This window comes from Apodemus sylvaticus, chromosome 4 (assembly GCF_947179515.1).
Source record: "Apodemus sylvaticus chromosome 4, mApoSyl1.1, whole genome shotgun sequence".
NCBI lineage: Eukaryota > Metazoa > Chordata > Mammalia > Rodentia > Muridae > Apodemus > Apodemus sylvaticus.
Window position 1 is genome coordinate 139920746 of NC_067475.1, and position 59021 is coordinate 139979766.

General features: G+C 40.6%; 1 protein-coding gene and 1 non-coding gene across 3 annotated transcripts; one reads left to right on the forward strand and one right to left on the reverse strand.

Moving 5' to 3' along the window:
- Window positions 1–235: 235 nt before the first annotated feature.
- On the forward strand, window positions 236–26873 carry Sec62 (SEC62 homolog, preprotein translocation factor). 2 transcript variants are annotated; one of them, XM_052180683.1, is made up of 9 exons: window positions 236–394; window positions 7135–7243; window positions 8085–8190; window positions 16735–16939; window positions 17369–17461; window positions 19151–19211; window positions 21126–21245; window positions 25309–25757; window positions 26359–26873. In XM_052180683.1, the coding sequence occupies exons 1-9, from the start codon at window positions 359–361 to the stop codon at window positions 26422–26424; spliced, it is 1245 nt and encodes a 414-aa protein (XP_052036643.1). In that variant the 5' UTR covers window positions 236–358; the 3' UTR covers window positions 26425–26873. The 2 variants fall into 2 exon arrangements, with proteins under 2 accessions (XP_052036643.1, XP_052036642.1); XM_052180682.1 differs by having other exon boundaries at window positions 238–394; window positions 25309–26873.
- A 2095-nt stretch (window positions 26874–28968) lies between these two features.
- Window positions 28969–29159, reverse strand: LOC127683968 (U2 spliceosomal RNA). The gene has a single exon (XR_007977723.1). It is a non-coding gene; the product is annotated as a U2 spliceosomal RNA (small nuclear RNA).
- Between the last annotated feature and the right edge of the window lie 29862 nt (window positions 29160–59021).

A 59021-nucleotide genomic window follows, 5' to 3' on the forward strand; every position in this document is an offset into this window, starting at 1 on the left:
GGTCCAGGCTTCCCCAGTGGAAAGGCCTCGCCGGCGGCGTCGGTGACTCCGAGGGGTGGGGCCCGGGCATCGGTATTTACACGCCAGCCAGGTGACTCCGGCGTTCGTCAGGTTTGCCAGCCGAAGCCTCTTCCCAGCCTCCAGCGCTCTGACTCACTTCGCGCCGGCCTCCGGGGAAGCAACCTCCCTCGTCCGCTGCCGCAGGGACAGCGTGAAGCCCACGGAGGCCGGGCCGACCCCAGCCCGGGGCCCGCGGCGGGTTACATAACGGGCCGCGAGTCGCCGCGCTCTCGCGAGACTTCACCCGCCCCCTCCCCTGCTCGCTCCACGTCAGAAGGAACCGGGCGGAGCGGCCAACATGGCGGAACGCAGGCGACACAAGAAGCGGATCCAGGTAGCTCGGCCGAGTCGTGGGGCCGGGGATGGACTCGATCGCGCTGGGACGAGGACGGACAGGGGGAGCCGTCCCGAGCGGCCGGGCGCTGGGAGGCCGTCTCCGCGGGGTCGCGGCGCCGTGACGGTCCCGAGGCGGGACGGTGCTAGCGGCCGCTCGGCCGAGGGGGTCTGGAGCCGCGGGGGAAGGAAGGAAGGAAGGAGGCGCGGCGCTCGAATCCCGCGTCCGGCCCCGCGTTCCTGCGGCGGAGGGCCCGGGCCTGCGCGGGGAGCCAGCCTCCTCCGGAGCGCGGACGCCGGCCTCCCCTCCCTCCTCCGTGTCTCCCTGGCTTTCCCGGTATTAAGGCCACGGTAACTGCGGTGGAAGGAGGGCCGGCCCGAGGCCCCGCCGCCCGCCGGTTCTTTGTGCGTCCAGACGGTCGGTCAGCTGGCCCGGGCCCGGCTGGGGGTTCCTTCCAGATGTTCAGCGGCATCTGCCTTCCCTTCCCTTCTCCAGGGCTCTTTGAGCCGAATACTCGGCTTGAGCCCTGCCGGCTTTCTTCCAGGCGACGCGATGTAAACAAACCCTGCCCGGTCGGTCGGTCGGTCAGTCGGTGCTGCAATGGGCCGGTGTCACCCAGGAACCCGAAACACGCCAGCGTGTCAGCCTCATGCCCTACATAGTAGGCCGCCCTCATCCCTTATGAATGTCACCTGAGCATCTCTTTCCCGCAGTTTTCTCCCAGCTGTGTGTGTGTGTGTGTGTGTGTGTGTGTGTGTCTCCCTCCTTTGTTCGATGCGCCTTAAACATTGAGTGCCTCAAAAGCTCGCCCAAACCAAAGGCATAAGTTGATGGTATCCAGTAAGTTGTTAATATATGTAGCAGTCACAAGTAGTTACACTCATCCTTGACCTCCCAGTGTCCCCACTTAGGATGACTTTTTCTGTTTTCGTTTTATATCCATTTTAAAAAGAGCTCATCAACTTACTGGCTCACAGGTCTTTTGAACTGTGGAAGGTACAGTTGAAAACTCTTTAAATAATACCGTGGGAAAAACCAGTGTTTAGTAAGTGTGGAATTTGCAGGCATGACAAAATAATTTTGAACAGGTTACAGAAGGTATTAGAGACAGATTTCCAAGTTCTCATAGGTTTTTTTAAGCCAGAGTGTCAAGACAGTAGAAATTTCTAAATATGCCATTCCCAGGCTTTTGAAATTTAGTTTTATGGCTTAATATGGATAGTTAATTTATTACAATTTGTATTGAAGTTATTAAATTTGTGCCTCTTATACCATTATGTTTACACTTGGCCCGACAAATTTGTGCTTTTTTGCTCTTTAATACACATTATTTTACATTTTTGTCTGTTTTTCAATATTGTCATAAAGGTAATACAATGCACTTTTTAAATTGCTGCTCATATTTCAGTTATGAGCTTATGTTAAACAGAAAAGTAGGTAAAGATTCTTCATGGTACTCTTTAGTACTGCAGCTACAAGTTAGTTATCTCATGCCTGTTTGTTCTCTAGCTCCATCAATTAACTAGCAAAGTTTTTTGTTCGGTTGGTGTTTTTGTTTTTCCCTCAACTTCTGCATTTGTAAGAAGGATTGTTTACCTTTGAAAAAGAAAAGGTTTTAGGGTTGTAGAGTTGATATAAAAAGATTTAATAAGTTAATGACTTACTAAAAGTTATTAAAAATGCCCTCCATCAGAATAAAGAAATTAGGTTAGTTATATTGGTTTTTTTTAAGTTCTCTTTAATAAGCTTATAAATAGTTAACAGCCAACAACCGTCTATCCAAAAAATTAGCCATCAGGCTGTAAGTTCTATGAAGTATAACTATTTACTCTGTATATTTGAGATGCTGGTTATTAAAAGTCAGCTTGGTATTGTGAAATTAAAAAAATTTCCCCATCTAAGTAAATTTTTATATGGCAGTTTAGGATGTTTATGGAAGATCTTACAGGAGTACCTTTATATAGCCCAACAAGTATTTTTTTGGTTTTGTGTGCATGGACAGTTATGTGTACTCGGGTGCAGGCGTTAGTTGAGACCAGAATGGAATGTCAGCTCTGCTGGAGTTACAGGAAAACAGTACATACTCTTAACCACTGAGACGTATCTTCAGCTTCTTCCAGCTATGCTAGGGAATTCCTCAGTTCTTATATTCCTGTCAAGAATCAAAAAACTTTGATATTGGCATCACTTGAGATAAAAAGATCAAATGTAATGACAAAGTTCAGAGTTTGTTACAGAAAAAAAAATCTATTCAAAGACTTTAAAGTAAAAGCATTTATACTATCTGGTGAGTTTCCTGTTACTTGATGTTCTGTTTAAAGTCAGATTTGGGGCCTTTTTGGGGAGTGGAGGAATGTTTGATTCAAACAATTAAGTTGAGAGTTCTGTTTTGGTTTTGGAGCCAATTCATTTGCTTTTTCCAGGACAGAATAATTTTAGAATCTGGTGTCCTAACAGAGCTGGAGCAAGGGAACCATTATCACATTTCTTTCTTGGACTCAGATCAGGTCACTGAAACTTTGAAATGAGCTTACATTTTCAATGACAATGTGTTGTAAAATTTTAATAACAGATTCCAACAAGAATGATTGTAGCTGAAACTAATGAAATACTTTTTCAAAAGTCTTGTTTAAGAATAGGAAATATGGTGACTTTGTAGGCTAACAAACCACTAGAAGCATTGATTTAGAATTCTGATACCATGGAGTTTAAAAATTGAAAGAAATCTGATAGAACTTATTTGGAATTCTCTGTTCTAAGTTCAGGCTCGGAAAGTAAAATGGCTCAGGGGGCAGAGGCACTTGCATGATGGTTTGAATTTGATCCCACAATGTGGCAGGAGAAAACTGACGTCTAGAATTGTCCTGACCTTTACACACACACACACACACACACACACACACACAATGTGAGTTCAGTCCATTAGAAACAGTGGTAGGCTTAGAATTTATTGAGCTCACCCTCAATGACAAACTGATGTCCAGTGAGGTTATGTGACTTGAACTAGGATCACCTTTTAAGTAATAAAATTAATAAAATTAGACTAGTCATCTGATTCCCAGTGGAATACACTTTCCACCTCATCATTGACTAAAAATAAATAAATTTTGTATTACTTTAATCCCAAAGTTTGTACATATATATGTATATGAATATACACATATATAATATATTTATTCAGTTTTGTGTATGTCTGTGTATCTTTGTGAAGATGTGTGTACCTTAGTGCAGGCGTCCACTGAGGACAGAAAAGAGCATCAGATCTTCTGGAATTGGCAGTGGTAGTTACAGGTACTGGTGGGGTTACCCAGTCAGTGTAGGTACTGAGAAGAGACTCGGATCCTCTCCAAGTGTATTCTTAACCACTGAGCTATTGCTCTATCTCCCCAAATTCTGAATATAAATTTTTATTTAAAAAGATTTAGGTTGGCTTACTCCTTCTCAAAGAATCATTTCATATAGTGTTATGCTTCTATTTAGAATCTAGTTCAGTTTGAAATCTTCAGATGACTTCTGTATCTTAGAACTTGTATAACCTTCATCAGATATTTTTATTGTACCCATCTGTCTCCCCGGAAGTAAAATCCTGACATGCCGTGGGCTTATATGCCTCACTTCAGAAAAGAGAAGAAAAATATTTGGGACTGTTCAACCAGATTACAAGTCAGACTTCTCAGGACCTTCTGAAGGAAAGAGATCCAGTCTCTTTCCTGAAATTTCTTTCATCTTCCCACCTCCCACCCCACCCCAACATACCAGGCTTAATGGAGAATTTTGCAGTTGCATAGCAAACAAACCTGTTGCCATAGGGAGTATGACAGAAGCAAATTGGAGATGGTACTGCTATTGTTAGCTTACAGAGCTGGGTGACTTCAGCACATAATTTAAGGTCCCCTCTCGTTGTCACAGTATCTTCTAGTGACCTACAGTTGATGTTTTTCATAAACACTTACGCTACCTTTTGTTTACTTGTGCAAAAAACTAAGACCTGTTTTCTTTTGTTTACTATTAGTAGATCAATAACTATTTCTGTTTAGTTTCTATTTGAAAGTCTGTCAGAATAAAGCAAGCCCATGGCTTCTCTAGACTTTTTTCTTTTTCTCAAGTAGACTACAAATGTTAATTTCTATTTCATTCTAGTATTTGGGTCTTGATATTTTCTAAAGTATATTAATTAAAGTCTTTATCAATATTCTACTAGACTTTCTGTTAAATAATTTTGGGTTGTGATTAACAATAGATTAGTATCTGGGTGCAAAGAAAAGGCAACCTATCCCAAACTAGTTGGTTCTTTCTATCCTTATTCAAAGATAGTTGCGAGAGTTCATTAATTTGAATTGATGAGCTCTTTTTTTATGTTTTATAAGCATTTATTAATACCCTCAGAAGGCTTTCATTTCTCATTAGAAATCTAGCATAGAAGTTAGCAAAGTATTCAGTTCATAGTAAAAGGGAACAAATAAGGGAGATAGTATACTGTAGTGTGGTTTGTAAAGAAGGTAAGACTCTGATGCCATTTGGGCTACAGGAGGCAGCAGTCACACAGGATCTCCTGTGTAATCAACTTCTGCCACTGCTGACGCAGACTCTATGGAGTCTTCCTGGACTAAAACACCAGCGGATGCCCCAGTGTTACATTTTCATTAAGAGCTGACTATAGTAACTAGTACCAGTCACTTACACTTAAGGAGAGTACTAGTAGACAACTGAAGTCTATGTCCACTTGAAAAAAATTACTGAGACACCATTTTTTGAGTCTTCCTGTCCATTATTGATTAGTAGTGTCTTTACCAAGGAAAATACAGTGAGGGGAAAAGTTGACTAATTTGTTAAAGAGAAATTTTTAAAATTTTTGCAGATACTTAATGGTGTCTGATTACTATTACATAATCAACTTTTCTGAGTTGTTATATGTTGATATTTATATCTTGATTTTCCTTGTAATGCCTTGGTCAGCATTGAGGAAATCAGCACACTTATCTGTGATCTCTACATTGTTTAACTGAAGGATTGTGTAAGTATTGACATACCATGCCTAAAATGATGATTCTTCTCTTTATTCCTTACTCATCTCTCCCTTGTGCGTTTCATGTTACTGAAAAGTATCCTTTTTAAAAATAATATTTTGAACATATTCACCTCAACTCCCAGATCCATCCCTGACTCTCTCCCCACCCAACTTTGTGCTTCCTTTTTGTTGGTTAACACAGAAATCTGAGATCCTGTATCTGCTCACTGCATTTACTCTTTACCATGAATCCTATAGACTCTGTGTTTGAAATGTTTCAGATATGTGCATCCCCTTCCCAGTCCTAGGCCAATATCATATCACAGTTCTCTTCTATAATCTTCTAACTATCTTGCTTTACATGTTTTTCCCTATTTGTCTTGCCTACAATCATAAAAATATTTAAGTTACTTTCATATTTCTGTTCTATTAAAAATGTTATTTTTCTGCTTCTTATGCAATAAAATTAAAATTTCTCACTTTGCCTTCAAGGACTCTTTATTCTCTTTGTAATAATTTAACTTCCTACATTATAACTGATCTCTGTTAGAGTCGAGCGCTCACTCTCAACCTCATTGTATATGCTGTTCATTCAGTTTACTCAGAACTTGGCTTTCAAAATCAAGTTTTATGTATTACTTGATAATTTTGCTTCTACTTTGTGTACTTCTAAAATATTTTTATGTATTATTCCTTTTTGGAAAATAACAGTTGCTGTTTTGGGTATTTATGTAACAAAGTACAGATTTCTTGCCTTACTAATACATATTGTAGCATCCAAAGATTATAGGATAAACACTCTGGAAATCTGTGTTTGACTGAATGAATGACTTAGATTTATTGAGACTTCTTTATTTAATGAGGCTTCCTTCCCTCAATTTCAAATTAAGTTCACCCTTCTAACAGGTTACCAGAATATACTTGAAAGTTGACAGCAGATACATTGAATGAGGAAAAAATATTTAGAATATGTTGTTGTTATTATAAAAGATAATTTGTTGAACTTTTAATTTTTATTTTCATGAATAATTATAGCTTATGGTAGCAGAATTTGTCATAAAAAAATTTGGGGACAAATATAGAAGAAAAGACACAGAAAATGATAGAGCAATTTTTCCAGATCTGCTTTTTGTTACTGCTCTACCATTAATAAGAATATCCCTTTCTGCATTCCTTATTTGCCACAGTCCTACTGGGGAAGAGGCCCAGGCAGCATCTGTGATCCCAGGGAAGAAAGAAGGGAGGGACTGAGAGCTGGTTCTGAACATCTCAGTTCTTATGCTTCTGCTTTGAGGCTGCTAGTAGAGGTTAATGAGACATCTTACAAACTATTGTGCATTGATCAGGACACGAGTTTGACTGTGGTTATAACATTTATTTATGGTACCTACTTTAACATTTAGGCAGTCATTGTTGCAACATCTTTTAAATTGTTGCTTTGTGAGTAGTAAAGGAGGCCATACAAAATTGAAGAAAAACTATACAAAACTGGAAAAGCGCTTAATGTTCTATAATTGAGGTCAAAAAAATGGAACAGCCTTTGGCCTTGTTGGTTTCTATTTAGAAGACAGTACTAAGAGTGTCCATTTTGTCTTTTGTATCCATTATCAGATCTGTTCCAAGGAAGGTTTGAAAGCAAGTCCTATCTAACGCTTGAAAAGATTTATAGAACAGATGTGCAAATTACTCTTTAGTAACATTACCATACTAAATTAATATTTCTATGTTGCAGGAAGTTGGTGAACCATCTAAAGAAGAGAAGGCTGTGGCCAAATATCTTCGATTCAACTGTCCAACAAAATCCACCAATATGATGGGTCATCGGGTTGATTATTTTATTGGTAGGATTGCATCTGTAATTTTATGAAGTTGCCTAGATTTAGAGACATATGAGTTAAGAAGAGCTTGCATGTGTGATTATTGAAGCTGGGCGATGAGATATGGCAGTTGATATCCTAGTCTTTTATGACTGAAAAGTCAAACAATGAAGTGCTTTATAATTGGTTTTGTTGGAAATTTTAAAAATAAGACTTACCTTCAGTGTTTGGTATAAAATACTACTTTTTGCTCAGATAGTATGATTGCATGGAACTAATTAGGAACATTGTTTATAGTCAATCTCATGATTAGCTGATATTATCTATAATGTAGCCTAATAGCTACATTATACCAATAGCTTATAAATGGCGGTTGTATTTTTGTCTTAACAATTAAATTTGAATTTCTGTCTACAGAAGAGATTTCTTTTTGTGTTATTAATGAATTTGATACTCATTAAAACTTGAGAAAATAGACATGCTAATCTCTAAATCTAATGTATTTCTTTGCTAGTATAGCAGTAGGTTGTTCAGAGTAATTCTTTAGTGGTTGTAATAACATGAGCGTTTTCATTTCCATTGAGTGTTTGGTGTGATTTTTCGTTGTGATTATTCAGTGATTGATGGCTAACAAATGTTTTGAGAGGGTTTTTTGTTATAAACACTTCCCTATTAATTTATCTTTGACTAATATTTACTTGTGGAGATGTTTATCAATATATTCATATGTTGACATAAATAGCATTATAGTCATTAGACTTGATAGTCTGTTTTATTTTCTGTTGTCAGAATGTTGACATTTATAACATGATTTCATGAGACAAAAGTCCATGTATACTAAATTTTAAATACATTTCTTCCCTAGCTTCGAAAGCAGTGGAGTGCCTCTTGGATTCAAAGTGGGCAAAGGCCAAAAAAGGAGAGGAAGCTTTATTTACAACCAGGGAGTCTGTGGTTGACTACTGCAACAGGTAGTGGGTTTTTGGTGAAGGATAACAATTAGTAATATCAATTTTTTCCATAGTGTTGAAACCTTTTAACTAAATGTAATGAGCTTTATATGTAACTTGGATTTTATTAGTGGATATAGATTTGTTCTTAGACTTACTGTATATTTGTGTGTAATTTGTAGTTATGTTCTTTTACTTGTGTGTATTTGCCAGAGCTACTGAGTAAAAGAATCAAGGTTTAGAAAGCATAAACATGTCTACATTGAACAAGTTCTGTGTAGAAAATGATCAGGGGTTTTTTGTTTTTGTTTTTGTTTTTCTGGATCTTTTATAGGATGATGGTTAACTTTGTTATCCTTTGTTTTTAGTGGCTTTGCCCTGGACTATAAGCCTAACTTACTTGCTGTTTTCAGTGATTACTAGTAAAGTAATTTCTGATTCCTTTTAAAATCAAAACAGCTACACTGTCTTTGTAGTCTGGAAGATTTCAAAATAAAATACACGCACTTTGGTAGCATACAAATTTTTCATTTAGTTACTTTTTCTTTGGAAAGAAACTTTTTTTGGTCATCAATTTATATCTAAAAAACCAAACCAAATTACTTCCCTCTTTCTATTTAATACATAAGAGCATACTTACTAATCTGTATTAGCTAGATTTTGCTTTGATGGTATTGAAGTCTAAAATGTGAGTAGTAAAGATTTTAAAGTAGATGTTTGTTTGAGAGGCACATATAGCATTTAATGATAACTGTGCTTAATAACATTCTAAGTATCTGCCATCTACCAGGGTTAGTAGCACATGCTTATAATCCCCTATTGGAAAGATGGAGGCAGGAGGATCAAGAATTCCAGGTGCCTCTTGCTATAAGTGAGTAGGAGGCCAACCTGGACTGCTTGAGATACTGTCCTGAAAAAAGAAAACGAGCATTATTCATCTGAGAACCCTCTTTAAAAACTCTTAAAGTTAATAATTATCAAATACTTAGAAATCTTAGTTGCTGAAAGACTAGAGATGACTAATAAACATTTCAGAAACAAGTTTTATTTTGGGAATAGGGCTGAACTAACAGTGATACAGGTTCTATTTACTGTCCTGTACAGTCATTTGTCTGATGGGAATTTTAATATGTAAACTTCCCTCTCTGCTTCAAGATGTGTGTGTGCTATAAAAAGTAAAGGGATACTATAGATGCAGGAACTAGAACATGGTAAAATTTAAAACCTTGTCCAAGGTCATACAGCAAGGAAGGGCTAACGCTCTGAATACAACAATCTTTTCCCTGCTCTCTGCCCCTGCACCAAATTGTCTTCTCCAGCACATTAATGATGCATTTATTGGAGTAAAAGTCGATCTGTATCACCTGCCGATATTACTGTTAGGGACATTTAATCTCTGAGCTTAAATCTCTCAGGAGAGCAGCCAGTATCAGCTCACATGTTGAGGTCTTTTAGGAGCCTTAATACCTTGTTATGTGAAGTTTTTAAAGATACTGAGCTAAAGAGTGGCTTCTCTAAGGGCACTCGCTGCTCTTTCATAGGAACCCAGTTTGTTTCCCAGCAGCTAACTGACAAATTATAACCCGTTACTCCAATTCCAGAGGATTGGTGCCTTTTTCTGACCTCTGAGGACACCAGGTGTGCCCACCCACACAGTACATTTACACACCTGGCTCATCATACATAAGTGAATCTTTAAAAAAAAAATTTTAAAAAGATATTTTTGTCCTAGAGACAAGCTCACTTTGAATTTTAAGTTCTCCTACTCAAGTCATTGGTTTTCTTTTTGCCTTCAAATAAAGGACTAGCCAGGCAGTGGTGGCGCACGCCTTTAATCCCAGCACTCAGGAGGCAGAGGCAGGCGGATTTCTGAGTTCAAGGCTAGCCTGGTTTGCAGAGTGAGTTCCAGGACAGCCAGGGCTATACAGAGAAACCCTGTAACAAAACAAAACAAAACAAAAAATAATAATAATAAAGGACTAGACCTAAGATGGTATTAGCCACTTCTGATGTAGCCATAAAATCCTCTTTGTGACCAGGGCTCACGGATTCCTGCTCAGCCATAGAGAAATCCTCAATAAGACTTTGTCCAGTTCCATTTTCTAAAGCAGCTAAGCGGACATGGTGGAGTCTGAGGGGAAATGGCCAAAGCAAAAGATGTATGCTAGTAATTTAGATGTATTTCTTAAGATTTGGTTATTTTTATGTATTTGTGTGTTTGCCTGTATATGTTTATGCACCATGTGTGCCCAGTAGCTATGTAGGCTAGAAGAGGTTATCAGATTGTCCAGGAACTAGAGTTACAGACAGTTGTAAGCTACTGTGTGGGTGCTGAGAATCAAACCTTTGACTTCTGCAAGAAAGAGTAGCAAATACTCTTAGCTACTGAGTCATCCACCTCTCTGTTCCTAAGGCATATTTGTTAGTCTATACTTTGTATGGCCCATTTCACACAGAAGTCTTTAACCTAATTTCAGTGAGACCTCGTATCACCAAGTCACACTCTAACAAGGTAATAATATTCTGTCACTTCCATTTAATTGCCACATTCCTTCTCTAATTGGTCTGTCTGTGTTGATGACTATTTCCTCAGGTCCCCTACCCACGTTAGCCTTTGCACCTGCAGTTAGTATTGTCTTCTCCATCAAGTTTTGACTATTTAAGAATTCTTGCATAATTACCTGTTCTTAAAGTCACTTGCAAGCTTAATTAGAAAGCAATAGGACTGTTTATACTTTATCATATCTTTGTAACACTTAGCATGATGTTTAAACTTTTTAAAACTTGTCATTGCTATATCTGTGAAAGTTCTGAACATGTCTGACATTCAGTAAATAGTAAATCTGAAAAAATTAAGACACCAAATGGAATACACAAATAATTTTTAAAGCTTTTTAATACAGTGCTAGATGTCATAATAACATTGTTTACTATAATTTGATCACTGCTTCAGAGTACAAATTCTCACGTGTTAAATATGTGGTGTGGGATAAACACTTAAGTGCATAGCATAGCATGTTGATGTGTTCACAGAACTAATATGGCCATATTTCACTATGTTTTGTGCTTCTTCCTAGAAATAAATGACCTTTCTTTGGGTTTGGGGGGGGGGGGCGGTAATCAATTATTTATGTTTCAAAATGTGATTAAAATATTTCCTCTGTAAAGCCATTACTGAAGGTTTCTCCAACTAATATTGCTACCTGTAACTTTTTAACAGATGAGAAATATGTACTCTGGCCAAGTCATAGTACACAATGTTATTATAAGGTCTAGCACTGTAATGGGAGTTTGATTCATGCCGAGTAGTTTTTTAAAAGTTTTAAAAATTATTTGTGTATTCCTTTTGGTGTCTTATTTTTCAGACTTAATTAATATTTACTAAATGTCTGACGTGTTAGAACTTTCACAGATGTAGCAATGACAAGTTTTAAAAAGTACAAACATCATGTTAAGTGTTACAATGTACTTAAGTGGTTTATCCCATACCACATATTCAAAGCCAGTAAATCAACATCACTTTGGTAGACATAGAATTAGCTGTAGACATTATCTAAATACTCACCAAGAAGGTCAACGATCCTATTACCATAAGACAGAATGATGTAATGATTTATGAATGCAGGACTATTTAAATTGAAGATCTTGTTATAGCAAAAATAGCTAACACTTACTGAATTTGTATATGTCAAGCACTAACAATTTATATGCTTCTCATTTAATCCTAAAAATTGTGTATGATAGGCGCTCCATTTTAAAGATTTAAAAAAAAATCAGCTTTGAGTGTTTTTACCTAAAGTTGTTTAGAACACTAATTTGGTTGGCCATTGACTACATACTATTTTCTCATAACTTCTGATTAGTTTTTCCTCTCCTACTCCTTCCAGTTCTTCCCTACTTTCCCTTCCATCCATATCTACCCTTTGGTCCCTTACTAGAAAACAGGCATTTAAGGAGTAATAAAAGAGATAAATAAAAAGGACACAAACGGAATAGGACCAAGCAAGCGAGCAAAGCAGAGAGAAGGCACAAGAGGCACATTCCCACTCCCAGCTAGCCACCCGTCACTCCATAACTGTCTGTCTCCCTAACCTGACAAGAGGCATCTGTCCCCCAAGCCCTGGACCCCTCACGAAAGTCTGCAGTTCTCAGACTGTAGTTTGCTCCATTGACCTCACAGCTAATATCTACTTCTAAGTAAATATATAGCGTATTCGTCTGTGGGCCTGGGACACCTCACTCAGGATGATTTTTCTTCTTGTTCTTTCCATTTTCTTGTGATTTTCATGATTTCATTCTTTCAACAGCTGAGTAGTATTCTGTTGCGTAAATATTCTATATTTTTCCCCATTAATTTGTTACTAGATAACTAGGTTGTTTAAATTTTCTGGGTATTATAAGTAGAGCAGCAGTGAAGATGGTTGAGCAAGTGTCTCAGCAGTAGGATGAACATCCTTTAGGTGTGTGCCTAAGCTAGGATAGCTGGATCTGGAGGTAGATAATTGCCGTCTTCTTGAAGGGCTGCCGCACTGATTTCCATAGTGGCTGAACAAGTGTGCGCTTCCACCAACAATGCAGGAGTGCTCCCTTACCTCCCATCCTTACCAGCAGGAGCCAGTTGTTATTGTTGTTGTTATTGTTGTTGTTTTATGGATCTTGACCATTATGTTTAGTGGAAGATGAAATCTCAAAGTGGTTTTGATTTTTATTTCCCTGATGACTAACGATGTTGAACATTACTTTGTTTCTCAGCCATTCAGGTTTCTTGTTTTGAGAACTCTGTTTAGGTCTGTACCCCAGTTTTTAATTTTGTTGTTTTCTTAATGTCTAGTTTTTTTAAGTTCTTTATGTATTAGATGTGGAGTTAATAAAAATGTTTTCCCATTCTGTAGGCTGCCACTTAGTCCCTTTTGCCTTATGTACTGAAAAACCTTTTCAGTTAGATGAGGTCCTTCTTTTAATAACTTTATGTGCATTAATGTTTTTTCTACGTTTGTCTATGCAAGGGTGTTGAATATTAGAGTTACAGACAGTTGCGAGCTGCTGTGTGGGTGCTGGGACTTGAACCCAGGTCCTCTGGAAGACCAATCTGCTGCCAACCGCTGAGTCATTGCTTCAGCCCTGAGGTCTCATTTATTAATGGGTTTTGATGCCCATGCTAATGGAGTTCTGTTCAGAAAGTCGTCTTTGCCAGTGAGTTGAAGGCTATTCGTCACTTGCTTTTCTGTCATATTTAGTGTATGTGGCCTTAGGTTGAAAGGTCTGTGATCCATTTGGAGTTGAGTTTTATGCGGGGTGGTAAGTATGAATTGATTTGGATTTGTCTACTTGTAGTCATCCAATTTGACCAGAACCATTTGTTGAAGATGCTGTCTTTTTTCAGGGTACATTTCTGGCTTCTTTATCAAAAATCAGGTGTCTATAGGTATGTGGATTTGTTTGGGTCTTCAGTTTGGTTCTATTGACTTAGGCTTCTGTTTTTGTGCCAGTGTCATGCTGTTTTCATTACTATAGTTGTGTGGTACAATTTGAGGTTGGGGATGGTGATACCACCAGTAGTAATTCTTCTATTTAGGTGTGTGTGTGTGTGAGAGAGAGAGAGAGAGAGAGAGAGAGAGAGAGAGAGAGAGAGAGAGAGAGAGAGAGAGACTGACTGACTTGTGCATAGGTGTGAGTGATACTTGTGTGTGTGTAGGCTATGTGTGATATGTGTGTGCGTGTGGTGGTATGGTGTGTGTAGTAAGGTGTGAGTGTGTGGGTGTGCGTATGTGTGTGTACCTACATATGTGTGTTTCCATATGAAGCTGAAAATTGACTTTTCAAGGTCTCTGAAGAATTGTGTTGGAACTTTGATGGGGATTAAGTTTAATTCGTAGATTGCTTCTGGTAGGATAGCCATCTTTATTAATCCTGTTGATCCATGAACAAGGGAGATCTTTCCATCTTCTGATATCTATTTTAATTTCATCAATGTCTTAAAGTTTTTATCACACAAATCTTTTATTTGTTTAGAGTTACCCCAAGATATTTAATATTATTTGAGGCATTGTAAAAGATGTTTCCCCGGTTTCTTTCTCAATCTGTCATTTGTATATAGGAAGGCTACTAATTTTGTTGTGAGTTAATTTTGTGTCCATATACTTTGCTGAAAGTGTTTATCAGTTATAGGAGTTGCCTGGTTGAATTTTTAGGGTCACTTATATATTACTTTTATATCATCTGCAAATAAGGATATTTTGACTTTATCCCTTGATCTCCTTCAGTTGTCTTATTGCTCTAGCTAGGATTTCGAGTACGGTATTGAATTGGTGTGGAAAGGATGGACACCTTGGTCTTGATTATAGTGAAATTGCTTTTCACTCCTTTCCATTTAAGTTGGCGTTGGCCTTGGGCTTGCTGTCAGTGCCTTTATTATGCTGCACTTACATAGTTTGCTTTGTTGACTGGGAAGCCATGTAGGAGGAGCAGCAGTTCTTCTAGGTCTATGCCAGTCTGTTGCTTCTTATTGAGGAAATTTTTTTTCTTAAATATTTATTTCTTAAATGATTGAGAGGTGGGCAGTGGTGGCGCACGCCTTTAATCCCAGCACTTGGAAGGCAGAGGCAGGCTAATTTCTGAGTTCAAGGCCAGCCTGGTCTACAGAGTGAGTTGCAGGACAGCCAGGGCTACACAGAGAAACCCTGTCTCAAAAAATAAAAAGACAAAAGAAAAAGAAAAAAGAAATTATGAGAACATTTTTTCTCACAAAATAAATTTAAGAAAACTGAAAATATAAACTGATGATGTAGAAGAAATTCTAAATTACTACAGTTTATGTCATAGTTAATCACATTGTTATTTGAGAAGTTTTAATATGTTTATGTCTATAAAATAACTATAAAGTTTGTTTTTCCATTAAAAATTTTATTTTTTTGATTGTGTGTTAAATCCTAATATTAAATTAAATGTATCTTCTTTAATAATTTTCAAGACATTCTGAAATAGAAGAACAAACATTCCTCTTCATATTAAAATAGCCCACTAGTCTACTATAAAATTCCCCTTTGAATTTATGAATAGTAACCAATAAAGTCTCATTTCAAATTTTTGTTTATTTACATATTACCAAGCAGATATAAATAGCGCTTGGGGGGGACAGCTGGAACAGATTTGAGAAGAATATCTACTTCTGAATAAGAATAGGCCAAACAAGGAAGTGTTGACATGACTTGTACAGGATACCCATGAACTGGATTTAATTAGCATCACATGGAAGCCCAGTCAAGCAAGAAACAATCTAGGTGCCCCAGAAGTCACAGCTTAATGACCAGAATGAACTAGTCATCATCTGTACAGAAAGGACAATCTAGTGAGCACGTGACAGAGAGCTTGCTGGTGGGCACCAAGAATGTGTCAGTAGAAGGGTGAATAATCACCATTAGGGACAGAAATGGCATATATGTTCTAGATTGTGCCATAGAAGGCATCACATTACCAAGGTAAGAATAAAGAGTAAGATCAGCAACTCAAACTATATCATGAGATTTGAAAACATGACTTACAAATAACAATGGTAAGAACCAAAAGTCTCTTGGATAGATTATAAGGTTAAACAAAGCAAACAAATAAAATAACCCCTGAGGTTGGCTTAATAAGGGATCAGCTTAGCTTCTGAACTCATTAGGCAATTGAATGAGATCTGTCTGTTCGTGGTGTAAGTCTAGGAAAGGATCAACATACAGTATACATAATGCAGTAAGTGCATTGGTGAGTGCCCTTGACAAGACAGCAGAAAGTGAAAGGGGTGACATGGGTGTGTGTGTGTCTTAAGCAGGATCCGTTGTAATTCAGAGAAAGCTTGAAGGAAGGTAGGAAGAGTGAAATGAAAACTCAATGTCTTTTTGGAGAAAGAATATTCCACATGATGGTGATAGCCTTGACTATATTTAGGGAGAAACTACTGACATGGGAATACAGTACCATGCCTAATCTATTGCACTTCTTTTCGTTTTAGATTTTTCTTGTTAGAATCCCTGTCAGTGTACAGAAATGTCATCTTAGTATATGTAATTATTTATCACCCACTTGATACTTACAGTAGTAGGTTGAAGTACACATAGAGAAAGAACCTCCATAAGACAGCTGAGAAGGCATGCAGGCAGGAACACATTTTTCTCTGTTGACATTTCTTAAACTGTTTTCCTCTTTATTATTTTACTCTCGCAGTAGAGGCCAGACATTAAATGAGGATGAGTAGTAGTAGTTATCAGTGTATCTAGAGAGGAATTATGTGGATAAGTCTCAAGTCAGTAACATCTTTTAGTTAAAAGTTAAAAAGAAATTTGACAACTTTTACATAATCTGACTATTGAGCTTTTTTTCCTTTGTGGAATTCCTTGTTTGGTGTGCTTATTATATTTCAGTGTAGTTTCCATAGACTTACAGATTATAATTCCTTCTGTAAGTTGCCGTTCACAGCTTCCCTTGCTTACTTGATTTGGGTTTCGATATTTTTGCTTTTTATAAAAGTCTATGTCTTTGTAATTGAAGGGAATTGTAATTTGAGAACTGTCGCTTTTCTTCAAGGCTTTTAAAGAAACAGTTTTTTCATCGGGCCCTAAAAGTAATGAAAATGAAATATGATAAAGACATAAAAAAAGAAAAAGATAAAGGAAAATCTGAAAGTGGGAAAGAAGATGATAAAAAGAGCAAGAAAGAAAGTATTAAAGAAGAAAAAACAAAAAAGGAAAAAGAAAAAAAGAAAGATGGCGAAAAGGAAGATTCCAAAAAGGTAATTTTTCCTAAAGTTAAATTAAAATTTAAAGTCATTATAGGCACTGGAAAGATGGTACAGAGTCTGTTCTACCAGAGACCCACATTCAGTCTCCTCACCCATGTGAAGGCTCATAACCTGTTAACACTGGTTCCCAGAACGGCTTCCCGCCTTCTTAAAACTGCATGTACACGATGCAGACGTAAATTCAGGCAAAACATCCATCCATACACGTAAATGAGAAAAATAAACTTATCATGTGCACGTGGTTTTTATTAGCCTGTGATCATAAGGTTTTAACAGCCATGTGAGATAGCTGTCGTGATTATTTGTAAATATTGATCTAAAGGTTTTGTCACTGTTGGAAATGGTGAGACTTTTCACTGCATGAATATTACAGCGTTCGCTGTCTTGGGGGTTTGATTCTTTTCACCTGTCTGTTTCTAGGAGGAAACTCCAGGAACTCCAAAAAAGAAGGAAACTAAGAAAAAATTCAAACTTGAGCCACACGATGATCAAGTTTTTCTGGATGGAAATGAGGTGAGATTAGAGAATAATAGATCTGAGTATAATTGAACTCCAGGTTTTCATAGAAAATCTTAGGAATATATGTAATGCTATCACTACAAAAAAGAAACAATTGAGAAAAATCTCATCATACCTTTAAGCATATAAAAATAACTTTCAAAAAAAATCTACTTTTCTAGTTAACTAAAAAGTTAGAATCAGATCTGACTTCATTTGAGTTATTAAAAAACATGAAATTGGGGGGTGGGTGGAGGAATACCCTCATAGAAGTAGGGGAAGGGAGGATGGGATAGAGGCTGCCCGGGAGGGGGGAAACTGAAAGGGCATGACATTTGAACTGTAAATAAAGAATATATCCAATTTTTTTTTAAAAAGGAAGCAAACCATGTTTAGCAAACCCTGTTAAGGACGCTTGGGCCCACTAATTCTGTTATCTCAAAGATACAGTCTCTGTAATCAAGATTTAATTTGCCGGGTTAAAGTGCAGAATTTGTATTATCAAGAGAAAAAGGGAGCAGAATGGTTCATGGGCTCATCCATGATCTCTGGTACTTACTTCTACAGTGTCTTGTCAGTCTCTTGAGGGGCCTGAGACTTCCAGCATTTCTAATGCTTTGCACAAGAGGACAGTTGGTAAGGACAGCCTTACATGAAGACTGTTCCAATAGTCACTGAACTACTACAAAAATAGTAGTCCTTGCTGCTAAACTGTTGGAATTCCAAGACACACTTATACCAACTGTTGTATATATAAAAAGCAGTGGCCCCTAGGGCTGGGTATTTGAGATTCTGTAATAGGAAGAGCTCAGATACCTTAAGTGTTATGTATATCACTGAGTACTAGATACTTCATAGGTGGTATAGTAAAATACAGTGCAATTCTCTGCAAGGAAGCTTTTATAGTCATTTAAAAACATGGGCATGTAAACAGCTTTCTGTATTGCACTGTAATAAGCATTAATGGTATGAAAACACCAATTAGGTATGCTTAATTTAGTTAGGAAGGATAAGGAGAGTCTGGAGACCATGGTCATTTGACTTGAGACTTCAGAACTGACTGGCAGATTGCCCATTGTGCCGGGAAAAAGTGCACACATGCATACGTGAGAAACACCGTATCTCTAGACTATTCAAATTGGAAATTTCCCCCCTTTTTAAATAGGTTTTTAAGCTGAATATGGTGGTGTACACCTCTAATCCTAACACTTGGGAGGTAGATCTCTGAGATTGAGGCCAGCCCCTGGTCTACATAGTCAGTTCAAGGCTAGCCAGGGCTGTCATACAAAGAAACTCTAAGAAAAAAGGGCAGTGGGGGAGGGCAGGTAGAAGGTTGTTATTTTTTTAAAGTGGTTACTAGCAAAACTAATGTTTTAAAATCTGATTCCCAAGGAAAATGTAAATAGTAAAACAGGTTTATTCAGAACCTCACGTGTTAGAAAAATAGAAAAATATAGATTAACTAGAAAAAAAATTAAGGGTCTTGTTCAAAATAAACTAGGAAATAGAAAAATACTGGATTTAGAGGACCTGAGAGCTTTAGAACTAATGGTCTTTTAATGACTGAGTGTAGTCTAATCGGAAAGGGAGAATTCTTAGTGTGTTAAGAGATAGAGACTGTTTGAGGAACTATAGTAGAGAAGTAAACTTCTTAATAATGTGACCTTAGAACTTTTAAGCATTGAGGTTTCTTGATTTTTCTAGGTTTTTGTGTGGATCTATGACCCAGTTCATATTAAAACATTTGTCATGGGATTAATTCTTGGTAAGTAGGAGAATATAAGTAGCTTTTTAGTATACTCTAAACTTTAGAGGACAAAATGCAGGACCTCCAAAAAATACTTTTAAATTTAATACGAAGTAAGAACTCTTTGAGAGGATATTTTAAACTAAGTTAGAAGATAAGTAATAAACTCAAATTATTTGCAACAGCTAAAACATTTTAAGGTATTAATATGGGAGAACAACCTGATAGAAGACAAATGTACTCACAGAAGAAACACACTGACCATTCTGGGTGAGAATGGGTCGTGATACAGAGGGAAGAACAAAGATTAGAAGTTCAGAAGTTCATGGCGACAGTCCTGGGGTAGAGGGACACTCCAACAAGTGATGGTGGCACAGTCCTTTTTCTGACTTTTAACAGCAGGCAGTTTGGCAATACCTTTCAAATTGTAGATGCAAACACATTGACCCTGTAAATCTTGTAGAAATTTATCTTATATTCCTTTTCATGTACACAATTGAGCAAAGTAATATTCAAATTTTAAATGCCTATATATTTTGGCCTATCAATTCCATTGAAAGGAATTCATTGTTACGGCTTTTTCAGTGTTGTTAGTTTTTATTTATTGTTAGTATCTGGGATCAAACTCAGGGTCTTACACGTGCTAGGCAAGGACTTCACCACTGAGTGCCATCCCCAGCCTAGAACTCATTCTGTTACGTAACCCCAGTCTTGTGATATCCACATGCTGTATACCTGCAGGAGGATTGTCTTTTACCATGTCAAACTGAAAGTAGTTCACATTCCTCAGGAGAAGGGTGAGCAATGGCCGTGTAAGAGAATAGCATGCAGCTTTTGAGATAGGGAAAGAGAAAACTGCCAAAGAGGGAGAGTTACATAAGTCCCCTGAGTTAGAAAAAGATATCTGTAACTAATTTGTATTGTACGTGAGCAGTCTCTGGGAATAGGCAAAGCCTTATAGTGTTTACCACTAAAGAGTGGAACAAAAACTGGATGATTTCATCTTCACTATAGCTTTTGACTCATTGTTTATATTGTTAACAACCTTGTGTATATTATTTTTTTAATTTGGGGGGCAAAAATGGGTGGCAAAGATTAATTGGACAAATAGCAAAACTATACTTCTAAAATATGATTGGTCAATAAAATATTTTAGGATCCCATTTAGAGAAACTAACAGTAAGAGTTGAAACTTAGTTAAACTCAAAAAGCTCATGCTGTGGATTGCTTACAGTGTTGTAGTCACTTTGTCATAAATGCCTTCTGATGTCTCATTCCAGTGAGATCAGGTATTTATCAATGCAAGGGAAATTAACTTTGGGAGGGTTACCTAGCTTACACATGGTAGAGCAAGAATCTGAGTCCTGTTCTTAATGACAAAGACTTAATAACCAGTCTTCTCATATAACAGTTTTCCAGGAGGCCCTACCATAATTGTAAAACAAACAAGCAAGCAAGCAAACAGAAAAACCCTTAGAGATGCGCATATATATATATATATATATATATATATATATAGTTTCTCTAACCACTCTGACCTTCTTTTAAAAAAAAACTTTGTGATTCTGATTGCCCTGGAGTGGGAGGTGGGGTATTTTTTGGTTGTTTTGATTTAAGCTTCCCTGTTCCTAATATTAAATAAATATTAGCTTCAAAATGACAGTGGTTGGTCATTTAAGGAATAGTTTTAATTTCTAGACAATATTTTTATAATTAAATTAATTTAGATTTAAAAATACTTAAAGAACAGTATAAAATGTTATGTTAAATAACATGAAATTGCTGATAATTCATTATTCTTATACAAATGTTACCTTTTTGTCTCCAATATTTATCAGTCCCCATGTTTGAGAAGATGTTCACTTAATTGTAATAAAGCCATTAAAGTATCTATTCTAAAAGTTTCTATAACTTTGTCATCTCTCGCTCCAGTGATTGCAGTAATAGCAGCCACCCTGTTCCCTCTCTGGCCAGCAGAAATGAGAGTAGGTGTTTATTACCTCAGTGTGGGCGCAGGCTGTTTTGTAGCCAGCATTCTTCTCCTCGCTATTGGTAAGTGTGATTAGCAGTGCTGATCTCGGTAGAGATTAGCACATAGACTTTAACCTGGAGCTCCAGTGTAGCTGAACTAATACATATAAGTCAACAAGTATGTCATCCTCCTCAGACAAATCAGAGTTCAGACATGATTACATTGGCTCTGATCTGGGATTTGCTTTATCTTTTCAAACTTTCTTGTTTATGAATACTATATTTGATTAATAAACAATTCTGTACAGTATTAACTATTTTATATATATATATGTATATATATATATTCATTCATTCATTCATTCATTGTGGAATGATTAAATCAAGTTAAAATATCCATTGCCTTGTTTAGCTATCTTTTTTTTTTAACTGGTGAGCCATTTGAAATTTACTCTTAGTTATTTTGATATATATAATATATTACTATATTTTAATCTGCATGTAGATATGTTTTAAAATTAGCTATAATGAACATTTTTGTAGTGGTGAATCATAATTAGATATTTGAAGTAAAATAAATGTAACTTATATTAAATATATAAAGTCTTTTCATGTGTAGTCAGTTAAGTGGTTCTAAACAATTTGTTTACCACTTTAGGGGCAAATACAACTTTTCACTTGGGTACCAAAATGAATTCTAGATGAATGAAGGGGTTAAATAACTAAAAACCAAATAGGAAAGCAAAGTGAATGTTCTTAACATTCAGAATTATTGAGAGGTTTCATACCTTTGTTTAAGACAGGGTCTCTCTACATAGCCCTAGCTGGCCTTAAACTTAGAGATCCACCTACCTTTGCCTTTCCGAGTGTTAGAATTAAAATCATGTGCCACCACTCCCAACCAAATATAGTACTGCTTTATAGAAAAAATTAAATCATTCACAATATGGATCTAGGTTCTGTTGTTAGAAGACAGAACTTGACCAACATGAACTAACCTGGGTGCATATTATTCTCTGATGGGTAACTAATTTTTATTTGTATAAAAGTAATATTTATTTTATTTGTATAGCCCTAAACAGTTTATTCATTCTCACTTTCCCCCTGGTCACCAAAGTATCCTGAGTTGGTGCCACCCTTCACATGACCCCAAGAGTTCATCCACTAATTTTTAGTCTACCATGGTAACAGGCCTCCCATTTCAGACAAGCCCTTTCCACCTGACAATGTTGTTGTTCCTTCCTTTAGCTTAGTCACCTTGAAAAAAAAAAAATGTTTTGCTGCTTCTGCAGACAGCAAAGAATTTTAGGCCAAGAAATAATAGCCAATTCTATTAAACAGGTAAGTAGTGCCGGTGTGAGCCTGGTCAGGGAGAAGAGCCATAAATTTTGAACTTAAAGTAGATACTGTCAGATTGATGGCACCTTGGCTGTCAAACTAGTGGAACTTACACAAGTTTCTTGAAGTTTTTCAGGGAAGAATTAGCTCTACTGAACAGAATTATTCTAGTTGCTATATTTTAATTAAACCAGCAGCACTATGATTTAATGTTAGATTATTTGGCCTTTAAAATAGTGTTTCTCCAGTTTTGAAAATAATTTTTCCAGGTTTCTATGCATATAAATATTATGTATCAGATAATTTTGCAAATTAAAGTGAGAAAGAAATACAACATGTAACTCTCCATATATATATATATATATATATATATATATATATATATATATATATATATATATATATATATATGTCTCTAAATGTAGACATGTACACACACACACACACACAAAATATTTTAAGGCAAGGTCTCTGTAACTCAGTTATCATCACTATTGCAATATAGCAAAAGATGGCCTTGAATTTATTTATGCCCCCTGTTTCTGTGTCCCAAGTGCTGGTGTTCAGGCATGCATCTCCATGCCTAGTCTTGGTAGTTGAGGAAATTAAGCCCAGGCCACCTCCCGCTTGCTAGTGAAGCCTCCTCCACTGAGCTGCATTCCTCCCTTCAAAGCTTTCTTTCAAACAGTTTCTGTCTATAGCCCACCTACACATCCTGTGGTGTAGAATTTTTCAAAAACCTTTTTTAGTATTTTTCAGTATGCATGGTTAATATCACCAATTAAGATGTGGCATTTTCTGAAATGTGGAGCTTTAACTGTGGCATGGTACATGTAGTTTTTCTGTGGTTCATCCCTTTATCTGTTGCCAAATAGAGGAAAAACTGGCATGTTAAAATTCTGTTATGCCCAGTTTACATGTGGTAAGAAATTCAATTTACTTAGCAGCTTTCTAAAATGCTTTTTTTCTTGGATCTGATAAAACATTTCTCCTGTCTTATAACTTTCGAATGAACTACAACATCATAATTGTATTTGGAGGAAAAATTTTGTTGCTTTATCAGTGGAATTTACTTGTAATTAATTGCTTCAAACATATTTATCTTTTTTGTGTCACAAACAATTCTTATCTGTTGTATTGTGTGGTATATTTTTAATTCTCATGAAAATAAAAATACTACTTTATAAGTAAGATTATTTAAAATACTGCCTTATAAATGAAGGCTTATTAAAAACCATGTCCTTTGATTTATCCAAAGCACAATAATGAGAAATCCATGGACCCACTATTTTGTAAGCTTTCTTTGAAATAGTTATATATACTTTTAAAGAAAACAGAACAAAACAAAACCAGTTTCCCTAGAACTTTTGGGTAGTCATTATGACCTTTAAAAAAAATGAATACAGGTGACTTTGGGGCCATTTTGGTCTACAGAGCAAGTTCCAAGATAGCCAGGGCTATACAGAGAAGCCCTGTCTCCAAATGGAAAAAGAGGGAGGGAGGGAGGGAGGGAAGGAGGGAGGGAGGGAGGGGGAGATCAGGGGATCACGATTACTAATATGTATTTAATGGGAAACCATTTGAAATACTAAGGTTTGTAATAATATAGTAAGAGTAATCTCACAAGCATGATTACAAACACTTATGATCCCAGCTATTTGGAAAGCTGAGGCAGGAGGATACAGAGTTCAAGGCCAGCTTGGATTACACAGCAAGTCACAGACTTTTCTGGATAGCTTACCGTGTCTCAAAGTTTAAAAGGTTGAAGATACAGTTCTATGTTGCCTAGCTGACAGGCCACCCTGGATTCCAGCCCAGACACTAACAAAAACATAAGTTACCTCATAAACCATGTGTTGGAACAATCTTAGCTGTGTTAGCATTATGTGGTTTCCTGGGCTTTCTTTGGTTTTATTCCTTTTAGTGTTTTGAGATAGAGTTTTGGTGGGTGGTAGCTCAGACCTTGCCCCTGGAGCCAGGACTATAGCACCGTCATCCACCACTGTACCTAGCTCACATTTAGGGATTACAGCACCGCTATAGTCCACCATGGTACCTAGGTTATATTTAAGGCACATAAATTTTTTCTTAATGTTGAGGCAGTTGGTACTTAAATAAGCATAATTTACCTAACTAATAAAACAAGAATTTGATGATGGAGTTTTTTAATGCCTGGGTTCTTTATTCAGAGCTGAGCTATCTCTTAGACAAGTTAGCAATGCTTCATATCCACAGTACATTTAAGGGCCCACGGAGTTTTTGCATATATTTTAAAATCAGAAATAATATATATGTTTCACTATATACCCTTTTACAGCATTATATTTGCATTTATACTATATTGTATGTTGAGTGTAGTGTTTTTAAAATCAGGACAAGACATAGGACTGGACAGTAAGGCTGCAGGGCAGGCTGCTCTCCCGCTGCCTGCTTCCTTCAGTATCGTTCACAGTCCGTAGTCACAGTTCCTTCTTTGTTATGCTGTGATGTGGATGCTTCAGCTTCTGCCTGACCACTGTCCTTACTGAAGCACACCTTCACAAAATGCACAAATCTTCAGTGTGTGCCCATGACCAAAGAAAAGTAATTTTTTGAGAGTGGCATCTAAACAATTGTGTTACTAAATTTAATGCAGCTCTTAAAATATTGTCAGATGCTAAGCTAGTCTGATCTTAAGTATTTGTCTTTATGGTGCATAAAATAGGTAAATAAAGCTAAATATTGTCTCAGTTCTTACAAACAAATTTTCCCTGTAATAGCTTCAAGGCTTAATTTCATTTATTCAAGAGACACTTTGCTCCCACAGCTCGCTGCATCCTGTTCCTCATCATCTGGCTGATAACTGGAGGAAGGCACCACTTTTGGTTCCTGCCAAACCTGACTGCTGATGTGGGCTTCATTGACTCCTTCAGGCCCCTGTACACACATGAGTACAAAGGACCAAAAGCAGACTTAAGGAAAGACGAGAAATCTGAAACCAAAAAGCAGCAGAAGTCCGACAGTGAGGAAAAGTCAGACAGTGAGAAAAAGGAGGACGAAGAAGGAAAAGGAGCTCCGGGAGACCAGGGCCCAGAAGGCTCGGGCGGAGACCGGCACTCGGACACAGACAGTGACAGGCGGGAGGACGACCGCTCCCAACACAGTAGTGGGAACGGCAATGATTTTGAAATGATCACAAAAGAGGAACTGGAACAGCAGACAGATGGGGATTGTGATGAGGAAGATGACGACAAAGATGGAGAGATGCCTAAATCTGCACATGAAAAATCATAATCTGACTAGTTTGGGGACTAAATAGTACAACAGGTTGGGTTTTCTGAGTTGGTCGATCATCATGATATACAGATGGCATTTGTAGCATTCTTTAAATCCATTTTCTGAAGTGTATTTGACATTCAGTTACAGTCAGCCTTTTGTTTTGTAGAACATTGGTACTATTGGTACAGTCTAAAGCCATTAATAAGTTTTATCCATCTGATAATTTTACAGTAAGTAGGCCTCATTTTGATAGTCATCAGAGGTACATTGTCCACAATGACACTTAGATTAAGGGCATTTCTGATAGTTGTATGGCTTTTTACTGTTAGACTAATGGAAATTGCTAAAGAAACTGCAGCATTTCAGATTATGCATAAGTATATAGCCATTTCGCAGTTTCTTCAGGATGAAATGCTTAAATTCATTGTTCTTGCTAGTTATGCTCTTTTCATTTATTTTTTTTTCATAAAATTATATCAGAAAATTCCTTTTTTAAGGTTTTTCGAGTTAGCAGGGATCAAGAGCATTTTGTGGAAACAAGCCAGCTAGTACCAGTGCAGCAGCCCTTTTAATTCAACTACAGATTCTCCTTTTCCAGCTTAGGAAATCCCAACTGACTTGTACGTTCAATCCAGAGAAAGGCGGTCATCTCCAGCAGAAGTGAGGAGCACTGACTGACAGCGAGGCTCTTCCTTCCTCCCCATCTCCTGGTCATAACATAAAATGTATTCTGTACATAATTTACAAAGAAAACATTTTATTTTAATTGTTACTTATTATTTAGACATTTCTCAACACTTAAATTTGTAAAACAAAAACCATGTAAGGTATGTTTTTCAAGCGTTTCAGTAACCCACAGAACATCTGATCTTTCTACAGCAGCTTCAGTTGTGTGCCAACATTCCATGTATTTTAATATGAGTAAAAATTATCCTTATTAAGTAAGAACAGACTTAAAGTAGTAGCTGTTTGTACGCCTTAATGTTCATTTTGATTTATCTTCAATCTTTACATTTAGAAATGGGGACTATGTTATCAGACGAGGAGGCACTGCTGTGAAAGACAATTTGCTGTTCTAAAATACCAATTAAAAATAAAGGATATAAAAGAAAACATAGCAAACCATTGGACTCTGATTGCTTCAAACTAGTGTGGCCATTTCATGTTTCCACCCCCTCGTTGCACACCTTTTCTAGAGCCCGCGCTTCTCTGCAAGCATTCCTTGGAGCCACATCTTAGACCAACGGGCGCAGTAAGTGATTTCCCTCGCTCACAGAGTGGTTTGCTTTGTAGTTAGTAGATGGTGGAATATGTAGGCCTTTATCCCCCTTTAGGCTGTTTCTCTTCTTGTGTTTGACTAAAGATGACCTTTAATTATGAGAAAACCCTTTGTATGTTGACAGCTTAAGAAATACAGCTTGATTGCTTGAGTCTTCCTGTGTGGGTGGAATGGCGGGTGCAGTCTTGTCCTCAGAGCACTGTGAACTGATCCCAGTGCCTGGGGACTCTTCCTTCACATCGGCAGAGCTCTGCTGGCTGCTTTGGGTCCACAGGAAGGAAGGGGGCCCTTACAGTGTGTGCCCTTGTTAGTGACTGGTAGGTTAATGCCTGTTGGGGTTATGGAAATGGAACAGGAACATTTTATAACAGCAAAACTGCTTAACCTTCACTAGTACCCAGGCACTCAATATTCATCTGCAGTTCTTTTATAACATATGTCCTGTGTCTAGTCTGAACAGTGAAGAAAGCTAGCTACAATGTTCACTTACAGAACGCTAGTAGAATTTTCATAAATATTAGCTGATCTTTGGGGAGAGTATTCTTATTTTAGTTAGGTATGAACTAGAAATTTCAGCTTAATTTCTATTGTATGATTCAAGGTAGAACACTTCAAACAAGTTTAAAAATCAAAATGCTTCCCCTGTCACAGTCTTCAGAAATCTTTGTTGGCTAACTAAATAACCTTGTGTCTGAGCATGGAGAATTGTTTACAATAGCCAATAGAGTGGTGACTCTTAAAAAGTGATGTCCTATGCTGCTGTAAGTAAAAACACAAAGCTTCTGGGTAGTGTAGGATTTACTATGGAGTGTTTGTACGTTGGACTATGGAGGATTCAACTAAACAGGGACTGAGTCCAGATGGAAGAATAGTGCATATGTGGATGTTCTCAAGGTTAACATGTTAAATAGGGTGCTTTTTCTTTTCTTTAAAAAGTCTTTAGTTTTTAAATTATAAAGCTTTCTAGAGAATGTTAATTGGTAATTTCAATGAATACTACCCAGGAAATAATAAATTTTAATGTATTATATTGAAATATGCAGTAATGGTGGATTTTGGTGTTTTCTCTCTTTGGTTTTTAAATCATGAATACCATTTAGATTCTACCTAGAAAAATCATGTCATTTATAAGTTTTCTTTTTCAAAACCTTTAGCCAGGCAATGGTGGCGCATGCCTTAAATCCCAGCACTTAAGAGGCAAAGGCAGGCAGATTTCTGAGTTCGAGGCCAGCCTGGTCTACAGAGTGAGTTCCAGGACAGCCAGGGCTATACAGAGAAACTCTGTCTCAAAAAAACCAAAACTTTTAGAAATTGAAAAACAGTATGTACAATTGGTTTTCATTGTTCTGTGAAGTCTCTGGAACACTGGGAGTAACAATTCCTGAACCACTTTGTGTAAGGGAAGTATCAGGCTAAGTTTCTACAAGCCTCTGTTACCAACATTTAATCAACCAATATGTAAATTTGTTTTAGCTGACTATTTAAAAGGCATTAATATGTGTTATTGATTCCTTAACATTGACTCATCACCAATAGAATATTAACTTCTGCCTGAATGAAAATTTCTAGTACATACTTCCTCCATGAGCCAAATAACTACATTTGTGCCGTGAGGGATGTGAGACTGCATTTTAACTCTACCTTTAGTGGCCATTTCAAACAAAGTCACAAGAAAAAAAAAGCACAAATGTGAAAAACACATTAAATAGCAAAAAAGCAGTACAAGATCTAGAAGACAGCCTGTTCTAAACACTGCCAAGATATGTACAGTGGGCAATTGGGTTTTGCTGCTTAAAATTTGGCTATAAAAGTACTGCAGGCATTTAGACAATGTCTTAAATATGTGCTCCCAGAACTTAGAATACAAAAATAATAAAGTCTGACTGCACTTGTAGTCATGACATTTAATCTACGGTACTCTTGAGTCTCACTACATAGCCCTGACTAGCTTAGAACTCTACATAAGCCAGACAGGCCTCAAACTCACAGAGATCCTCCTGCCTCTGCCCCCTGGAATAGAGTTTATCAAATCATGTTCCAATATTCAGTAATGTTTTAAATATTTACCCAGAAATAAATAGTTCCTACACTTGATCTTAGCCAAAAGGCTGAGAAGTGATATAAGTATTTTATTGTTGGTCAGATGTTTTTTCTCCATTACAGCAGTATTTCAGGTCTAGCCATTGACTCAGTAATACGGAGCACTTTGTAAGTCAGAATCTGCTGAGGCACACCATGAAGGAAGGTCGTCTGCCACCATGGAGCAGCAGCCAGTGTGATGAGTGCTGCACAGGGGTTGCCAGATGTGCTCGGTGTCTCTTAGTCCCGCCTCCTGTTGCTTGCTGCCACTGAGGTGTAGGCCTGAATGGAGATGAGCAGTGGGCTCCTGTCCCTTCTGACTTCTGAGTGGGTGTGGCCCAGAAATCAAACGATGCTGTTTGTTTCCCATCATCTCCACAGTGAGGCTGCCCAGCTGTCAAAGGTCACCACTGTCCCAAAATTTCCTTCCCTACCCTTGGGCTGGCACCCTTTGAGGTAATGTCCTGATGCTGCCTGTGTGCAGTTCCTAAAATTCTTCCTCTTTGCCTGTTCCCACACCTGACAAAACTACTGATGTCCTCAAAGTATTGATAGAAAGCCGTCTTCTGTTGGAACTAGAGCCAGGCAACTACCTGCTTGTTAGGGCCTCATCGCTGAGTATTAGAAAGGAGCCCAGAAACTTTGAAAGCATGTTCTGTGCTTTCTAGTACCCATCTCTGCAGATAGCTGCACAGTTTCATTTGCATATTCTACCTTCAGCTGTGCAAGTCTGTACAACAGTCTAATAACTTGAACCTAGTTCAGAGTGCTATAGAAAATTATGTGGCCTTTCTACCCTGCTGTTTTCAATATGAAGAGTATATCTAAAAGTTTGCCATTTTAGGATTAGAGGAAGAAAATACTTTCTAAGGTTTAATTTTGTGTGTGTGTGCCAGTGTGGGGTACCTATGGAGGCCAGAAGAGGGTGTCAGATCTCCTGGAGCTCAAGTTACAAGCTGAACTACTCAATGTGGGTTCTGAACTAGGTGCACCACTGAGGCCCCAGCCCCTGAAATCTCTGCTATCTATGCTATAGGGGGAGGACAGGGTCCTTCTCTCAAACCAGTTCATCGTACTTTGGCCTCATTTTTATTTTAAGGGAATGTCTAGACCACCTTTTTTGTACCGCAGACCCTATCTCAAAATAAGATGGGTTTGGTTTTTTCCACTTGTTTGTTTGTTTGGTTGTTGTTTTTAAGAATGCTGCGTGTAGCCACATGTAGCAAAGTATAGGCTTTGAATATGATTATGATGTAAATAATTAGATTTGTCAGCCTTCCATTCCAAAAGTCAATGGTACTTTATTTAATGCATAGCAATCCTTAATATTCACACCGAGTTTTGTGTGATACTAAAAGTATCTGTGGCTTGCCTATGCTACTGCATACATGAATACCAGCTTAAAGAGGGCATCTGGGAAGGCTTCCCCTGGGTGTATCTTGATCTGAAAGAATGAGATAGTAGTAGTAGTAGTATGTCAGAAACAGAGAAGATGCATCAAGATGTGTGTCTGGTTGGTGTTTCTAGTGCTGAAATGACTGAAATGAAATGGGGAGGAGAAGGTCTGTTTTATCTTACAGAAGTCTGTCACTGGGGGAAGCCAGGGAAAGAATCTGGTGACAGGAACTGGAGAGGTCATGGAGGAGTGCCCCCCCTCTCTCCTCTCTCTTCTCCTCTCTTCTCTCTCCTCTCTCTCTCTCTCTCTCTCTCTCTCTCTCTCTCTCTCTCTCTCTCTCTCTCTCTCTCTCTCTGTATTTTGAGATTGTCATGACATCATTTCCCCTTCCTTACTCCAGACCCTCTTCTGTATCTCTCCTTGTTCTTTTTCAAATTCTTAGCCTCTATTTTTATTAATTCTTGCTATATAAATATATAAAAACATACATTAAAACCTGCTGTCTGTATAATGTTACTTGTATACATGATTTCAAGACTGACCACTTGATATTGACTAACCAGTTGATGTGTCTTCCCTAGCGATGACCAGATCTCAGTGTGCCTCAGTTGCCTGTAGTTCTGTGTGGCTTGAGACTTTATGGACTTTGCCCATCCTGTGTTAGCATGTCTGTTCTCCCTGTTCAGTTCATGGTTAGACAGTCATATTTGTGAGACTCAATGTTGTAGCTTCTGACCTTACTAGGAGACAGAATCTTACAGTAACTCCTAGATCCCCCAGCTCTCACAGTCTTTCCAACCCTCTTCTGCAGTGATTCCTGAGCCTTCCATTGTAGGAGTCGTGTTGTAGATATAGTTAGGACTAGGATCCACAGTCTGCATTTTGATTGGTTATTGTTTTCACTAAAAATCTCTGGCACAAAGAAGTTTCCTTAACTACAGGTATAAGGGCAAATACTTAAAGTGCAGTTAGATATTCTGCTTCTTTATAAAGAGGCAGTTGGTTCTTTTCCAAGATCCATGACTTCACTAGCCCTGGATAATTGGTTAGGTTTCTGGTACCAAGCATAATTTTCCTCTTGTTGAGGGGTCTTATTGCCACTTAGAGAGTTGTTGGTTACCTCCAAGATATGCCTACCACTAGTGCAACCCTAGGTTATCTTGCCATCCATGCCGGCTATTGTTGTTCATAGGCATCATAGCTGGACTGTTGGTTGCCTCCCTCCTTTGGAAAGTTAGTCCTCGGGGAGAAGGTATTCAGGTTGATTCCCTCCCAGGGGCCTCTAGACCCTATGTCTGAATTGCATGGTGTCTCAGCAATAGGGACTTACTTTCTACCTCTGGTGGGGCAACCAAGAGTGATAGAAATAACCTATAATGTTATAACGGAAAGATATGACTTTGGGAATAGGCCTAATGACTGGTTGTTAATCAGAGCTGCCTTTTTTATGGTAACAGTGTAATAGCTGCTGAATCCTGGTGAACAAACATTCCATCCTAGAATCCTGCGTTTTGCTCATTTCTAACAGGCCTGGCTAGCACACTACTTATGTTTGAGGTATTTTGTAGTTGGTACTTCTTAAGCTAAGTTCCACTTGTATGACTTAATATCTTCTAAGCAAATCTTTTAGTAAATCATTTATGACATGAATTTATTGCTTTGAGTCTCTTGGAAATCGTACCCTCTCCTCTGTAGCAATCACACATTCCACTCTACACTCTGATCCCAAGACAAAGGTACCCCAACCAAGCCTCACTTCCTCCAGGGTCCTTGAGTCCTAAGGACCCTGTAGACCTGAAGATATCAGTAGCGATATTGCCTCCCACGAATGAAGCTTATGCAGAAATACACGTAGCACAAAATAATGAGAGCCGAGAAGAGACCAGGAAGACACAGGGCAGCCAGCGAGGATGTGATCTTTGAGCCCCCAACTCCAGCTCTGCCCCAAGCCAACTGGGGCTTTCCGGTCATGGAAGCCAAGGACTGGTTCATTATTTTCATGAACTACTTTGAGTGAAATTTCTATTTGGAACTAAAAGATGACTTGCATATACAGTAATAAGTACAAACAGTGAAAAGCACAATTAAATTTTTATCGTAAACCTTACATGGTTATCCTAGAAGGATATCTTGTGGGCAATCCAGTTTTGTTTGTGTTGTTCTGCCTCATTGTGGTTTCTGACAAGTTTTATTACCTAACCATGGCCCTTAACTAGCAATCCTGTCTGTCTCTGAAATGCTAGGATTACAGGGATGGAGTAGATCCTGGAAAGGAAATAATACTAATTTTAGTAATCATTAGTTTTATACATTCTGTACAATGACTAATCCTGATTCTAAAACTTTTAGATAATATTACAGAAAATACTTATTAGTAAAAAAATAAACAGAAAACTCTTAACCATCCCTCAAGAGACAAACATGTGTTTTAAAGTGCCTGTATTATGTGTGCCTATGTTTTCACAAAGATTAGATGAGGCCATACCATGTGTACCTTACTCTTAGAGTACTGAAAAAATGAATGATCTGGAAAGATGGCAGGTAGGAAACCAGAATTCAAGCTTTGGACTCTAAACTCAAATTAACTCTGGAGTAAGTACGTGCCAAATATAGGCTATTACTATAAATGTGTTAATCGGCACAGAAGGATAGAAGAGGAACATTTTATGACTCACTCTTGAACACACATTTTTGCTCTTATGGCATGCTGCCAGAAACACATAAAGACGCACAATAGGTATGTTCTTTTGCAAATGAAGACGAGCTGTAGAAACTGACCGACATTTGCAGAGTCCGAACAACCTGAGACAGCTAAGGACAGCTGTGCACAGCTGTTGGGTGTTAGCAAAGCATCTCCATTTCTACTCTGTAGTCGCAAATACGCCACAAAAGTGTATTAAATTGCAACTATTTATTTCCTTTTTTTTATTCGATATATTTTTATTTACATTTCAAATGATTTCCCCTTTCCTGGCTCCCCACTTCCTGTAAGTCCCATAAGCCCTCTTCCCGCCCCCTGTCCCCCCCATCCACCCCTTCCCACTTCCCTGTCCTGATATTGCCCTATACTGCTGCACTGAGCCTCATTTATTTCTAAATTAATACTTTAGGAAGTATGCAAGATTAATGGTTTTTATGATGTACTTTTATACTTGTATACTCCTGTACTCTGCTCATACACACACACACACACACAATCTCCCCTTTTTTACTTTTGGTGAGTTTGGCTGAAAGTTTACCAACTTTGTTTGTTTCTTTTCAGAACTGACTTTTTTTTTTTTAAATTTTGTTCTTTAGTCTCTCCTTGATGGATTTATGCCTGATACTTATTGGATCTGTCTACTGTTCTTAGTTTGTATTGGTTTTGGTATTTTTAAAGATCTTTAGGTACTTCGCCAGGTTGTTTTAGATCTGATTTGTTAATATAAATATAAACATTTTTCTAAGGCCTGCCTCAGCTGTATTCCAAAGGTAGGTTGTACTTTCATAATTATTCATTCTAGGAACTTTAAACTTCCTGGCAGATTTCTTCAGTGATCCACTAGTCACGCAAAAGTAAATTGTCCAGTCCTTACCTTAAGCATTTATGTAGTTTCTAACTACATAATACATTTATGTGGTTTCAAAATTTATCCCATTGTCTTCTAATAAGGTACAAAAAATTCTTTTGATTCTTTAGTATTTGTTAAAAACTTGTTATATGGATTAGGATTCCTCTTTATTAGAGAAAGTTCCGTGGGCTACTGAGGAAACCGTGTAGCACCGTATCTGCTAAGTGAAATAGTCTGTAGATGCCTGTGAACTCCGTTTGGTCTGTAGTGTAGTTTAACTCTGAAGTGTCTGGTTGGATATAGGATGACCTATATCAAGACGAGAGTGAGGATTAAAACCATCTACTATTACTGTATTGATACCTATCAGCTCCTTTATGTATTTTTTTAATTGGGAGATTCAACATTGCACACATGTGTACTTAAAATTATTGAGTCTTCTCCATAGGTATTCCTCTATTACCACATAATGGAGTCTTTGTCTTCTAATCCGAGTCTGACATCTAAGTTATCTGTCTAAGAGTAGCTCCCCCGGCCGTTTCCCTTCCATTTGCTTAGGATGGGCCTCGGGCTCTCTATGTCTTTGTCGTTTGTGTTTCGTGATTCTTGGAGGTCATGTAGACATTTAGATCTTATTTTTAGCTAACTATGTGTTTTAATTAGACAATTAAGATGGTTTTTATTTAAGGTTATTTTTGAGGGAATTTGGCTGATTTTTGTGATTTTTTGTTGGTTGTTTTCTAGTTGATTGGACTATTTCTTTTTCCCTACAATGGCATTTGCTGATTTACAGGGTTGTATATAATTGATTCTTTTCTAATTCTGCTTTGTTTGTCTTAGGAGAATCATTTTTCCTGTGTTCTCACGACTAAGCCTACCTCTGTGCTTAGGAGTCCTTTAAGCATCTTTGCGATACTGACTGAGGTCATGAACCGTTTTAATCTGCACTTGTCCTGAAATGCCTTTATTTCCCCCACCAGTTTTAAAAGCTAGTTTTGCTGGTTTTAGTATCTTGGATGGAAATTATTTACTTTCAGGACTTAAAATATATATCAAAGCTTTCCTGGCTTTTAGGATTTTTGGTGTAAAGTTTACTGTCATTTTGCTATGTTTGCCTTTGTGAATGAGTTGGTATTTTCCAACTTAGAGCTTTTTATATTCTTTAATTCTTTAGGGTTACTTTGTAGAATCAGCATATTCACTATAAATGTGTTCCTGTTTGTTTGTGATTCTAAATGTCTATTGTGCTTGAATATCCATTTATTTCCATGGATTTGGGGAATTTTCTGCTCTCAGTCCATTGATTAAACTTTCTTTCTTTGCTTTGCTTTATGGAAAATCTATCACAACACTCTAACAGTGCATTACTTTCTCTTTTTAACATTTTGTTCTGCAGCTGCCTTAGCCCTTTTTGCTCAGATGCCAAACAGCCGGGCATTGGCACAAGCCATGTGAAGACTGGCAAAAAGCCTTAACAGTCTTCTCTTCTGTGAAGACTCTGGCTTTTGCGACACCCCCCCCCCCCCCCAGACAGGGTTTCTTCGTATAGCCCTGGCTGTCCTGGAACTCACTCTGTAGACCAGGCTGGCCTCGAACTCAGAAATCTGCCTGCCTGTGCCTCCCAGAGTGCTGGGATTACAGGTGTGCACCACCACCGCCTGGCTGGCTTTTTCCTTTGTACACATTCCGGATGGGCATCACAGGTCCTGTCAGCTGGGTGGCCAATTTAAGGTCGTCAGCAGAACTGTCTCCCTTCTTTGGAGCAGAAAGCTTCCTGGGGAGAAGTATGAGCTTGTAGTGCTACTTCTTTAGGAGCTGCATGTTGATCTGTAGTGATTCAGTGGATTCGTTCATATGTGGTGGTGCACATGGGGTATGTATGAAAATGCATGTAGAAGCCTCAGGTGCCACCCACTCATATATTTCCTTTGAGACAGACTTCCTTATTGACCTAGAACATGCCAAGCAGGCTTAGCTGGCTAGCCAGCGTCTTCTGAAATGGCTTGTCCCTCCTTCCTCCAGCTGACTACTTAGCTTTGTCTGTCAACTTGGCCCAGCCCAAGTCATCTGAGAGAGGAGTTGCCTAGATTAGATGGGCTGTAGACATGTCTCGATTGTCAGTTGATACAGGAGGCCCAGTTCACTGTGAACAGTACTGTCCCCGAACATCTGGTTCTGAACTGCATAAGAAAACTTGCTGAGGAGCCAGGGGATGGTGGCTCTGTGATTAAGAGCACTTGCTGTTCTTCCAGAGGACCAGGATTTGGTTCTTATCACCTACACAGCAGCTCACAGCTCTCTGTATGTCTAGTTGGGGGCGGGGAGGACTCCAATGTCTTCTTTTGGCCTCTGCAGGCACAGGCGCACATGTGATGCACATGCATACATTCAGGCAAACATTCCCATGCATAAAATAGAAATCAATCTTCAAGAAAGAAAGAATGGGACTGGAAGCTGAGGATGACACAGCATCCTCCACGGTCCTGCTGTACTGTCGGCTGTGAAGTGAGTTCCTTAGTTGAAGGAAAGGATGTGCTGAATAGTACACAGGCCTGCCTTGGGCTCCTGCTTCAACTTCTCTCAATAATGGACTATGACCTTTCCTCTCCTAAGTTGCTTTGGTAATGGTGTTTGTCATAGTAAGAGAAATGAAACTAGAAGATCAGCGCTAGAATTACAAGAGCACACTGGCAGGCCCAGCCTTTTTTTTAATGAGTTCTAGGGATCAATTTTTTTCCTCATTAACCAACTGAACTGTCTTCCCAACACACACACATGCACACAGGCACACACCAGGACTATAAATACCAAGCCACAGGTTTATGCTTGAATAATTCTCTGATAGCAGATGTCTTAGTGTTTTACTGCTGTAAACAGACACCATGACCAATGCAAGTCTTATAGAGGACGACCTTTTAATCGGGGCTGGCTTACAGGTTCAGAGGTTCGGTCCATTATCACCAAGGCAGGAACATGGCAGCATCTGGGCAGGTATGATACAAGAGGAGCAGAGAGTTCTACATCTTCATCTGGAGGCTGCTAGCAGAATATGGCTTCTTAAAGCCCACACCCAAAGTGACACACCTACTCCTATAGGGCCACACCTTCTAATAGTGCCACTCCTGAGCCGAGCATATACAAACTGTCACAGCAGAGAGCCAGCTCCTGACTAGTGTCAGGACACTAGTCCTCTGACATCATGTTCTTATCCCATCCACCCTGTACACCTTGAGGCGTATGATTGACAGATGCTAAGTCCTGTATGGCTTGGTCCTGGGAACCTGACTGGGGTGGGGTTGGAATGAGGAGACCACAGGCACGCATACAGAAAAGCCAGGAACACGTGGCTGTGCTTACTCACTCTGATGGAGGCACTTGCTCTGAAACCCAGAAACTCAACGTTTATTATGAACCGCATGAGGAGGTGGGGCTAACCAGTCTCAGTGGGGGTCTCTGTAGGGGAGCAGTCTCAGCTGTGAATATCCCTGAGTAGAGCTGTGATCCACACTAGACACTCCTCTTAGGTAATGGCCAATTGTTTGCCAGTAATACTTGGACTCAAGGAAGGCTTGGTCATGTCTATAGATCTGAAGCATTAAGGTTATGGATTCAGATATGCCTATGTCAACAATGCACATTCCTTCAGGGCCTCCCCCACTCCCCACGGACAGAGATGAAGGAATACCAGTTAGACTCCCAGTATAGCCCACAGGTTGATTTCTCAGCATAGTTTCAGCTCGGAAAAACCAAGGCAGAAAGCACCCTGGAAGTGGCGCCAGGACACCTTCCTTTCCTATCTTCATTCGGCCAGTACTGATTGAACCTTTGTTGTGATAAAGCTAGAAACGTGAGTACCGCGTGTAATTTTAAAAACCACGAGTGTTCTGGCTAGGCTGTGGGACTACAGCCACTTGCCTGCCGCCATGTAGTCAGCCTCCACGGCTAGCTAACGCTTTCGGGAGATCCAGGCTATGCTCCAAGAACAGCCTCTGCCTGCATTCCGGAGAGCGCCACCTGTTGCCTCTTGCCCGGTGCCAGCTTCTACCACTAGCTGGCGCCTCCTGAGAACCCGTGGAGCTGCCGCTCCTGTTCCACTGACTGACTGCACCCTGACCACCTGCAGTTGGCTCCACATACCAGTTGCACCCTCTCTCTTGCCCAAGTGAATCATGGCAGATGGAAAACACCAGGCAACCTTAATATTTTAAAATCAGCTGGATGACACAACCGCTGGGCTAGGAATCTATTGTCCTGAACTCATCAGCTATGCTATGTTAGGATTCAGGTGGCAGAGGCTGCCACCAGTTCTAATAGCCCCCAGGCCTACATTTCTTCCTCTTCCTCCTGGAACAGGGAAAAATCGCCTCTATATATATATCCTTGCCCATCGATTGGCTTCTGCCATCTTTATTTACCCAGTCAAGAGACAATTAGGGAACCTGCGTCTACACACGAGACCTTGTGGTCTCTAAAGCCAGACAGCAATCCAGGAGGGAGCGAAGAGCAAGGTCAACCTCGAGTACCAACAAAACAGGAAGCGATGCTCTTTTGCCCAAAGAGCTGTCATCCCTGTTATCTGAAAGCTGTTCCTGTTAAGGACATGGTAGGTGAAGAGTGCAGCCCTAAGGACAATGGTGTCTTTGAGAAAGGAGAGGAACATGGAGGAGACCTTGGACAGGCAGGAGAGAACTGTGAGTAGCCCCTTAGCTGCTGCTAATCCTGACGCCCCGTGCTTCCTTCTTAGCCATGACAGGAGCACTTCCCAGACTTGGAATGTTGCCTTCCAGGAGTTTACAAGGCCAGGGGAAAGACAGCCGTGATTCCTTAGAACAGAAAGCAGAGGTTTGAAAGAGTGACTCAGATGGGCCTCTTGGCTTGAGAGGCTCCGGCATAGAGTCTTACATCTGGAACAGTATCAGATAACAATGTCTGTCTCTTAAATAGCTAGGGTTTTAGCACCATTTAAGCATACATGCTTTATTTTACACTTAAATGTAAATTTAAATAAATTTAAATAAAATCAGAACTTCAGAACAGACATGTTTACCTTCCTCCTGCCACACTAAAAAGAAAAGGGCAAGAGGAAGGACAGAAGATACTGTTCTGTGGTGCTGAGAATAACCCCCTTTCCTTCCTGTTGGCTGTATTTGGGGGCAGGGGGTGCGACATCTAATTACAGAATTTTTAAAAATTTCCAACAGATGTGTTCCAGGGCTTGTACAACTCAATATCTCCAGTGGACAACATCAGTCTCTTCACACAGGCAAAAGTAATCAGAGCCCCACAGTGAAAGCGGTTGGCTGTACCGTGTACAGCTGGTTTTCAGTTGTCTGTGATGTCCTGCTGCAAGCCCAGCTTAATCGGGCAATTAATTAAGAAATACTCCTTAGTATTTGTGTGCATTTAAAACATCTAATTGATTTTTTTGTTTTCTATTACATTTTTAAGTACGTGACACATATATTGCCTGTTTTAATAGGTGTTTTATACTATTACATTTATTGAGGTATTTATGTGAAGAGGGTGTGCACACGGCAAGGCAAGTGCATGGTGGTCGGTAGACGACTTTCAGGAATCAGTTCTCTCCTTCTGCTTGGGTTTCAGGAGATGGGGTTGGGGTCCCAGGCTTGTCTGAAAGCACCCCTACCCATGGGACCCTCTCACTGGCCTTAAATAAACTCTCAGGATAAGTTTGGCAAACGTAGGTAAATATGCACCAACAATAACCAGTTTCGGGAGCTGGAGAGATGGCTCAGCGGTTAAGAGCACCGGCTGCTCTTCCAAAGGTCTTGAGTTCAAATCCCGGCAACCACATGGTGGCTCACAACCATCCATAATGAGATATGACACCCTCTTCTGGGGTGTCTGAAGACATACAGTGTACTTAGATATAACAATAAATAAATTTTATGGAAAAAAAACAATAACCAGTTTCAATGAGTCATCACAAACCCATCAGTCAGACTCAGCCGGCCTCCAGCCTCCCATCTGCCCTGGGCCCACCGCGCCGACTTTTGAAATCGCCAATAATATCTGCCTCTCTTTGAACTTGGTGCAAATGGGATTGTTTGGAATAAACCAGGTGTACTTTTGCTCTTGTTTGGTTTGGGTTTTGTGATGCTAGAATTTGCCCCTAGCAACTTGTATGCTCTGAGCTCCATGCCACCCTGCCCTACCCCCAGGAGATTGAACCTCGGACCTCTGGATGCTAGTCCAGCTCTCTACCGCTGAACTGCCTCCCCCAGCCCTTTACACACTTCTGACTTTCAGCATTGTAACATCTACCCTGTGTGCAGAACCATCTCCCTCATTATCTTGGTTCAGATAGCTATCACTTCCTGTATGAGAGAGAGCTACACAGATGTTCCCTCTGCACAGACTGGGGCTCCACTCAAACCTCCTTTTCCTTAGCTTCCCCCTCCACCAGAGTGCACAGAGCCACCACTGTCACTGAGGGTGTCCTCACCTAGAAGGATAATTTCCAGAAAACGCTTAATTGTTGCGGCTCAGCCCTGTGAAGGATGTTCCTTTACTTGCCACAATGAATTTGCAGTGTGATGGTTTATATATGCTCAGCCCAGGGAGTGGCACTATTAGAAGGTGTGGCCCTGTTTGAGTAGGTGTGGCCTTGTTGGAATAGGTGTGTCATTATGGGTGTGGGCTATAAGACCCTCCTCATCCCAGCTGCCTGGAAGTCAGCATTCTGCTAGCAGTCTTCAGCTGAAGATGTAAAACTCTCAGCTCCTCCTGCACCATGCCTGCCTGGATGCTGCCGTGTTCCTGCCTTGATGATAATGGACGAACCTCTGAACCTGTGAGCCAGCCCCAACTATGAGAGTCACCTTGGTCTTAGCGTCTCTTCACAGCAGTAAAACCCTCAGACACCAGGGTTTGCCGAACCCTCCTCTATGTGTTCTTGTGCTGCTGCACAGAAGGAAGTTCAGACTACAAAGCAGACATGAGTCCAGTACACAGGTTATTCAATCCACAATCTAATTATAAATGATAAGAAAGATACAAGGTAGTTTGAGGATTTTAAAGCCAGCAGAAACTTCACTCAATTGTGGGATCGGAAGAACTTTGAGATGGTGTTTGGGTTGCAGAGAACCAAGACCATCAACAGGACAATCTGTGGACAGAATCTAGTCCAAGCCTATATCCTTAGTAAAACCTACAGAGTGACAGTGTGGCAGAAGACTGAGCTAGGAGGGTTGTGAATTCAAGGCTAGCCTGCACTACCTCTGATCTGGTTCAAAAAACAAACAAACCTACAAGTATGCAAAGATAGACAGCCCATTTGTGAATAATATTAAATGAACAGCTTGGGTTAATCAGAGAAAACACTGGGGCTAGGGCTGGAAAGCCAAGTGGAAATCTTACAGAACTCAGATGCCAAGATGAGGAAGAAAATCTGTACCCATTCTCCTCTGAGTTTCTAGAACTTCAGATACCCCTCTTCCAACAGGTAAAGTTCCACTTACCTTGCTTCTTTTTGGAGTATCTTTTTTTTTTAATAATACTTTTTTTTCCATTTTAAGTGTATAATGTGCACATGTGTACAGTCATGTTTGCATGTGATCATGTGTACGAGTGTGTCTGATGAACATAGGTGCACATGCATATTGAGGCTTTATTCTTTGAGGTGAGTCAAGCCCAGAGCTTGTGGGTGTGACCAGTCTTGCTGGAGACTTAACTCTGGGCTCTGGCTCTGCCTTCCAGGGTTGATATTACAAGCAGGTCAGCATGGCTCATAAGGCATTTTCATGAGTTCTAAGGATCTGAACTCACGCTTGCAAGACAAGTTATTTAATCACTAGCCCATCCCCCCCACTCCTGTTGGAGAAGTCTTATTCTCCACTGTAATTAACAATAGACTAGATTCTGGACCTGACATTCTTCTGAAAATATTCCTGTTAAAGAACTGTGTACCTCACAGTACTTGGTTTCAAGTAACTAAACCCACTCTGGCTAGAGGACTTATGTGGCGGGGCATTGAATTAGTTCCAAGATTGAAAACTAACCTAAGAAAGTGAACATAGAAAATGGAACAAAACAAAGAAATCTCTGGAAGACCAAGACCAAGCCCCTAGAACAGGCCATTGGCTCTTTATGAAGGCTGAACCCCCCCCACCCCCACCCCCAGAGCATCTCTGTATGAGTTGGCCTGGCTGCCCTAACTCTGCAAAAGTTGGGATCCACATAGGAGGAGTCATCAGTTTGGACTTGATTTATATTTCTGGCCTCTCTCCCTAGAGCCAAGAGGAAGAACTTGAATTTGTGATTATTCAGCGTTTTACTAACAGACAAAGGTATCTCTTGATGGTTTGATTTGTTAGCTTGACACAACCTAGAACCACCAAGAAAGAGGGTAGACCAGGTTGGCCTTTGGACACGTCTGTGGTGGGTGGGAGGTGGGAGTGGGGATTCACATTGACATGGGAAGACCTAGGCGGAAAGTGGGCAGCACCTCTCCCTGGTTTGAGACCCTAGACTACATGAGACTAGAGGAAGCTAGTGGAATACGAAGCGTGTGAGCATTTGCCGATGCTCTTGAGTGCGGGTAGAACAAGCTGCTTCAAATCCACGCCTTGACTCCCCAGACATGGTGAACCTGGAATTGTAAGCCACATAAAGCCTTCCTCTCTTAAAGCTGTTTTTCACTGTTGTGTTCCATAGCTGCCTGCAGCTACTACGAACTGGGTTCCTGGAACAGAAGCTGAGGGATAAATGGGGAAAGGGTGAAAAGAAAGAGGCCAGGACGATATTTTACCGATCAAGGACCCAACTTTAATGTCAGTCAGACCTTTTAACAGTTTGGGCAAGCCCTTCCCCCCAGACCCTGGGCTGAGTTCCTGGGAAGTCGTCTGGGGGTTCACTGGGTGTTGGCTCCACTGCTCAGGCATCTGGGCGGGTCACCTGCTTAATTCAGGAATTTGTAGATCTGGAGGAACAATGAACTTCACCCTCACTCTGAGCCTTCCACCCTAGGTGGAGCAGGATCCTGCTGTAACCTACTTCCCTATTATGCCCAAATGTCAGATTCCTGTCCAAAGACCTTGCCCTTGGCCAATGTCAAGTTCCTACCATGTGGCCTGACTCCCCAATATAGCTCTGTACACATCGCTATTTTATCGCAACAGTATAAAGCGAGGACAGCCCCACTCCAATTAGACAAATATTTGAATATAACCTTTCCCAGCTGCAAAGCCAAGCAGTCTCTCTCTAGCCTTCATCCCAGTTTTTCTCCACAGCCTTTTTCAGCAAGAGCTACTAAACCTGTCATTCAGCTCTGGGGAACTGGCTTTCTCTTGACTCTTCTTTACCTGGACACTTCTCTATTTCCTTCAGGGCTCCTCAAATTCCTGTCTTGGTCCACCCTCACTTCACAAACTCCTCAGGTTCTTGGATTCATTTCATTAGCTTCTGATGGGGCCCTAAGTCTTTACTCTTGTTATAGGCGTATGTCACATGGTACCCAGTGACAGCATCTTCCAAAGGGAATTTTAATCTGTTACACAACGCTTCTCAAATGGCATCTGGCCCAATTAGAAACACAGTAATCCTCAGTCTCCAATTACATTGGCCACCAATTTTATTCCATTTACTTTGGAATCATTCTTTTACTTAATAGATATTTAATGTCACTTAACTCTACCATTCTGCTTCCTGTTAGCTCATTGCTTTATTGGCTCACGATAAGGGTGATGGTGTGAAAAATTGCAGTGGGGTAGATAATAGGGATTACTAGGAAGATAAAGGATGTAATCCCAGCACTCTGGGAGGCAGAGGCAGACAGATTTCTGAGTTCGAGGCCAGCCTGGTCAACAGAGTGAGTTCCAGGACAGCCAGGACTATACAGAGAAACCCTGTCTCAAAAAAACAAATCTAAAAGAAGAAGAAGAGGAGGAGGAGGAGGAGGAGGAGGAGGAGGAGGAGGAGGAGGAGGAGGAGGAAGAAGAAGAAGAAGAAGAAGAAGAAGAAGAAGAAGAAGAAGAAGAAGAAGAAGAAGAAGAAGAAGAAGAAGAAGAAGAAAAGAAGATGATGATGATGATGATGATAAAGTATACAGAGATGGAGAGAGAGAGAAAGACAAAGACAGAACAATAATAAATGGGAAATGACTCCAAGATTATGCCCCAACCAACCAGAGAATCCAAAAGAAAACTGGGACTTTAAAAGAACATCTGCTTTGAAAGGTTGATCAGGATAGTTCCGTTTTAACCATACCCCATTTGAAATGGGACACCTGGAGTGAAATGTCCGGTTAACTAGGGGTAGAATCATGGCAGGTGAGGGGGAAAAAGGAGAGACTTGAAAACCACAGTTTTGTAGCTATCCCCTCAACTCTGTTAGGAGACAGTGCCTCGGACCACCCCAGTCAGGTATGAGGGTCCCTGGGATTGAGGGTCCTCAAAGTTCAGGTGGGTAAGGATTTGGCAGTGGCAAACAGAAACAAACACAGAGGCAGTTTGAATCTGAGTGTATTTTGCAGGGAATTTTATACATTAAAAACCAAACAGAACAACTCTTAGAAGCTGTATCCAGTGAAATAATCACAAATACCAACAAAAATCATTTTAGTACAGTAAAATACAAAAATCATCTGAGCATTACGACTCTGAAACTACGTGTTCAGTGAATCACAAACAGAACAGGTAATGTCACCATCAAAATATAACAATTCTAAAAGAATATATTCAATAGGGCAGTCATCCAAAGCTAGTGGCATATTCCCAAGAACAGGTTAATAAATCTTTATGGTCAGTGCTCTTAACTGCTGAGCTAACTTTCCTGCCCCATGATTAATTATTGTTTAACATCTAATGCCTGATTTTTTTATAAATCTTCGAAGCATAAATTTAAGCTATTTTAATTCTTTCTAATTAAGGCTTTCTTTACCATATACTAGCCATATGAAAATTTATTGCTTGGAAAGTTTTTCTCTATCATAATAATTTTGTAAATGATTTGAAAAGTAAAGCATTGGTTTCCCTGGAGACAAGGTCATGTTAGTGACCCCCATCTCAAGGGGTGGTTTTGTACCCATTATTCTTCATAATCATGGTCTAGGCTACCAGGAACCTATAACTAAGAAAAGGAATGAAAGAGAACAAAACAGAAAAATTGCCATGAGAACTACAGCTCAGTATGTTTGTTCCGGCTGAGAGTTTCACAACCGGTTCCAGGAGACCTCCTTCTTTTGAAGTTTAATTTGTCAGTCTATGGAACCTGTCACACAGATTCTACTGGGGTTGGTGTGGCAAGACAGAATCATGACAGTGGGTGATATTGACAACCAGGAACAGACAGAAATTGAAGACCCATGAGCCAAGGTTGGTCTCAAACCATTGCCACTCCAAAGCAGGCAGAGAAAGTACCCATCCGGAGGCTGGGAGGAGGAGCTCCTAAGGGCGGGAGCTGAACAAGGAATGTAGAAGACAGGGATGAGGTGGCCAATGGACATCTAGATGCAATGGAACTTGAGCTGGGCTTTTTGGGTATAATGAAGGTGTCATCCAAACAGCATATATGGAAAAGTTCTTCTAAAGATGATACATGTATTTGGGAGTAGAAGTGTGGTACAGGATTACCTGGGCCACAGAAAACTCTTAGCATGCCCAGAGCAGTTGGAGCAAAGGCAAGGTTTTAAGTGAAATGTGGAGGGTTGTATACTTTTATTTTGATTCAACAATCTCTGCTTACAGCAATTGATAATAAGGATATTTGAGGCTCAGTAGCAAAAATGGTACACATCAGAAGATGAACGGCGTCTGATTCCATGTTAGGTCTGATCACTTTCCCAGGTGTCTGAGGCACGTGAAGAGTAGTTTCATCATCACAGGGTCAGGGGGATGGACAGGAGTAGAGGAAAGTGAGCTCAATCTTCAAACTGAAGTTGGGTCCTCAGATTTGGCGTACATGTTTAGTTACAATACCAAGGCACAATCAACAAAAGACATTTTTGATAATTTTTAAATTTTTTTATAATTGTTTTATAATTTTAATTTTTAAATAAATTTTTAATTTTTATAAATTTTTAAATTTTTGATAATTTTAAATCTTCCCCTTGTGTTACAAAATACATAACAAAAGTAGGTTAAAGAGGGAAGGGCTTGTCCTGGCTCACAATTCGAGTACACGGTCCACTGTGGTGGGAAGCTGTGGTAGCAGTAGCATGAGGCAGCTGATGTCACTTCTGCAGTCAGAAAGAAGAGAGAAACGAATGCTGGCATTTAGCTCCCTTCTCCTCATTCATTCCAGGACCTCAGCCTGTGGAATAGTGCATTCCCACAGTGAGGTGGGCCTTTCCACCTCAGCTCAATCTAGAAACTCCCTCACAGACGTGCCCAGGAGCTTGTGTCCTGGCTTCCTTCACGTCAGTGGTTGGTATTAAGCATCACAATGAGTGTCATTCCACCAAAAACTGCTCTACAGAAAGCCACTGTTAGAGAATAAAACTCCAACCCACAGCCTGGAAGAAAATATTTGCCAAGTTTCATCTATATAGGGCTTGATGCCAAATAAACAATGAACCCTTCACACCAGACTGTACAAAAAGAGAAATAGACACCTCAGCAAACAGAGCATAGAGTATAGAATTATATTTTTCAAAATTTTCTTTAATAGGTGTTCTTAAATGCTTTAACCTCCCATCTAGCCCACCACACACCAGAGGCAGTAGAAAGAAAAGGCTAATAGGGCAAAGGAGGATGTGGACCTGTTTAGAAATAGTTCTCTGGAGTGAATCCCATCTGCATTGTTAGATATCGTTTAGTTCACATGAATAAGCAGGGTGACTCCACTCACTCAAAAACACCATTCACCAATCAGGAATGACAGGTCAATACAGAAGAAATGGTAAGGCTCTGCCAATTGTCCTGAGCCTGAGGAACCAGCAAGAAGCTGCCTGAACACCACCAGAAGTTGTTTGGTGCTGTTTCTCTCTATGACATCGTGGCAAACAATGACAAGCAAAGACTGGTAAGGCGAACCAATACTACAAAGTGCCATCATCATCGAAGACCAGAGTCAGCAAGCCCAGTGATGACCAGCATAGGGTGGCAAGGTGAACCAATGCCACACAGCATCGTCTACTGCCTGTTGGGCTATATTTATACCCTTTCCAAACATCATGTGTTCTCTCAAGCAACTGCTCTAGCGAAATATCACATGCCTCTTTTCTAGGCTGCTTCCAGAAAAACACCACATTTCTATTCTCAGCAAAACATCTTCCCCCAAGTCTGCTTCACCAAAGACATCCTTTCATGACAGTTTCCAGGAACACATCATATGACACAACAAAGCCTCCAAAGAAACTAGAAATTTCCACTTCAATAGAGATGGTAAATAAGCACTGGAAAGATATCTCCATTCTAAGTCACAAAGAAAGTGAAAGTCAATCTATTAGTTATTAGTGTCAAACTTTGTGTGGCACCATGAAATACCTACCATAGCTAAATTACAAACACAAAGGTTTGTTTTAACTCAGGGTTCTGGAGATTCCAGTTCATAGTTAAGTGAATGTCACTGCGGTCTCTGCAGAGGATGGCCACATTGGTGTAGGAGCACACCACCACGCCCAGCCTTTTACATGGCTGATTGGGATCCAGAGTCAAGTGTTTGCCCTTGTGTATCAGGTCAAACTTTGCCAACTGAGCTGTCTCTGCAGGTCCATTACCAATAGTTTTAAAGACCAATTTGGGAAAGCACATGACTAAAGCACGTAGGTGCTGCTGTTGTAGAATGACTTGTCATGAAAAGTTCTTTATAAAGCTAACTTAAAACGAGGGTTCAGTGCTGCCTGGAACCCGTAGAAATAAAAGAAGCTTCAGAAATTGAGGCTGACAGAATAAGACCAGAAAACACAAACTGGAGATGAGATCACCAGAGAGGCTGCGGATCCTTGAGCAGCTCCATTCTGAGGCATAAATCATTTACCTGCTCACGTGATCCAGTTGAACCTAGCAAATACGACTGCCTGGCAATCTTAGTGATTAGCTGTTTCAGACAAAGATATGACTGTAGACTGTAGTAATGATGTCACTTAAACTGCACCTGGCACTTGGGAAAACATCCAAATCCCTCGTGGTATCATTATCCACAGCCATTGTGTATCTATTCTACTTACCAAGAAAGTGCGAACTTAGAGAAGGAAAGAACAGAGCTTTGGATTCAGACATCTCTGGATGGAGAGCCCTGCCTCACCCACCTCCATTGGAAGGTGCTTTGCCTGGGAAGGGACAGGGTCCTCCACACACAGCACCCATGCTCTGCTTTAGTTTTAGCTTGGGCCACCTGGCTGCTCTTAGAATCACCCAAAGTCTGGGTCTGATGAACCAGCTTCCCACAAGTCTTTGAGGTGTGTGCTGTGTGTGTGTGTGTGTGTGTGTGTGTGTGTGTGTGTGCCTGTGTGTGCCTGTGTGTGTAATTCCTTCTTACTGAACTGGGTGAAGCTCCAGTCCCTCCTACATCACCAATGCCTCTCTTCTCCACATTCTTTATTACAATCATCCCAGCCAGGGTTGATTTCCACTATTTGCAGCTAAGGTGAGCATGCATAATCTCAAAATAAAAGACTGCTGAACCTTTCAAATAACAATGCCCCCCATTGTTTAGAACACTTCAACCTTGGGCAAAGATGACATTTATTCTTTGACAATCTCATACATACATATAACGCTGTCTGCTCACCCTTGCCCTTCATTCCCTGACCACCCAGACTAACCCTGCCTCCTCCCAACATTTCCCCCTCCAGTTTTCATGTGGTTTTGGTTTGTGACTCTCAGTTTTGTAGCAAGGGCCATTCACATGAATATGGATACAGAGCCACCCACTGGAGTGTGGGCAACTCAGCAGAGGTTACACCACTCAATGCACTGACTCCTCCTCTTCATAGCACCCCTCAGCAGCCAGCAGCACCCCCCCCCCAGGAAGGAGTGAGGTACCATAAGTCCATCCCTTATTTTTTTTTTAAGTCTAGGAACTACTTTTTGACATCAGAACAGAACATCAAGAATTCACTACTGTATAACTACAGAAGATGGAGCCTACACACCACAGGAAACTGTCCTCACTTAAAATGAACAGCTCCTGATTACATCTAGGCACTATTGGCATTTTGTAGCACCTGAAGTCCACACCCAAATCAAATCACAAGCCCTGGGGTATTAACATATCTTAGGGAAGAGTCTGGAACCCAGACTGCAGAGAGGCAATGGGTAGATAAATACCCAAGTTCTTCTCCTAGGAACGTAATTTTCAAAAACATTTTTCTCTCCTAAGTAGAGAAAATTCAGATAGCGTAAAACTTACTTCGAAGTGTTGACATCAACGTTTTAATTCATATTCACACAATTAGATGATTACTATCACTGAACTATCAAATAGCAACAGCCACAGACTGCTGCCCACAGAGCCTGCTGCTGTACCTTGGATGGGTTTGTGTATGCTGGAAATCTCGCCGACGGAGCTGTGTGTCATGCGGTCCTTGAGGCTTCCTTCCTCCACTTCCCAGGCTGTCGCTCATCACACGGGTTATCCAGACCCCACGCATCAGCAATGCCTTCCTTTGTACCACGGAACCACATTTCGGAACCATGGGGACATTTCACATGCCGCTCACTCATCAGCTCACAGCATCTGGAGTTTCCCACTTCTCATAACGCTGAGTAAGACTGCCATGAACATTCATACGCAAGTGTTGGTGTGGACAGGCTTCCCCAGGCCTCTGTATGTGCGACTAGGAATGACATTTTCAGGCCACAGGCCCGTGTGCGCTTGGTTTTCTGAAGATGGAAAACTATTCTTCAAAACAGCTCTGTACTTCTCCTTAACTGCCAGTGAAGAATGAGAGTTCCAGCACCTCCACATTCTCAGCAACACTTCACATCATACTTTTATTTTGCATTCTTTTTATTTCTTCCTCTTTCTTTCTTTCTTTCTTTCTTTCTTTCTTTCTTTCTTTCTTTCTTTCTTTCTTTCTTCCTTCCTTCCTTCCTTCCTTCCTTTCTTTCTTATTTTATTTTATTTTTATTTTTTAAAGATTTATTTATTATATGTAAGTACACTGTAGCTGTCTTCAGACACCCCAGAAGAGGGCATCAGTTCTCATTACAGATGGTTGTGAACTATCATGTGGTTGCTGGGATTTGAACCCACGACCTTTGGAAGAGCAGTCAGCACTTTTAACTGATGAGCCATCTCTCCAGCCCTCTTATTTTTTTTAAGACAAGGTCTGCCTATATAGTTCTGACTGACTTAAAACTCACTGTGTAGACAGGGCTGCCCTGGAATTCACTGAAATAAATATATCTGCCTCCTGAGTGCTGTGATTTAAACTATATGTCACCATAGCCAGAGGCACCATCTTCTTTAAAAATCATCTTTTCATTATACATTTGGTGAGAAATAATCCCTGAATCTTATGTTTGGTGTAAATACAAGCTTATGTTCCAGCTACCATAGCCATCAAGCCTGGGTCTGGGAACTGAGGAAGAATGGTGCGGTGGAAGGCACTAGCTAGTGTGACTACAGTGTCCATCCCATTCCAAGATGGTGGAAGGCAATAGCTAGTGTGACCACAGTGTCCATCCCATTCCATGATGGTGGAAGGCAATATCTAGTGTGACCACAGTGTCCATCCCATTCCAAGATGGTGGAAGGTACTAGCTAGTGTGACCACAGTGTCCATCCCATTCCAAGATGGTGGAAGGTACTAGCTAGTGTGACCACAGTGTCCATCCCATTCCAAGATGGTGGAAGGCACTAGCCAGTGTGACTAGTGTCCATTCCATTCCAAGATGGTGGAAGGTACTAGCTAGTGTGACCACAGTGTCCATCCCATTCCAAGATGGTGGAAGGCACTAGCTAGTGTGACTACAGTGTCCATCCCATTCCAAGATGGTGGAAGGCAATAGCTAGTGTGACCACAGTGTCCATCCCATTCCATGATGGTGGAAGGCAATATCTAGTGTGACCACAGTGTCCATCCCATTCCAAGATGGTGGAAGGTACTAGCTAGTGTGACCACAGTGTCCATCCCATTCCAAGATGGTGGAAGGTACTAGCTAGTGTGACCACAGTGTCCATCCCATTCCAAGATGGTGGAAGGCACTAGCCAGTGTGACTACAGTGTCCATCCCATTCCAAGATGGTGGAAGGCACTAGCTAGTGTGACCACAGTGTCCATCCCATTCCAAGATGGTGGGAGGCACTAGCCAGTGTGACTACAGTGTCCATCCGTTCCAAGATGGTCAGCATTCCGCCTTGACCTTTACTCACAGATGCTCATTTCAAGCATCTGGTTGTAATGGAGGAAGGGAAGACAAGGGATTTTATCTTTTGAGATAAGAATTCAGAGTTTACAATTCTATACATGCCTTGTGGCTGCCCCCCCACTCCACCTCCCCACCCCCACCCCCATAGTTACCAGGAACAAGAGAGTTTCCACTGCAAAAAAATTACCATTGTAAAACACAGGCCTTCTGAAAACACATGGATGAATATATAGAAAGAAAGCTCCCTGGAGAGATGGCTCAGGGGTTAAGAGCACCGACTGCTCTTCCAAAGGTCCTGAGTTCAAATCCCAGCAACCACATGGTGGCTCACAACCATCCGTAATGAGATCTGACTCCCTCTTCTGGATGGAGTGTCTGAAGACAGCTACAGTGTACTCACATATAATAAATAAATTAATTAATTAAAAATATTTCCTTTAAAAAAAAAAAGAAGATGGAAAGATCTCCCATGCTCATGGATTGGTAAGATTAGCATAGTAAAAAAAAAAAATGACCATTTTAACAAAAGCAATCTACAGATTCAATGCAATTCCCCTCAGAATTCCAACACAATTATTTACAGAACAATACTCAGCTTCATGAGAAAAAACAAAAAACTCTTGATAGCTAAAACTATCCTATACAACAAAAGAACTTTCAGAGGTATCACCACCTGATTCAAGCGCTATTACAAGCTATAGTAATAAAAACTGCATACTATCGGCATCGACGTGGACACCTTGAGCAATGGAATTGAGCCAAAGACCCACATGTGCATACACTCACCTATAGACACCTGGTGTGTGTGTGTGTGTGTGTGTGTGTGTTTGCCCGAATTACACGATGGGTTTAAAAAGCATCTTCAACAAATGGTGCTTGTTTAATTGGATATCTGCATGCAAGAGTATGCAAATAGATCTATCTCTATCACCCTGCACAAAACTCAAGTCTAAGTGAAGCAAAGACCTCAATATAGAACAAAATACACTGAAACTGCTTCAACATAAATTCAGAAACATTGATACTTGATAAAAGGAAAAACTGGGGAATAGCCTTGATCACACTGGCCCAGGAGACAACTTCTTGATCAGAATACCAATAGTGCAGGTACTAAGATTGATAATTAAATGGAGAGAAATAAATGAGGCCTCATAGAACTGAAAAGTTTCTGTAAGGCATGGGACACCATCACAAGGACAAAATGGCAGCCTACAGAAAAGGAAAAAGATTGTCACAGACTCCATATCTGACAAAGGACTTTTTTTTTTCAAAATGTATAAAGAACTCAAGAAACTAGACATCAACAATCCAAATAATCCATTAAAAATGGGGTTCAGAACTAGGCAGAATTCTCAAAAGAGGAATCTAAAATGACCAAGAAGCACTTCCCTTAGTTATGGGGGAAATGAAAAGTGGAATGACTCTGAGTGGCTCATATGAAATGGCCTGTTTGAATGGCTACTATGAAAAACTCAAGTGACAGCTCATGCTGGCAAGGCTGTGGAGCAAGGGGAACACTCCTCCACTGCTGGTAGGAGTGCAAACTTTTATAGCCACGTTGGAAAACAATATGGTGCTTTCTCAGAAAATTGGGAATCCACGTATCTCAAGTCCTTATCTATCCCACTCTTGGGTATATTCCCAAAGGACAATCCATCCCACCACAAGAACACGTGCTCAAGTATGTTCATAGCAGCTTTAGTCATAATAGCCAGAAACTAGAAACAACATAGAAGCCCCTCAATCAATCATGGTTAAAAAAAAATGTAGTACATTTACACAATGGACTATATTACTTAGCTGTTAAAAAAATTAGCATCATGAAATTTGCAGGCAAATGGATGGAACTAGAAGAAAAAAAAAAGCATCCCAAGTGAGGTAAGCCAGACCCAGGAAGACACACAGGGTATGTACTCACTTATAAGTAAATATTAGTTGTGAAGTAAAGGATAACCATGCTACAATCCACAGACCAAGACAAAGCCAAGTAACAAGAGGGCTCAAGGAGGGATGAATCTCCCTCCCTGGGAAGGGGAAATAGAAAACATGTCTCAAGTGGGGACAGGAACAGAAGGGATCAGATGGGGAAAGATGGAGAGAGAGAATCCTGGAGAGAGACAGCATTTCACGGGTGTGGTAGAAATGCGCTGTAGTGGAATCCCCAGAAATCTATGAGGGTGACTAGTTAAGACTCCTAATAGGATTTGGAGCCTGAACCAGCAGAAGTGAACTACAGAAGCCAAAAACAATGCATTTAAGACTTTCCCAGAGCTATGGACTTTGATGGGTTAGGTCTTTGTTTTTATTTTTGGCAGATGGTGCTATCTACATGCTGAGATTTACAACCTGAATGGCATTGCTATCATGGAGTCAGTTGTGCTAAGGTTGAGGGGGCTTACTAAGTTATGGGGTCCTACTAAGTTACATTCCCCATCATTCTTAGTGAATGACTCAAATCATGGACTCATCCTGTTTTGGTTTAAGATGTGGGGCATCACTGTTAATTCGATCAGAATGAGGATTATCAGCCAGTATTGATAGCAGAGTCCTTAGCCAAGGAGGACCAAGAGAACAGCGGTTGGTACCAATTCTTTCTCCAACTGTGACAAGAGTTTTTCTCATTACTTTTAATCAATTAGCATAGAAACAACATATTTATCCCAAAGCCATACAGTATCTCGTGAGAAGTCTAAGCATCTCCAATTAGGTAGGACCATTTCTACAATGGAATCTAAGTGTTGTTTTAATCCAGAAAGAGAAAAGTTTAATACCTCTAAACCCTGATCAACCTGTCTATTTAGTCTGGAAAGCATCAGAAGAGGTGCATTCAGTCAAACCGTTAGTTAGTATATGCCCACCAAGTAATCTCAGGGCTTTGGTCATATTGCTGTCATTCAGGTGAATAACCCATAATGCAGATTAATGGGCATTAGAGTAAGTGGAGGTGCCTAGGTTAGAACTCTGGATAGCAGCCCCTTGTACGTTTTCCAATGTTAATTTAGGCTGCCAGGTCAGAGTGAGTTTTATCAGTCCACATGCTGACAGTTTGATTAGTTCCTATCCCTATGTGGTAGGAGGGCCATGGGTCTAAGTGTAAGCAGCAGTCCAGGCCAGTTTCTGCCTGGAAATAATTGACTACGTGGTGGACCTTGTCAAGAGTTGAAAAGAAGGATAGGGAATCCTGCTGTGTCCTGACAGTAGGAGGTGGGACTCTGGCAGTGGGTGTGTCAGATGCTTTGGAAAGGAGATGTTGGTCAGGACTTTGGCCCAGGTATAAGATTTCTGTTAGGACTCAAAGGTCTGGTGAGCTGGAGGGCCAGGATTTGTTTTGTCTTGTTTTGCTTTGCTTTGCTTTGGTTTTGGGGTAGTAAACCTATCCCCTGGGTCCGTTCTTGTGGCGTAGATCCAACTCGAAGGGGGTTTCCCATTTCCCAAAGGCCGGAATCTTTCTTCTAGACTTTTAATTTTATCAACTTTGAATTACATTTTTAAATGTGCATTTCTTGGGAGGGCCGTTCTCTCTGTATGTGTGTGGGCTCTTCTGAGTTTTCCAGGGAGCCACTGTTTCACAGCCCCAGTTCTTGCAATGGAAACTCCCTTGTTCTTGGCAACTAGGGCACGTCTAGAATTGTAAACTCTGTATCCCCACCTCAAAAGATAAACTCCCATAACTCCCTTTCTCCAACACAATCAGACTCTTAAAGTGAGCATCTGCGAGCAAAGGTCAGGATGGAATATAGGTTCTTGGCCTCTAATCACGTTAGCTATCACCTCCCCTACAGATATAGGGGAGTCCTCCCTCAGTCCCCAGGTCCTGACCTGAAGGCAATGGGGGTTGAACCCTGCCCCTGTGTTGGTAACAAACACAAGACTCAGAAGGAGGTAGAGGGGCAAGGAGTGGAAGGACCCGAGGCTCTGTGAAACCTTAATGTTTATGCGGCCATAGTCTGAGAGACAGTCCATGTGGCAGCAGATTCTGGGTCTTCTGCATTCTTGACCTGCTGTGGGGGATCTGTGGTGTAATGCCAGTTACCTTCACCGCCATAGGAGTGCAGAGAATCAGCCTGTAGGGTCTGTTCCAAGTCTGTTCCAGTGTCCTTTTGGCTACTCTTGTGACCAAGACAGTATCACTGGGCTAGAACAAGGGGAAACTCGTCCTGGGCTCAGAGATCAGCTGGGCCTCTGGGACAGTCCACTGAACTAACAAGTCCAATGACTTAACTGTCCATGAAAATTAACAGCATATTCACTGTCTGAGAAAAGATTAAAGGGCCCACTGACTTCTTTCAGAGCTAAGTAGATAACACATATTGGGGGTGGGGGGTGGGACACCTCTCTGAATTGAATAGTGGGGGATTCATTCCCAGGGGAGTATCATGATATTGCCTTGCCCCCCCTCTTTTCTCCACCAGTAAATACTGAGGGGGGGTCTTCGTGATGGGCTGCTTTGAAGGGTAGGGGATCCACTGCACCAGGGGAAGTGCGGGGGGGGGGGGGGGGGGAGAGACGATTATCCATTTCTATTATGCTAATAGCAACGCAGGAGTGACTTGAGTAGCCACTGAATATCAGAGAGAGAAAACTCTCGTTGACAGGATATCAGGTTCTTTACCTAAGACTTGCCATTTCCTAATCTCTGCCATTTCTAATCCTAACAGGGAGAGTTCATAGGCCTCAGTCAGAATTCTAGGTGCTCCGCCCTCTGGGGTGTGGAGCCACTCTGGGCACTCCCTGGGGCCTGGTACAGTACCCTCAGGAGAGTAGGGGAGGCAGTCAAAAGAAGAAGCTATACAGGCATTGTTGGATCCTATCTAGGAGTGCCCAGTGTTTTAGGGCTGTGTTAATGGCCTTAAACCTCAATTGCTTCAGAGGAGAGAGATGACAGGGAAGAGGGGTTTTTATAACCTTTTGGGAGATCAAAGAGAGGTTATAGGGTACCTGAGGGGAGGGAAAGCCACAGGTAGCCAATTAAAGTTTCCCAAAAAGCTTTGGAGGGAGGTGAGAGAGATGTTTTGAGGGAAGGAAAGAGTGGGTTTAAAAGAGTGTACTAAGATGAGGGAAATATCTCTTCCCAAGAATGTGATGTGTGGAAAAAGCTGTATTTTGTGAGGAGCTATTTTTAAATCCTAGGGAGGATGTGGGAGGTATTAATTGATCCTTAAGTTGGAAAGGGAAGCTGAAAGTCTCCCCACCCCAAGATATTAGTCATATAATAATAAATGTGGAGACCTTTGTTGAAGCAGGGCCATAACGCTGTGGCAGTGGCCTTCTGCCAGATGGCAGGACTGTTTGGTGTCCCTTAGGGAGGAGTGCTCACTCGGATCAGAAGGCCAGCTCAGAGCGGTTAATGGGAGGAAATGCGAAGTGATGGCAGCCCCTCCCTCGGGCGCAGAGAAAAGGCAATTCTGGGTGTCTGTTGCTAAGAGAGTGGTGTTGGTGGGAATGGCAGAGATGACGGCTAGCTCCGTTGGGGGGACCCTAAGCCCACACAGTTTTACTAACTACACTTGCCTCTCTCCTTTATCGTGAGCACAGGGCCAGCTGTTCCATGAGGGAAGGGCAGATGTGCTGACACCAGAGCTGTTCTTTCACTTACTGTGTGAGCGTTTCAAGTTTCTCCCTTCATAGTGGACACTATTCAACCTAGATGGGCTCATCGGAGAGCCTCTTGAGGCAGTGGCCCTTAGAATTGTGGGTAACCTGGGAAAGGATTTTTTAAAGGTTTTATGAGTTTAATTATTATTCTGAGTGTAATCAGTTACCCTACTGTAACTTGGCTCACTAGTGACAATCTTTCAGAGCCTCCACGATCTCTCTTCCTAGATGATTGGTGGTGATGCTGGCCAGAAGAGGGCTTATCTGGTCCGTAGACCTGTTAGGGTCCTTTTGTTTGCAGGGCTTGTTTGGTGGTAAAATCAGGAGAGCATGCTTCTATGCCTAGAAGCTGAGGCCCAGATTCGTTCCCAGTCTTGCGGGATCTCTTCTTGTCTTAAAACTGTTTTATCTGCTCCAGCATCAATGAGCCATTTAAATGATTTGTCACGTATTTTCAAGGTTATCTTTGGGTAGGAGCCTTCTGAGATGCTAGAAATCCCCTAAAGCCCCTATTAAAGCAGTTTTCTGTCTTACTGCTGGGGCTGAGGGTTGTCCCATTTTAAGCTTAAAGGCTCCAGTAGTTTGCCTTCCTTGTCATAATGGGAGCAACACTCTGTCCCGCTAGGGCATTGAGGAGGAACTGTCTTGGGCGTGGTGACATTTATGGTGGAGGGGGGCCCCTTAAGGTGCTCACCTCCCTGGTGTCTCTTGGTTCCACATTTAAAGCAAATCTCTTCTGTTTTATCACCTGGGCGATGGAAGCGGTCTGAAGGACGGTGTCTTCGTATCCTGAGTGGCCACCATCCCGCTATTGCAGTGTTCATCACTGGGGTCTTGACAGGCAAGCTTGCACTAAGTAGTCATACCCTCCCAAATCATATTTTAAAGAAGGAGATCTCTGCTGCAGGGTCAGAAAATTTTCTTTATAAACTTATTTCAGTTGTAAGAATAAAGTCAGGTGTAAGTTAATAAAGTCAGTTTAAGTTTAAAGTCTTTCAGGTTTCGGTGGAGTTGAGAAGCAGGGATGAGGCAGGATATTGTGAGCTGGAGGGTGGGGTGATTCTGTCCCAGGCTTGAAGTGCTGCGGCAGAGGCATCCTGTGGAGAAAGTTCCCTGGGCTGAAAAGCTTATCGTAGCCCCTTGTGGTATCATCTCTTAGACTCTGGTTCTACCTGACCTGCTGGAGGCATTAGTCTCTGTAGAGAACCTCCCAGTGACAGAAAAGCAGGCTGGCTAGGACCAGCAGCAGATAGCTTGCCAATCCTGGGACAAGTTTGAAAAATGGAGATTTGGTTTTGGAGGAGAAATTAAGTCCAAGGAACGTGGTTCTCCTTTACTGCCTACCTGAGCTTGTTTAAGCCTCAAGCCTGGTAAGGAGACCAATTTAGAGGCTTAGCCTGGGTGGGGTGGACAGTAACGGGAAATGCCTTGATCTCTGGACCCACAGTGGAGTTCTGGAGGTCAAAAAGCTGCTGGGTAATGGAAGGAGAGGTGGAGGGAGGACTGTCCTACGGTATAATGTCACCTCCTTCTGCTGTTCCTCTTCCTCTACCCCCTCCCACTTCTACTTTCTCATCCTGTGTTTGTATGTATGTGTATATACTGCATGCTCCTGTATGTGTGTGCATGCACGTGTGTCTGTATATGTTTGTGGATATGTGTGTCCATGCATGTGTGTCTGTGTATAGTCAGAGGCCTGAGTCCAGGATAAGGGGTCATTCCTTGGGCATCATTCACTCTATGCTTTGAAACAAGGTGTCTCGCTGACCGGAAACTCACACAGCAACCTAGACTGGCCAGCTGGAGAGCACCTGGAATCCACCTTCTTGGCATTTCAAGTGTGTGCCACAATTCCCAGCTTTTTAAAGCATGCATTCTGGGACTCAGGCTCTGGGTCTTTGGCTTACACTGCAAGCACTTTAGCAGCTGGGACAACGTGATCATCTGTCTCTCTATGTCTGGCTTGTTTCATTTAACGTGATCACCTCCATTGCCACCGTTCCCCAAAATGCAGTGTTTTCTAAATACCAGAGCCATTTTTTGGAAAATGTCTCCATAAACCAGTCTCAGGAAATGTTTGACAAA

Coding starts and splice junctions, on each gene's coding strand:
- Sec62 (XM_052180683.1), top strand. CDS start 359: ATGGCGGAACGCAGGCGACACAAGAAGCGGATCCAG. Junction 8,191..16,734: donor GTGGTTGACTACTGCAACAG/GTAGTGGGTTTT, acceptor CTTTTCTTCAAG/GCTTTTAAAGAAACAGTTTT. Junction 17,462..19,150: donor TTTTTCTGGATGGAAATGAG/GTGAGATTAGAG, acceptor TGATTTTTCTAG/GTTTTTGTGTGGATCTATGA.